Genomic DNA, 72,089 nt, shown 5'->3' on the forward strand with positions numbered 1-72,089 from the left:
CCACAAACATGCACAGGTGAGGTAATTAGTGTCTTAGCAGAGCTGATTACCTACCTGTGTGGATTTCCACAAAACATGCAGTGTTGGTGGACCTCGAGGACAGGGTTGGGGGAACACTGCGAGCCTTCCAGGTCTTCTCTCTGTCCCGCTGTTGCAGTGCTGAGCCCCGGTGACGTTTTTCGACTAGCTTGTTCGGATAGGTCTTCAGCCCCCCTTGGGCAGTCTTTGAAAGTACTTGCGTGCTGAGGAGTTCCAGAGGCACGTGCCATGGACTGTGGTGGAACAAGGGGATGGAGAGAAACAAGGAAAAGTTTTATGGAATCCAGAGCCTTCCATTACATAGTGATGTGAGTTTTGTCGCTTCTGGTTTGCTTTAAAAGCAGTTACAGACCACACTGTAATCAGCTAGCCATTAAAGTGCATTTTTATACAGAATTCAGCCCTCCAAAGCCAATTGCTCTGAGAGGATTGGATCTGCAATACACAATGTCCATGTGCTGGTACAAGTACACACCATCTGCTATGAAAAATGACTGGTTATTTTCCTTAGTTGTAATACTCATTTAACACAGACCTAAAGAGTAGCGATGAGCAGCATGATTCACAATTGCAATGCAAAATCATAATGTGACATTACAAACTATTGCAAAATTAATTTTGCATGTTTTTGCAACTATGATACACAATTTTAAAATGACTTAATTTCGTGAAAATATAGCTTGGTAACTTTCTCATGCCCATTTAGTGCATTTGTGATAAAATGTGTTTTTTCGCACCCAAACATTAGTGGATCTCTAACCTAGAACATCTGAGGCGTTGACAGTGCTCTGGAGGCCCCATGCAGTTCTGAGAGATGGCCATTAATAAATGTTATCCATGACTAAAAAATATGTACATAATATACTTTGATATGGTCATTTGATCAAAGGTGTTATGCTATATGTCCTTTCTGGATTTGTAGCGATATCAATTGACAGAGGAACAGCACTGATCTCCCCCTGATGGTCACACCAGGGTTTGGTGACATATACAGAGTCAAGCCCATACCTATTGCTGACCAGCCAACCCATAGGGACAGTGTGGACAAAGAAAAATGTGAGGTTGGTTGTTGAAGGATTACATATGAATGATTCAAGCTGGTCTGTAACACGGCCAACAATAGCTTTTGGCGAGTGCATATAGTTACTGCATGAGTCAGTCGGTGAAGGGGTTTGCCGTTTGTGTGGACACTAAAGGTGGCCACTAACAATCCAATCCTTTTCGTCCAATATTACCAAATCTATGAGTATAAGGCCCTTTTTCCACAAGCAGTTGATAGGCAGTGCAAAGCCTCTCAAACTAACAACTGCTTGCTGCTGCCTGGTAACTGCTCACTGCTGCTTGGTAACTGCTTGCTAAGCACACAGTTCAACTGCCCGTGAAAATGACCCCTTAGGCCCCCTGCACACGATTCCGTTTTTAAATCGTTTTTTAGATGCGATCGTTACTGCATGCTGCGTTTTTCTGTTGATAGCATTCAGGGAAAATCAGAATTCCACAAGAAATACAGCAGCATATTAGAATATTTACAAAGATATTGGACGTTGCTTAAACTTAATATACTTATTTAAAGTAAAGGGAACTGTAGAGCCAGGTCCAGTCCGCCCATGATGGCAAGTGAGGCAACTTCCTCAGGCAGCAGAAGTCTGGGGACAGCACCAGGCAGAAAAAGGAAGGGAAAAAGAGTGCCTGGCCAACCTATACTGGGAGCAACTGTACCTGGCTATCAACACTGGGGGCACCTATAACTGCCTACCTACCTATACTGAGGGTGTTTTTTGGGGTGGCTCACTGCAGCTATAACGTGCAGTGCAAATTGTAAGGTGCTGTGCGATTATTCCAATTGGGTGGGGGCGCATCCTGACAGGTTTGCCTCAGGCAGCAAAAAGTCTAGAACCAGCCCTGTGTAGAGCCACCTAATACCACTGCAAACATTACATAATATACAGCAATAATTAGTTATGAGAAGCGTTTTTGATGCCAAACCCATGATAATAAACAAAATGAGCATCCCGATTATTATATGTTCTGCTAGGAGTCACAGTTCCTGTGCACGTGTGTGTGGTGGACAATCAACACACTGCAATATTTGAAATAAAACCACAGGTATTTATTTAAAAAGATATGATGGTATATGAATATAGTTACAATGAAAAATCAAATATTCTACTACTGATAATTAACGGTTTAGGGCAACAAACAATGTAAATGGATAGATCTCTCTTCATTAATGATGAAGGAAAACTCGTGAAGAAGCATATGATTTGTTTGATCAGCGAATAGACTTGCACAGCTCTAATTTGCTGCGATCACATCCTGCTTTAACAGATGGGCTTCAATTCATCAAGCATTACCGGATTCGGTAATGCTGAAAACAGCTGACTTTCCGGAGCACTTAGCAAAGTGTCAATTCATCAAAGCTGTTACCGCATGAAAAGCTGAAATTACCGAGCAATGAGATAAATTACCGACTTGTGCTCAACATATGTCAGCAAATGTCAATCCATCAAGGTTACAGCATTCGCTAACACATTTACCGTCGGAACAAGCTTCAAATGCCTTCCTGTGTATGTCCTCATGATTGACAGGAGCAGGCAGCCAATAGAAACAGCCCCTGTTCTCCTGCAAGTGCCACTGATAGATCACACAGGCTTCTCTTCAGATTCCCCAGGCAGTGAGCAGAGAGAAGGGACAAAATATATTTTCCAGATGCCCTTCGGTGGTGTAACCCTTTGAGTCCCTGTTTGAAAATGCAAAGATGCTGGTGGTGAAATCAGCAAGCATGGCATTTGTAATGTCTCCAGGAAGTTCACCTACGTTGTGGCAATTAAGTAAAATGTTAAAGACTGATGGACAGATTCAGAGCAGCAGAGGCAGTATAAAAAACAGTAAATATATCAAAAGTTTACATCTAAAGGGATGTCTGGATGCCTTCTATTGTAAGGCATCTTATAACAACACAGAGACATTCCAAGTTGCTCTGCTGTTATCGAACAGCCTTTGATGAATTGAAGCCGTTGTAGTTCGGTAACTTAAAGAGGAACTCTAGTGAACATTTTACTGTTGGCAGGTGATGTCACTAGAAGTAGCTGCTGCATGGTTTTTAGCAGTTGGAAACAGCTGTAAACAGACATTTCTCACAAAAGTTCGAACTTCTCTTGTGGGAGGGGTTTCACCACAATATCAGTCATACAGCGCCCCCCTGATGGTCTGTTTGTAAAAAGGAATACATTTCTCATGTAAAAGGGGGTATCAGCTACTGATTGGGATAAAGTTCAATTTTTGGTCGGCGTTTCTCTGATGAATTAGCACAGTGAAGTGTAAAATACCGAATGCAGTATTTTAACGACTGGGATTTTGTTATCGAACAGCCTTTGATGAATTGAAGCCATCATCATAATTCAGAGACTTGTATATCTATCGCATGACTAAACTGATCACATGCTTCTCCACAAGTTCTCCTAGACATGACCATCTCTACTCTTGGTGCAGCAGGGCCAAATAGTGGCACATAGTGGAAGTGAAGTTTATCTGCTTTCCTCTTTTCAATGATGCTTCCTACCCAGGACAACTTTCCCACCACCATTGTGTGACAGCTCCAGTTACTGAGGCATTTTATGGTTATACAGAGCCCAGTGAAAAGGCTCGCCAGCATTAAAGGACAAGCAAGGCAACAAAATAAAACTATATTTACTTACCTGGGACTTCTTCCAGCCCCTAAAAGTCATGTGTGCCTCGTCACAGCTCCGGTCTTCTCCCAGGTCTTGCTTGCAGCCTCTGAAGATCGCCGGTTCCCGATGACGCCCACACATGCACAGTAGAGGCTGACCTATCTTCAGAGGCTGCCAGCAGGAACCGTAAGAAGACCGTGACTTGTAGGAGCTGGAAGAAGCCGCAGATAAGTAAAGAACGTTTTATTTTGTTGCCTCGCTTGTCCTTTAAGGAGCACCTGTAGCCTTACAAAAAAAAAAATAAAAAAATTTACATACTTACCGTATATACTCGCATACAAGCCGAATTTTTGACCCCCAAAATGGGGGTCAAAAGTTGGGGGGTCGGCTTGTATGCGAGTCTTCCCTGGTGGTCTAGTGGTGGGTGGGTGGGTGGTGGGTGGTCCGCGCCCCGCTCCCCGCTCCCCCCCGGCCGCCGCTGCTAATACCTGTTTAGGCAGCGGCCGCTTCTTAATCCGCGTTCCTCTTCTTAAGTTTCTTCTCAGAGTATCACAGCAGCGCGCCCGGCGCTGCTGCTGTGACGATGCAGGGGGCAGGAAAGAGCGGTTCCCTTGGCAACGGCGATACAGATCGCCGCTATAGGGAGCCGCGCTCTTTCCTGCACTCTACATCGTCACAGCAGCAGCGCCGGGCGCGCTGCTGTGATACTCTGAGAAGAAACTTAAGAAGAGGAACGCGGATTAGGAAGCGGCCGCTTCCTAAACAGGTAATAGCAGCAGCGGGGGGGCGGAGCACTACCTACCTATGCTGGGCACTAAACTGGGCACTATACTGGCTAAACTGGGCACTATACTGGCTAAACTGGGCACTATACTAGCTAAACTGGGCACTATACTGGCTAAACTGGGCACTATACTGGCTAAACTGGGCACTATACTGGCTAAACTGGGCACTATACTGGCTAAACTGGGCACTATACTGGCTAAACTGGGCACTTTACTAGCTAAACTGGGCACTATACTAGCTAAACTGGGCACTATACTAGCTAAACTGGGCACTATACTGGCTAAACTGGGCACTATACTGGCTAAACTGGGCACTATACTAGCTAAACTGGGCACTATACTGGCTAAACTTGGCACTATACTAACTAAACTGGGCACTTTACTAGCCATACTGGGGCACTATACTAGCTAAACTGGGCACTATACTAGCTAAACTGAGGCACTACATACCCATACTGGGCGCTATACTGGCTATACTGGGCACTATACTGGCAATACTGGGCACTTTACTAGCTATACTGGACACTACCTACCTATACTGGGCACTATACTAGCTATACTGGGACACACTGGGGGGCTGCACCAATCCAGCATTTCCTACCCCCGGCTTATATGGGGGTCAATCATTTTTCCCTGTTTTTTCAGGGAAAAGTTGGGGGGTCGGCTTATATGCGGGTCGGCTTATATGCGAGTATATACGGTACCTTAGTAAAGGGAATCCTCCCTACACCCCTCCTGTGCTGCAACCCTTTAAACAATCTTCAAAATGTAAGTTGAATACCAGTTGTGGCCGCACCCCCTTCTGTGTTTGACAGATGCCGCACTGTGCAGCTACTAATGCACTGCTTTTTTTTTCTTTTTTATGGGCACATGCAGCTCTGTGGTACTGTGCAGACGCAAACCCACCGATGTCTGCGCGGTGCAGCCGCAAAGATGAATCCCTGGCTGGCAGCAGAGGGGTCGCATTACAGTGTTGCTTGCTAATTTTCGCCTAAGTCATTTCCGCATCGAAAATCCCGTTTTCAAATTCGGCGAATTTTCGCGAAAATCTTTAGAAATATTTGCGTTTTCGACCAGCATTGAAAATTGTATGCGGACGTTTATGCGGAAAAATGTCCGCAATAATCCGCATGGGAATTCATTCTATGCGGACGCTTATGCCCTTATACGGAAAAATGTCCGCAATAATACGCAAGTAACGCGAAAATGACGAGCATTAGGTGAAAATTAACGTGAAAAAATTTGATAGAAAATTCGCCTGTCGAAACAAAATTAGGCGAAACTAATTTTTGCATTTTCGCTCATCACTGCTCTGGAGCATCCAGAGGCTTTCCTATACTGATGTAACATTTGTTTTAAGTTACAGGTTTACTTTAAGCCTGGTACACATCCAGTCTCCATTGGTTAATTTACCACTTCCTTACAGTACAACATCCAACCAGTTTTTAATATTGTGAACAGAAAAGTCGATAAGCTCTCATACTACATGGAAGTAGTAGTAAAATTGGATATTGATAAGTGTACCAACCTTGGCCAGCTATCATCAGTGATGAAAAGCTAGGATACCTATGAAGAAACATGAAGGTAAAAACTGCAACTAATGAAAAATATGAATTATTAAAGTACCAAAAACCTCATATGCACAGCTGTACACTTGGCAATATACGTCTGTTTGCAGGATTTCACATTCAGTATAAAAGAGATCAGGTTCCGTTACACGGTTATTATGAAATCGCATGAATTGTAGCTTGTTTATACAAGACTAGCGCACACTGTACAATGGTATACAAAAATCCAATATATGTCTAATGGAGTACTGGCAATATTTCACCTTCATCAATATGCAGATCTGGTTGCTGCTATAACTGCACAATTGTAGAAACATAAACAATGATGGATTGGATGCCCACATTGGAGGTGATCAGGTAGGACTGTCTGTGTCACTCTCCCCCTGTGCATTGACTCCGATGAGAGGATGAATGAGGAGCCAACCACTAGGGGTCAGCTGTGAACAGAAACAGGCAGATTCATTTACGGCGCTCATCTCTGCACTACCCCATAAAGTAAATCTGGTAGTTTTAAAAGTCTAAACTTACCTGGGGGGAGGGAAGCCTCTGGATTCTACAGAGGCTTTTCTCATCCCTCCATTCCAGTGCTGGGTCCTATAGAACTTCGCCCACAGCGAAGGGGGGGGGGGGGGGGGGGGGAGGAGGGCCACAGGGAATACTTCTGGAAAAAGGAGTGCATAATAAGGTTATTGACAGGGCTGGAAAACTAATTTTAAGATTTTGCCATAAAATCCTTAAAACACACAAACCAGTATCCGGCTCTACCTCCTGGATCGTCCACAATTCGTCCCGGAGTCCTCCGGTTCACTGGCGCACCCGTGGCTGGGAGCTTTCTTCACCTGTGCAGTAGTACTGCGTAGGCGCTGAGTGCTCGTGGCAATGGGAGCGCAATGGAGGAGCGCACACCACCGGACTGTGCCTACACCAACTGGAGGACTTCCTGGGGCGAACTGCGGACAATACAGGAGGTCAGAGGAGGATGGCGAGGGAGCGATCAGCCTGGAGGAAGCCCCAGGTATGTAACACTTTTTTCTCTCCCGTCTCAGGTACCCTTTAAAAGGACAACTGTAGCGAGGTATGTGGAGGCTGCCATATTTATTTCTTTTTAAGCAATACAGTTGCCTGGCTATCCTGCACCTATCGCTGCAGGGAGAGTTTGGGCCTGCACCTATCGCTGCAGGGAGAGTTTGGGCCTGCACCTATCGCTGCAGGGAGAGTTTGGGCCTGCACCTATCGCTGCAGGGAGAGTTTGGGCCTGCACCTATCGCTGCAGGGAGAGTTTGGGCCTGCACCTATCGCTGCAGGGAGAGTTTGGGCCTGCACCTATCACTGCAGGGAGAGTTTGGGCCTGCATCTATCGCTGCAGGGAGAGTTTGGGCCTGCATCTATCGCTGCAGGGAGAGTTTGGGCCTGCATCTATCGCTGCAGGGAGAGTTTGGGCCTGCATCTATCGCTGCAGGGAGAGTTTGAGCCTGCACCTATCGCTGCAGGGAGAGTTTGGGCCTGCATCTATCGCTGCAGGGAGAGTTTGGGCCAGCAAATATTGCTGCAGTGCACTACTGCTCAATGACCCCAGCGACATTATTCCGCATCAGTACCAATACTGACACATTATTAAATACATAACAACCATGCTCCTTCACAATTCTTAGCACTTTGACATTTCCCAACTAGAAAAATGACAAAAATGGAAATAAATATGCAAGTTTTACACTGTTACTTAAAGCAAACCTGAACTGAAAATAAACTGATGAGAAACCATTTTATCTACCTTCCTACTCCTAAAAATGACTTTCTTTCAGAATCCCAGTTTTATGTTCTGTGTAAAAGCTGAAAAAGAAGGTTTCCTGTTTTGTTTCAGCTGAATGATAGTCTTTTCCACAGTCTGACACAGTTCAGAGCAACAATCTATAGACTATTGACCAGGCATATGCGGCAGAGTGCCAGCTATTGGACAATCCAATTGCCATCCAGCTACTCTAAACGCTGTAGATAAACTCGGAAACTGGATAATAGCTATGGAGGAAGACATGTCCAAGTATCTCCAGGAGAAACAGCAGAGCAGTTCATGTTTTTCTCCAACATATAAGCATTACGGGAGTCCCATGTCTGAAGCTCTTTCACAAGGCAGCTTCTGCAGCCACCAGAAGATATAAGCCTGGTGCCTACTCCTAAGGGATTAGAATGTGTACTTTTCCTCCCCATCTGCTCTACAGCTTTCTGAATCACAGGTAAATTCACTCTGGTGTTGAATGTATAATGGAAATTCAAATACATCAATGAGAGAAAACAATGAACATGCATGGGCAAGTCTCTTCAATCATCAACTTCGCACTGTGTCACAGGACATGGAGGAGCTGTCAGGAAAAGCAAGTTCTATGGATGCTTCTCCTGTAGGCTTTCCGCTTAATTTTTTTTTGTTATTACTATTTTCAGATTTACTGTTAGCCACACCTGGGCTACTCTGGTAAGATGTAAATCCATAGAATTTTTACAGGATAGAATATTAGCCAGAAAACAGCACTTCCTCCCATTGTAAACTGAAACCATCCAAATAACTTTTTCATCGTGCGTAGTGGTCCATAACCAAAGCCCAGATGCAGTTAGTATTTACCATAATCTTTAAGATAGTTCGGGAAGGGCTAGAAGCTTCACTGGAATTTTTAATGTTTTTCAACCATCACTATGGTTTCTTTGGCAGTCTACACTTGGGCAAAAGAGTAAAAAAAATAAAAACACCCCCCCCCCCCCCCCCCCCAAAAAAAAAAAACAACAACAACAACACAACATTTCCCACACCTTAAAAAAAGTAAAAGGTTTTCTCGGCTCAACAGACTAACCTAATTTCAACAGATGGTCAGTGGGATGCAAATTAATCCAGATTGTATGCAGATTTTCATGCAACTTGAATCAACCAAAATCAACAGTAAGTGCATGTGATTGGCTTAAGGTAGCTATACATCTAGCAATTCTGATTCAATCGACAAAGCAATCGACTAGTGACCCACACACTACAAACAATATCCTATGCTCTTCACCTTCACATTCGAGACTTGTTTTGTCTCCATGCTCCGAATGCAAAAATTGATTCAGAGTCACTTTTCATCGATTGGGAATTCTGGAACACACTGGATTATATAAAATGATCTAATTTAATGGTCGATCGTACAGCCAAAATCGCTAGATTTATGGCCCCCTTTAGCTCCAAGCTGCATATCATTTGCATTAGATTGGCAAGCAAGCAAGAGTTTTTGTAATGCATAACATTGACCATCTCTACTCATTTCCTGCCTGGATACAGATGTGTAAAGTTCTCAGTCTAGCTACAAAGTCATACGCAAGAAAGTAATTAGCCCTAAAGAAGGTCCTTCTTAAAATCAATGTAAACACCCATTAAAAAAAAAAAAAAACACAACACCCAACAAACAGATACTCACCTATTGAGAGGGAAGCTCTGGGTGTTATAGAGCCTTACTGTTACTCTCCTGGTCCCCTCGTTCCAGCACCGTCACCCCCATTAGCAGTATTTGACCGAGCACTCAGACTCCCTAAGACTTCCGAAGCACCTGCAGCGGCAGACTGGAGCAAGGGGACCATGAGGGGAGCGGAAAGACACTATAGGACCCAAAGCTTTCCTTCTCCTTAGGTAAGTATCTGTTTTATTTTTTTGAATTTACATAGGCTTTAAATTAGCCAAAACTTAAGTTTTGCTTGAAGTTGAGTTTTCACTGTATGCTTTCAGAGATCAGTTCACATATGCACATTATATGATTTAAATATGTACTGCAATGTACATAGAAGCTGATGCTTGCAAGGGAGCCTACAAAGAAATGCCTGCTGTGCACATAACCCTACATACAGAATTCAGGTTAAATGATCAGGATCCGGGGTACTGAGGTAACAATGGACATTATAATACTCACACCCATATTTTGGCAAGCCTAAGGGACCTTTTCTGCAGAAAATCATGATCAAGATTACAAACACGTGTAACAGACATTCTCCTACTTTATGCCCCGTGTTTTTTTTCCAAGAATTTCTGCATAATTTCCATGCAAACTTTAGATTTCATGATGTGATGCCATTTACATGTTTCAAAAAAAAAAAAAAAAAAAAAAGCGAAAACAGGGAAATCACAAGAACACCACACAGCACCAGGTTCAGTATGCACTTCTCTTGTGCTCCCATTTACTTTAACACAAACGCAGAAAATGCAACATGTACTACAATTGGGTTTGAGGAAAAATTGGGCATAAGGATTTCAGTTATCTAGTGTGTGCTCTTGTGGTAGACAAATTGTGTGTAATCTGAGTGGTTGAATCAAAGTATGGCAAGTGGAAAAGTGCCCCAACTGGTTCATATGGACCTGAAACTTGGGAGTATTAGTTCACAGTGGGAGCAGATCAAGTAGCCACCAAAACCACCACTCCTGTGGGCCGCACTGGCCCACATTCATGACCTCTGGGTCACGACGCTGGAATGAGAGGGTCCACCAGTCACAGCATGCAGGGAGGCGGGGGAGCGGCAAGGGGAGCGGCCAGGGAGAGAGCTGCCCAATGGCATCACTGGAAAGCCTGCAGGAACACCCCTAGCGTGCGTTTTGAACAGGAAATCCCTCTCTTCTACCCTCCAAAATACTGGCAAATATTGGGGGCTATAGTGCGGCTATAGGGAGGGGGGGGGGGGGGGGCAGAGAGCGGCGGTGTGGGGACACAGAGGCATGTCATGAGGCAGAGAATATGCCACTGTGTCCCATCTGCTCCCCCCCCCCCCCACCGCCTCGGGTTATCTTTAACAGCAGGAATGCAACAGAATGTGAAATGGGTGCTGCTCGCTGCGTTCCATACAGTGAAGCGTTCAATGACAAATCTGCTTCACTGCTGTTAACACACTCGGTTTCTGGTAACGCGCTGCATGCCGCGTCACACTGTAAACCGCGCGAACCGGTAGGTGGTGCATTGCAGTGCCGCATTACAATGTAACCATTACGCCGCAATGCACCACTGTGAACCCAGCCTAAATGTCAGAAAGTGATTGCCATCATCAACATCCTCAGTCCTACCACACCAAAGAGCACCAGTTCACACACATAAATATACACATTGTATCGCTTCATGATAAATTGGTAGCCCCAGTTCCTCACTGAATTTATTCTAGACATAATGCTAGAAAAGGCAGTACAAACACACTGAAAAGAAAAGCAAGTTATTCAATTGTTCTATGTACAATTAACAAGGAAAAAAGATCTGTTGTGATCTGATGTTCATTATTTAAAATGAAATAAAATCAGTGCAAATAAAAAAAGCAATGCAAGCATACTCTGGTTTAAATGGGATTACATACATAATTACAAATGTAATCAAAAGGCTGTACAATAAAATGGTACAAAACGCTAGTAACTTCCTTGTAGTGACACATAGGATTCCCTTCCTTTTCCCATATGTAAATAGCAGCAAAATATCATGCTACAATTCATGCAAGCGCCATGGCAGATATAATGCAATTCAAAATTAAGCCAAGTTAGTTGTGGAAAAATCCTGAACTTGCCACCAGAAAGAGGTGTTGTCAGAAAAGGGGTCTATGCTTGTATGAAACTGAGAAATACAGGCTTAATTTTTAATGGGGATAAAAAACAAAAAATAAATAAAAAAAAATATGGAGAATTCCCCCTTTGATTTCTTTTTTCTTTATATGCCAATTTGCATGGCTGCGTTCCTGATCTTTTTAAAACAAGGAGCACAGCATAGTTATTTGTGTGCTTGGCACCGTACATACACGTGTCTATTTCATCATGCTATGTGTCACCTCGTATATCCTTTAAGTAGTTGCCGACCGCTCCACGACAACTAGCGTGAATGCGGCGGCAGCCCCAGGACCGCTCAATGCCAACCGGCGTGCTGTCCTGGGACGGGATTTTGCAGGAGATTGTGTACACCGATGCACGCACATCTCCGCTTGAATGCTGTCATCAGTCTCCCATCGGTGATCGCCGATAGGAGACTGTTAGACGGCGAAACTGCCATCTAACTGCGATCTTCGTCAGTGCTGTACTGGGGACAGCTGTGTGACACGGGTGTCCCCATGGGAGGCACAAAACGATCCCTGCGAAGGGGTTCGCAGGGGGAGGGCAGGATATAAAAATAATTAAAAAGAGCCTGGTCACTAGAGGGGTGTAAGCCTACGGTCCTGAAGTGGTTAAACTGAAAACAACAATATGATACTCCAGGGAGGTTGTCATAAGTTTATCATTTTCAGATCAGGTTTGCATTGAAGGTTAACTAAAAACTGAAATGATGAGATAAACATGGGTACATGTAGTACCAAGCCTACAAAGAACTTGCCCTTGTTCACATTTTACTTTTGCTCTGCAAGAGTTATATATGCAAATAAGGCAGCTGAATTCAGCCCCAACTCTCCTGAAGAGTAGACAGAAGCCAAAACACTTATCTGGCTGAGCAAAAAATCCCTGATAGCACCAGAGTGTCAAGAATCTTTAAGCTAATTATTTATTTTTTCTGAGAGCTGAATGAATCAAATTTTACATCACTCTAACATGGCTGCACAGTTCAGAAAGCAAATTTAGCCCCTAAAAGTGTCAATAAGAATATGAAACACAGTAAGTTCTAAATACCATTGCTACCACAGGTACAATAAATTATCTCTCGAAATTATTTTCAGTTAAGGTTTGCTTCAAGTCACTCAACTGGAACAAGCACGCAGCCAATGATGTCAGCACGGCTAAACTGCATACTTGTTCAGGGCTAATGAATTGGGGGTATTGAGAGGCACAGAATCAGCCAGGCAGGCAGCAATTTCAAATGGGAGTCAGTCATGGCCCATCCAATATTGTTATCTGTAGAGCATGCTGTATTCTCCTCAATTTCTTTTCTTTGCTATCAAAAATCTGTCAAAAAATAATTTAAAAAAAAAAAACAAACAAAAAAACACACCATCCAGCACACATTCCTTCATTCTTATCCATTTCTTTCTTCTGTTCTAACAACAGCTTAGACTCTTGATATTTGCACAGTTCATTGTCTTGGGTTTCTCAGATTGCACTTCAAAATTTCTTCAAATAAGAAAAATGTACAATTTTTGTGCAATAATTTAAACATTGCTACATTATTTACACACTTTAATGTAAATACTGCAGGACTTACCGCCTGCGTTCACTTCTGTTGAGAAGCCATTTTGTTAAAAAGACGTGGGCTTTGTGAAAAATAAAATCTTCGATGCACGTGTGTGCATAGAAAACACGTAAAAAACAAAACAAAATAAAGAACATTGAAAATAATGCGTATAAACAAGGAATAAACCGTTAAAAACCGAAACAGACATCTAGTAATACCAGCTGATGAGCCAATCAGGGATATTGTATAAAAAATGAGCCCTATGTGCTAAAAGACCTTTTCAAGGTAGGTCCACTCAGGTAATGCAGAGATAAAGTGACTGTGCTGATTACGCTTTGTACGACAGGAGCTGTGTGTTACGCGACCGGTATAATGCTTAGCAAATCTCAGAATCAAAGATTAAAAAGAAAAAAAATGATAGTTAATATTTAAAAAAAGTTATAGCTCATAATAAGAGGATCTGGAGAGCCGTGGTAAAATGAGAATGAGTGTGATGTACGTCTTCCCCGATGCTCCGTCCTTTACATCTGCTTTCCTTCAGCTGCTGTCACTCTATAGGTGGGTGACAGGCAGGGAGCTGGTATGTGTTTAGAGACAATTAAAAAGATTCACTTTCAGTCATGAGGAATCTGTTGATCAGAAGTCACTGAGGATGCTGATATCAGCAAACTCCTTCCTGTAACGGAAAGAGTAGAGGCCCAGCAGGAAAGCCCACTTCATGGTCATGAAGCTCCACACACAGGATAAGTATAAACTCTTTGGGTCAGTGATTGCTGCATAGAGAGAGAAAGCAAACGGTTATCAGTTGAGGTAAAGAATGCAAAAAGGTCTAAATACATTTTATAATAGACAAGGTTATAGCATATTTTTGAAGTACTGCAGCTCAGATCTGCACAATATATTTAAAATATTGGCAAGTGCTCGCATCCTCACACTAACCTATCCTCTCGATACCTAACACTAACCTCCCCTTCTCCGCTAACAAACGCTAACCTCCCCTCTACCTAACATTAACTTCCCCTTTCCTCAAGGTGGCCACTATTGATCCAATCTTTTTCATCCAATTTTACCAAATCTATGTAGTATAAGGGTAAATTGAGTGAATATATTAAATGGAAAAATTTAGGCAGTTCCCTTGTATTTACTGTACATAGCTTGGTAAGATTGCCTAGCGCTAACCTCCCCTCTCTATACCCAATACCAACCTTCCCTTTCCATGCCCAATACCAACCTCCCCCTCTCCTGCACCTAACGCTAACCTCTCCTCTACTCTTCCTAACATTAACTTCCCCCTCTCTATGCCCGACACTAACCTTCCCCTATCCATTCCTAAAGGGGCCCATACATTTCAGCCATCGATCGACTGTATGGAATCAATCGATCGAAATTCGATTCTATCAAATCTATAGATCGATTTGCGGCCGATTTCAATCAATTTGACAGGATGGAAAATCTAGGTCGGTCTGCTGCTGGCAGCAGATTGATGGCCCATAGAGTAGCATTGGATCTAATGGTCCAATAACGCATTTAGATAGATTTCCAATGGATTTCATTCTGAAATCTATTGTAAATCTGTTCCTAGTGTTTGGCACACATCAGATAGATTCCTGTCAGATTCGACTTGACAGGCATCTGACAGAAATCGATCTGATGATCGAATCTGCTGCAAATCTATAAGTGTATGGCTGCCTTAACACGAACTTCCCCTTAACTCTAACAATAACCTCCCCTCTCCCTATCATCAACCTCCTTTTACATGCCCAACATTAACCGCCCTCTCTCCTCCACCTAACGCTAACCTCTCCCATCCTCTTCCTAACACTAACCTCTCCCCCTTCCTAACACTAACTTTCCCTTTTCCCTTCCTAACACTAACTTCCCCTTAAAGTGGATCCGAGATGAACTTTTATTCATTGCATAATTGTGTTCCTTACATATACTTTATAGGGCATTCCTCAAGCCAAACACTTTTTTTGTTTGTTTTAATACTCTAATTCCCTATAAACTAAACAAGCCTCGCCCACAGCTTCTCCAAAATACCAAGGCGCTTAGACCCATGTAGCAAGGGCTTATGGGAGCTCAGTCTGGGAAGGAGGAGGTTACTAGCCAGATATTTCAGAGGCAGAGGGGAGGGGGAGTGCATTTTTCACAGGCTGAGGGTGGAGATGCAGTTGCAGATTACCTGTGTAATGACGACAAACAGAACATGGGCTGCTCTCATTGTATCAGAGGAAGAAATCATAATATACTGTTAAAGCTGTTTGCAGCTAGATTTGTTGTGTAAACTATCTAAATTTAGATAAGATATATAGACAAGTTACTTGTTATAGTTAGTTTTTATCTCGGATCCGCTTTAACTCTTAACACCAAGCAATTTCCATAAGATCAACGGGTCGAAATGATCATTTTCATCAGGCCCAATCAGGTTTCCGATTGCTTCTGCGCAAAAACGATCGGCTAAGCAAGAACACTCGATTTCTTATGGAAACTATGGCACTTTTTTATTCATTTCAATAGTATTTATTGAAAAGTCGGTTTCTCCTGGTAAGTTGTCACCATCTCATGTGTCATGTGATACTGGAGATGGGCTCAGTGGACATTGGTCTAATGACAGTTGGTCAATGGAAGCAGCTTTGTGAGGGAGAAAAAGGCAGGCACAATTGAAAATTAAGGTCTAAAGGTGCCCATTAATGGTACAATTTTTTCACCAAATGCTCGAACTGTCGAAAAAATTCGCCATTTATGAAGGCAATCGATAGTGAATGATTCTTTGGTCGATTGCTTTATAGGATAAAATCGATCCGAAAGTTGGAAAATATGATCAAATTTGAAGAAAGAATCATTCAGTAAATGTGAACATTCGATAATTGCCTTTAGATTACTTACGATCATTCAAATCGCATCGAAAGATCACTTTTAGTGAAAAATTGTACAGTTAATGGGCATCTTTAGACCCACTCCATAAACACAGGTTCACTTTATGCGCTTTAACTCCGCTCAACTGCTGCAACAGATTACACACTTTAGGCAGATAAAACATAGCTTAACCCCATCAGTACTTTGCCATACTAGGAAGTGCAAGAAATGGGTCCACTCCAATAGGGACGGTCATGAGTTGATGCTGAATTATGCAAGTTCTGTGTACAAATATATGTAACTTAACCACTTCAGCCTACAGGGTTGAAATTTTTTTTGCATCTGAGCAACTTTCACCTGCCATTCATTTGCTAATAACTTTATCACTACTCGGCACAATTAATGGATCTATATCTTGTTTTTTCCGCCACCAATTAGGCTTTCTGTGGGTGATACATTTTGCTGAGAATTAATTTATTGTAAATCCATTTTAACAGGAATATTAAGAAAGAAATGGAAAAAAATCATTATTCCTCAGCTTTTGGCCATTATAGTTTGAAATTAATACATGCTACCATAATTAAAACCTATGTACTTTATTTACCAATTTGTCCCGCTTATTACACCATTTAAATTATGTCCCTATCACAATGTATGGCGCCGATATTCAATTTGGAAATAAAGGTGCATTTTTTTCAATTTGTGTCCATCACTATTTAGAAGCCCATAATTTAATAAATCATATTGATATACTCCTTTGACATGAATATTTAAAAAGTTCAGACCCTTAGGTAACTATTTATGGTTTTTTTTTTTATTATTGTAATTTTTTTTATAAAACTTGTATGTCGGTATTTTTTGGTGTGGGAGGTAAACGGGGGATTTTTCATGTAATGTATTTAATACAAAGTGTGTTTTTGGTGTAGTTTGCTATTTGGCCACAAGATGGCTACAGTCAAAAAGTCCTGGGAGCGATCGATCTCGCTCCCAGGAAGAAGAAAGAAGACCAGAGCTCAGAAAAGCCGCAGCATCTGAAGAGACGCTGTCGGCTTTTCTCCGGGGGGGGGGGGGGGGGGGGGGGTCCGACCAGTGAAAGGGATTTATAATCCCTTTCATTGATCGCTGAGCTAACGGCCAGCAGCGGGGGCCCGCGGGAGCGCGCACAAGGGGGCCCGCGGGAGTGCGCGCAGCCTACCTGGACGAAAATTTTCATCCAGTTAGGCTGAAGTGGTTAAAAATGGATCAACTACATTACACCTGGGCAGAATTCGATTGGCCCATTCTCAGCTGCATACATTTGCATAATTATCTTAGAATTGTTAGCATTTCAGTGACCACCACTACAGTCCAACTTTTAAACATGTGAAAGTAAGCAATCTACAGCATACCAAAATTTCATATTATGGTTCTTAAGCAGATACCAGAAACTTGTAATAAAAGATTGGGATGTACGAAGAAGTTTATTGAATGACTACCTGTGTTCTGACAGACTTGAAAATAACAGACTTGCTGGCTGACTTTTTCACACATCCTGAACTTTTATTACTGGTTACTATTCTCTGCTACAGACTAACCAAAGAGCTCATGGTGAACCAGAACTCCTAGGAGTGTGTAAGGGGCTACAATGGCTCAAAAAGCCCCCTTACTAAAAAAATTCATGGAAAACAAGAGTTTGCCCCCTTAATTCATGGAAAACAAGAGTTTGCCCCCTTAAAACAAAGTATTTGTGATAATTCATGTTGGAGTGAGCTTGAGATGTCTCCCAGTGCATCACTGCTGAATATATGCAAATTAACATTGTCGTCCTTAGAAGCTAAACACACCTCCAGATCCGCTGGAATGCAATGATGTGTCAGCTTGTAATTAATACAAAGCCATAATAATCCAACATGCATACAGACTGTTTCGGATTGGTTGATCCTCATCAGTGCATGGCATGGATTAATTTGGCTCTATGGAGCAGGACTTGAAAAAGAGGTATTCTCTGCAAGAGACGGTCAGACCCATCTAGTACAATTTCACACCATCATGTTTGGATACTTACACTGATGATTAGTTATGGCTAAAATAAGGAATGTGATGAATGCTACCAAGCCCAAGAAAAAGAAGAGAATCCCAATGCAGAGGAAGAAGCGGAGTCCCTTCAACCATGTTCTCCAAAAGTCCTGTACGTACATGATGTGTGTGATGAGGGCCCAGAGCGCCAGCACACCTGAGAAATAAAACCACATTATTTCATACATCCTGGCACTTTTCTCACATTACAACCCCAGTTTGAAGTTACAGTTAGTCATGCATATCAAATGGAATAAAACATAATTTGCATCCATCATCTCAGGAGTTGTATGAAACCCTGTGTCCTCTGTATTCCCACCAGCATGCAAGAGGACCCACTCCCTCCTCAGTGTAAAAAAAAAGAGTTAAGTAGAAGCACACTGAGGGCTGGTGCGCACCAAGAGCGGTTATGAGCGTTTTTAAAAATGTTTGCGGATGCTTGGCTAATGTATTTCAATGCGATGGTGCACACCAGAGAGATTCCTTTTTTCCCCCCAAAAGCAAACTCGGGTCTTGCAGCCTTTTTGCTGATTTCTAAGCCGATTCTGCCTTAATGTTAAGTATAGGAAAGTGGAAACCCGCTCTGAAAAACGCTAGGTTTTCCAAGCGTTTTTGTTACAGTAGTAGTTCCGTTGTACTGTAACAAAATAGAAAACAATGCTACACAAAAACGCTCCAAAAACCGCTAGGCATGTTTAGAAAATTGCTCCAAACATGCATAGAATCTCTCTGAAAAACCGCTTGTGTTTCAGATACGCTAGCGGTTTTTGGTGTGCACTGGCTCTAATGGTGGCCATACATGGTACAACTTTTTCATCCAATCTTACCATTTCTATGTAGTATAAGGGTAAATTAAGTGAATGTAATGAAAGGATAATTTAGGCAGTTCCCTTATATTACATAGAATTGGTAAGGTTGGATGAAAAATTGTACCATGTATGGCCACCATAATAAGGAGGTTTTTTTACTGCAGGCAGTGAGGGTGAAAAAAACAAAACATAGGATTTATACTTACCTGAGGCTACCTCAAGCCCCCTGTATTCCATCTGTTCGATCGTGGTATTTCTGGGCATTCCTATTCTTTTCTCTTGCAGTGGAGTCTGCGATCCAACCCAGTCCACTGAGCATGTGCGGTTCCAGCTACGCGCTCCCCCAATCACGCAACCGTAGCCGGGTGTACACTGTGCAAGCAGTTACAGTCGTAGCAAACTGTGCATGTGCAGAATGCTCCTGACCATGGGAGTGCACTCGGCCAGAACCACACATCATGCACAGTAGAGCAAGACTGGGCCAGTCAAGGAAGGTACCGGGACACACTGCAGGAGAACGGAGCAGCCTGGGAGGGCGCTGATCAAACAGCTCAACTACAGGGAGCTGGAGAAGCCCCAGGTAACTATAAAACATTAACAAAACGAAGTTGCCTCTAAGTAATGAAATAAAAACTACTTCTCAATAAGTATGAAAATAATGGTAATTTTCTTAGGACAAACAATTTGACAATAAAAGCACGATTTAAAAAAACACTGGGTACTAATTTGATGCCTCACATAAAGTAAAAAAACAAAAACAAAAATTAAACACAATTCCGACATGGTAAACTCGAAAGAAACTGAAGAAATTAAGAAATAGTTGTTCCAAAAAACAAAAAAGAGGAACAGTGAAATGTTCCCATCTCTATCAATATTCTTTTTGTGATGTAAAACCTTATAACTGTACATGACTCAGCTATCTACAGTATATGTGAAAGGTGCTGAGTAGAGTTTCGCTCTGTTAATTGCTGACAGGACTGTGATGCCACGTGTTACCCTCTGCTGCAGCTGTAGCAGTGAGCTAGCAAAAGCACCTCAGCATTTTCTCTAACTAGTTGGACCCACATCATTCTGTGCTTCTCTGTGCTTAGTCCACACACCCACCCAATACAGTTGATCCAGGCTTAAAGGAGAACTAAGGGAGAACTAAGGGGTTTGTTACAGAACCCCCCCCCCCCCCCCCCCCAAAAAAAAAACACATATCCTAACTCCTGTTTATCAGTTATCACAATTAATTATTGTAGTGTACAAGATACAGAGGCGCCAAAAGAATAAAAGGTAATTAGACAAAGTTAAAAAACCAACTGGTTAAAAAGAGGAGGCAGCGGTGGTCTTACCCCCTCCAAACAGACACAGGCAAGGACTGCGATTCAGACCCAAGACGAATTACACTATTGGGGCTCTTGGTGTCCCTCTGCTTCACAATTAATTATTATTATTATTGATTTATAAAGCGCCAACATATTCCGTGGCGCTGTACAATGTAAGAAACAGACATGGGGTACATAATACAGACAATGGTGTACACTAATATACAAGATACATAATTAGTGACAAAATACAAAAATGATACAGCATACAGAATACAAAATACAGAAGTGGTAATGACAGTGATAAAAGTAACATGATGAATAAAATGTATAATGATTTCCAAGACACAAAAGGGGGAGAGAGCCCTGCCCTTGCGAGCTTACAATCTAAAGGGAATGGGGGGAAATCATTAGTATATAGGCAATATAAGTTATCACCAACACGAAACAGACTTTCAGACCATTGTTAGCCTAATCATAAGAGTATTTTTGCTATTTATTTATATTAAAGTTTTTATGTTCTCCCTGCATCTACATGGGTTTTTATACAGGCACTCCCGTTTCCGCACACATTTCAAAAACATACACAGACAAGGTCATTGGCTTCCACATAAATTGGCCCTAGACTGCAATTGACGTAAGACTATGATAGGGATTGGATTGTGAGCCCCTCTGAGGGACAGTTCGCGACAAGGATATACATTCAGCTGTGAAAGAAAAATCACATGGCTCTGGTGTGATCAATCCCATTCAAATACATTGGCCAAGCGCTGGCATTTTAAAAAGTGCTCAGAAGCACTCTTGGTGTGACCTGGCCCTAAGAAAAACTACTGTATATTTCAGTGCCTGTATTTCCAGGTTCCTACAGGCTGTGTTCCCACTTGAGAGTAAAACGGACTTTGTTTGACCATTTTACTGCATTGTAAAAGTGAACGTGAACAGCTCTTATTTTATATTTAGGTGCCATTTACACTTGTCAGTCTGCAACGGATCCATTGCGGTGAGCGGACCGCACTTGCAGTCTGCAAGAATAATGGACAGGCGCGTGCATTCCCCATATAGCCTATGGTGGTAACACATTTGCCCCAGGCTCCAGAGGACCATCTCATTACTCTTGTACATGGCGAGGAAAGGAACAGCGCTACTTAAAAACAGATTGCATCAGGATTATGTGTGTTCCTAGCCCTATAGGCCCTTATGCAATTAACTTTTTCTTCCAAGTTTTCTCCTAGGAGATAATATTTCTTCAGTTTAAAATAACTTTCCAGCATTTTGCAATTGAAAAAATGGAACCAAAAGTAGTTGAATAAGTACTGTTACATTTATTTTGAGTATTTTCTGGCTTGTTGGTGGTTTAAAAGACATTTTACTGTCAAGTTTTGTAAATATCTTCTAGGAGAAAACTTAAGCTGGCCACTAACGGTCCAATTTCTAGCGAAAAATCGTTCGAGCGATCAGAAATTCTGATCGGACGAAGAATCGTTCACTACACCATCAACTAACCAATCATTGCTTCCTATCTATCACGACCACCAAGAAAATCCACATTTCCGTTCGATGAAAATTCATTCGGGCGACATTTTTTTCACTCGTTCATAATCGATTGTGTCCACCAATGGAGATTATTTACAACCAATCCGATTAGAATTTGATCGCTCGAACGATTATTCGCTAGAAATTGGACAGTTAGTGGCCAGCTTAAGAATAACAATCGCACATGGGCCACAGTGTTTTACTGTAGAGGAACTGAAGGAAAGAAAGTCAGTTACATTTTGCATTAATTTCTCTTGAATTGGAGTGACAGTTGCAAAAGCAGTTCCACATGGAAATGATAAAACGGGAGCTCATCAGTAACAGCCACAGATACAGAGAACATCAGAATGAGGAACACAGCTGTTCATTGAAAACAGTTTAGTGTACAATGTTGAGTTTAGTGTACAATGTTGCATAACTAAATGTGACCCTGGGACTTCGTAATGTTCCTTGTTCATTCTGGAACAAAGCTACAACATTGCCACATGCTGCAGTGACTCTGCAAATTTCCCAAATTATCCACTATGACTTGGCAGAAAGGGCAACATTGTATCTAGATGCCTGATGATCCATGTCAGCATGCAGACCGCCACGGAGGCTACCCATTACAAGCAGGGAGCACCACACTTGTATTGTGTGGATCTTGCCATGTATGGGAAAGCACACAGTGCAGCACTCAGCATTAAAGTCAATAGCCTGCATAAACTTCTTGGTTAAAGAAGAAAAAAAAAAATCAAAAAAATCAATAGCCTGCTTGGAAATTAGATTTTTTGTTTGTTTGTTTTTTTTTTAGTTTCTTTTCTGCAGTTAGAAAAAAAACACCCTCGTTTTCCCCACATATTGCATGCATTTGCATCGTCTATGCATTTCGCTGAAAAAAATAAAAACAACAAATTACATGCAGAAAAACAAAAAACGCAATCACAGACCACTGGAAAAATGCAAAACCATCTGCATTATTGCAGGGACACACATGCTACCTGTGAAGAGTATTCATTATTATGTTGAACCTTTAGAGGCCAATACCCTGTGAATTGTTAAGAGTACTAACTTGCCCATGTGCAGTACTAACTTATAACTGTGCCCATGTGCAGTACCAAGCCGCTTGTCTTTTACACCAAAGCTTCCCAACAGTACATGTTTTGTAGAAAACCACATTCACATGTGGGGTAATCAGAGTCTCAGTAGAGCTGATTACCTCTGTGGATTCCCACAAAACCTGCACTGTTGGTGGGCCTTGAGGACAGATTTGGGGAACACCACTCAGACTGAAACCCGAGTACTTCATAGCTTACCAAGGAGACCCCAAGGCTTCTTAAAGGACCCCCGAGGTGAAAATTAATGAAACAATTGGATCTATCCTCCTCCTAAAAATCACTTTAAGATATTCCAATTTTATTTTTAAATCTACTTTAAGTTTTTACTGTTTTATTGTTTTTGCTCAATGACACATTCATTGAAATATGCCAGAGCTAAAATCTATGAACTATTGAACCTTTTTATCTCTTTCCTGCTCTCAGAATCCATTTTCTGCTAGGAAAGTGTTTTATAGTCGTAATTTCATATCAGTTAGGGTCACACTGTAGTCTCACCAAGTCCTGACAGGAACTGCCACTTACATACCTGATGTTTAACTCTTACAGGCAGAGAAAGAAAAAAAAGGAACACAGCATAGTTATTTGTGTGTTAGACACTGTACCTATACATGTCTATCTCATCATGTCACATGTCACCTTGGGTATACTTTAACATTAAAGTCAGACCGCTGCAACAGCGGCCCAGCAAGGAACGAGGGGACACAGAGGACTGGGAAGGCTCTGAGGGATCCAGAGCCTTCCCTCTTCTTAGGCGAGTATCTACGGATTTTCTGGGGGATGGTTACAGGTATACTTCACATTTTGCTAATAATAAAACTTAGGTAAAAAAACAAAAAACCAAATAAACCTGCTATATTACACAAGCATTGATCAGAAGAAAGTGAGTTGCTGAGTAATAACCAAGCGTTAGGTATGGCAAGAAAACTACATTTTAGTAGGCTTATGGATTTCGATAGGATCTCTTTTCCTCAGTTAGGAACAGTTTCCGGCACTTGGGCCACTAAAACTGAAGCTCCTCCCAACCCTACCCCAGGGATTTTTAGTACCTTATTAAAGCATACCTGAAATGACATGGAGTTACAAATTACCCAGCAAGCTCATGGTGAACCAGAAATCCTAGGAGCGTGTAAGGGGCTACAAAGGACCAAAAAGACCTCTTACTAAAATGTTATGCAAAACAGAAGTTTTTCTTCTTAAGGGCCGGTTCAGACGGGCGGCTTCCGGCTCCTCGTCTTGGCTGTCTCATTCGGGCCTTTTCTGCAGCAATCAGTGGTTTTTGTCTTCGCAAGGGGACATGAAGACATGGCGGTGAATCGTCCCTAGAAGCCACGAGGCGTCCAGGGTCACCTGAAATGACGGGGAAAATCGGGATCGGAACGCCGCGTTTGCGGAATCAACGGTAATCGTGCAATGTTAAACGCTCCGATTCACTTCAATGGGAACGTTTAACTGACAAGTCCCGGGTGCTTGGCGGTAAACTCCACCAGGTGTCAGTGTGAACCGGCACTAAATCAGAAGGTATTTGGGATTATTCAGGTTGGAGTGAGCTTATGAGGTCTCCCACAATGCATCACTGCTGAATATATGCAAATCATCCCTTTGTTGTCCATAATAGCTAAACACGCCTCTAGAATATTGCATACTGTGGTAGAATATTTGCAATGTTACCAATATTTTACTATTGTCTTATCATATCCTATCCTCACACTAACCTCGCCCTATCTACCCTCTACCTTGAGTCACTGCTACTATCTGGAGTTTGGATATACAGTAGCCAATCTCTGGCACTACTAACACTAGCCAGAGTTTGGCTATACAGTATAATGTAACTAGTTGGATGCACCACACGTCCTTTGCGCCAACGTATAGCGGAACATTTTAATAGCCCGGGTAGATGCATTAAAGTGAACCTAAAGTCTAGGGAAAAAAATGAGATTTACTCACCTGGGCTTCCCTCAGCCCCCTGCAGCCGATCGGTGCCCTCGCAGCTCCACTCCGATGGTCCAGGACCTGCCGGCGAACACTTCCAGTTTGGCCGTCACCGGTCGACAGACATGGGAACTAGTGTTGGGCGAACATCTAGATGTTCGGGTTCGGGCCGAACAGGCCGAACATGGCCGCGATGTTCGGGTGTTCGACCCGAACATAATGGAAGTCAATGGGGACCCGAACTTTTGTGCTTTGTAAAGCCTCCTTACATGCTACATACCCCAAATTTACAGGGTATGTGCACCTTGGGAGTGGGTACAAGAGGAAAAAATTTTTAGCAAAAAGAGCTTATAGTTTTTGAGAAAATCGATTTTAAAGTTTCAAAGGGAAAACTGTCTTTTAAATGCGGGAAATGTCTGTTTTCTTTGCACAGGTAACATGCTTTTTGTCGGCATGCAGTCATAAATGTAATACATATAAGAGGTTCCAGGAAAAGGGACCGGTAACGCTAACCCAGCAGCAGCACATGTGATGGAACAGGAGGAGGGTGGCGCAGGAGGAGAAGGCCACGCTTTGTGAGACACAACAACCCAGGCCTTGCATGAGGACAAGAAGCGTGCGAATAGCATGCTTTGTACCGCCATGCAGTCATAAATGTAATAAAGATAAGTGGTTCAATAAACAGGGACCACGCGGCAACGCTAACCCAGCAGCAGCAGACGTGATGGAACAGGAGGAGGCGCAGGAGGAGAAGGCCACGCTTTGTGAGACACAACAACCCATGAGGACAAGAAGCGTGCGGATAGCATGCTTTGTACCGCCATGCAGTCATAAATGTAATAAAGATAAGAGGTTCCATAAACAGGGACCGGCAACGCTAACCCAGCAGCAGCAGCAGCAGCACACGTGATGGAACAGGAGGAGGCGCAGGAGGAGAAGGCCACGCTTTGTGAGACACAACAACCCAGGCCTTGCATGAGGACAAGAAGCGTGCGGATAGCATGCTTTGTACCGCCATGCAGTCATAAATGTTATAAAGATAAGTGGTTCAATAAACAGGGACCACGCGGCAACGCTAACCCAGCAGCAGCAGACGTGATGGAACAGGAGGAGGCGCAGGAGGAGAAGAAGGCCATGCTTTTTGAAACACAACAACCCAGGCCTTGCATGAGGACAAAAAGCGTGCGGATATAGCAGCAATGCTTTTTGCCGCCATGCAGTCATAAATGTAATACAGATGAGAGGTTCAATAAACAGGGACCGGAAATGCTAAACCATCCCAGATGTTCATTGGTCATGTTACTTGGTTGGGGTCCTGGAGTGTTGCGTAGTCGTTTCCAATCCAGGATTGATTCATTTTAATTTGAGTCAGACGGTCTGCATTTTCTGTGGAGAGGCGGATACGCCGATCTGTGACGATGCCTCCGGCAGCACTGAAACAGCGTTCCGACATAACGCTGGCTGCCGGGCAAGCCAGCACCTCTATTGCGTACATTGCCAGTTCGTGCCAGGTGTCTAGCTTCATGCCCGGTTTCAGGTCCAGCAGTGCCAGCCACAAATCCGTCTGTTCCTTTATTCCCCTCCAAATTTCCTCCCCTGTGTGCTGCTTATCCCCAAGGCAGATCAGCTTCAGCAACGCTTGCTGACGCATGCCAACAGCTGTGCTGCACTGCTTCCACGATCCTACTGCTGCTGGTGCTGGGTTAGCGTTTCCGGATGAGGTACAGCTTTGAGATGCGTTGGAGGAGAAGGAGTCAGAGAGGTAGGTGCTGCTGTTGTTATCCAGTGGGAGGGACGGCGGTGCAGCTGTTTGCGGCGTGGGCAACACCCGCGCCGTAGCAGGTGAGGAATCGCTGCCAGGCTCCACAAGGTTCACCCAGTGCGCGGTAAGGGAGATGTATCGACCCTGGCCGAACGCACTCGTCCAGGTGTCAGTGGTGAGGTGAACCTTGCAGGCAACGGCATTCTTCAAGCTTCGGGTTATTTAGCTGACCACGTGCTCATGCAACTCAGGCACTGCAGAGCGCGCAAAGTGGTAGCGGCTGGGAACCACGTAACGTGGGATGGCCACTGACATCATGCCCTTGAAGCTGTTTGTCTCCACCACTCGATATGGCAGCATTTCGCAGGCCAGAACCTTGGCTATGCTGGCTGGCTGTTACTGCCACGGCCCGGGGGTCATTTGCTGGCAATTTCCTCTTGCGCTCAAACATCTCAGAGACAGACAACTCAACCGTAGGGCTGCACACCGAAGGGCTGTTGGTTGTTGTGTTTGATGAACACTGGGAGACCTCAAGAGCACTAGTCCGGAAAGTGACAGTGCCAGCATCGTCTGATGTTTGTGAATGTTGTGAACCACGCAATGGCTGGGCTACTGCTGCTGCTGAGGCGGGTCTGGTGAACCCAAGGGAGGCAGTGTTGCTGGTGGTACCCTGTTCTGCTGCGTTTGCCCACAGAGTGGGATGTTTGGATAGAATGTGGCGGCTCATGCTGGTGGTGGAGAGGTTGTTAATACTTTTCCCCCTGCTCAGGCGGGTCTTGCACACCTTGCAAATCGCCATGGTAACATCCTCAGTGCAGTCTTCAAAGAAAGCCCAGACTTTGGAGCACCTGCCTTGCTGGCGATTTCTGTTTGCGCCTCTTTTGCCTCTCACTTGAACTTCCATGCTTGTGGTGCCTGAAATTGCGCGCCGCCTACCTTGTGGCACAAGGCGAACTCGTGCAGCAGTGGGTTCCTCAACAGACTCATCTGTGCTGCTGCTACGACGGCGATGTTCTCGTTCACAAACAAAATCTGGGTCTATGTCCACATTGTCCATACCCTCCTCTTCCATCTCCTCAAACTCGTCATATGTCATTGTGGGGGGCCGCCGCCGTGGAGTAGAGCTCCCCAGAACAACCTCTGCGCAGCTCACTCCAACATCGTCTGGTTATCTGGCAGTTGTGTGCGTGGTGTCGCTGCCGGTTGTGTCAGCTTTGTGCCCACTGGCTCCTTGTAACTGGCTGAGGACTCGGACCTCGTGCGTGATGTGCTGGTGCTGCTTAACCCACTGCTGGACGCTTGAGAGGTCATCCAAGTAATTATCTGGTCCTGTTCTTTTGGATCTGTGAGGGTTGTTGTCCTGGACAACATGGGCGGTATTGAGTGGGTTTTCTTGGGTGCTCCCCTGTGGCCTGTACGTGAACCGTCAGGGGAAACACCTCTTCCCTTGCCCCTCCCTCTTTCACCGGATTTCTTCCTCATTTCACTTATCCTTAACCTTCTTGGCGGTAACCCCGAACATAGTTCGGGGTAAGCCGCCGGAGGGTGCCGCTCAGGCCCTGCTGGGCCGATTTGTTTAATTTTTTTTTTGCTGGACGCAGCTAGCACTTTGCTAGCTGCGCCAGCACCCCGATCGCCGCCGCCGCGCGCCCGATCGCCGCTATACGGTGCGGCGCGCAGCCCCCCCCCCAGACCCCGTGCGCTGCCTGGCCAATCAGTGCCAGGCAGCGCCGAGGGGTGGCCCGGGACTCCCAATGACGACCCGACGTCGGTGACGTCATCCCGCCCGTCGCCATGGCGACGGGGGAAGCCCTCCAGGAAATCCCGTTCTTTGAACGGGATTTCCTGATCGGAGATCGCCGAAGGCGATCGAAGAGGGCGGGGGGATGCCGCTGAGCAGCGGCTATCATGTAGCGAGCCCTGGGCTCGCTACATGATATAGAAAAAAAATTTTTTTTTAAAAAAACTGCCGCGCTGCCTCCTGGCGTGTTTTTTTATACCGCCAGGAGGGTTAAAGTACACGCTGACTGGCAGCAGTACAGTGGCAGTACAGAAATGCTATACAGTGGTGGGTGAGCGGTGTACTACTATTGTCAGCAGCGACACAGAGCACAATGCTATACAGTGGCGGGTGAGCGGTGTACTACTGTTCCCAGCAGACACAGAGTGGAAGTAAACACAATGCTATATAGTGTGGCTGAGCCGTGTACACAGAGTGGCATTAAACACAATGCTATATAGTCTGCTATATAGTCACCCCGAACAGATCACCCTGTTCACAGATCACAGTGGCAAACACTGTTCGCCCAACACTACTGGGAGGGAACGCAGATTTTAGTACCTAACCACACGATAAAACATGTTTTCCGGGGTCGGACTCTGAGGCACATACAGATGGTCCCGATCATCATCCTCATCATACAACTCTTCTCCAGAGTCTGACCCACCCACCACCTCTGCCACCCCAACATCCCCAGACACAGACCCCTCATCGTCCTCAACATTAACTTGGGATGCTGGCCTGAGCCAGACCTCCTCCTCCACATCAGGCCCCATCATCTCCTCAATGGCAGCCCTCATTAATCGCTCTGGCGACGGACCAATGGACACAACGTTCTCCTCCGGGGAGGGCTGCTGCTGACCACTGGCTGCTGGGGTGGATGTTATAGCTTGCGTGGGGCGTTGGCTGTTGCTGTTGTTGGGAGTGCTGCTCACAGCGGAGGTCTCTGGGGAACTCATGTTGAGCTCATATAGTGGTTGACGGTGAGTGGAGTATTACTGATCCCAGCAATATACACACTGACTGGCAGAGTACGCAATGCTATATAGTGTGGCTGAGCGGTGTACACAGAGTGGCAGTAAACACAAAGCTATATAGTCTGGCTGAGCGAGCGGTGTACTTTCTGTTCCCAGCAGAATCAGAGTGGCAGTAAACAATGGTATATAGTCTGGCTGAGCAGTGTACACAGAGTGTCAGTAAACAATGGTATATAGTCTGGCTGAGCGGTGTACACAGAGTGTTAGTAAACAATGCTATATAATCTGGCTGAGCAGTGTACACAGAGTGTCAGTAAACAATGGTATAAAGTCTGGCTGAGCGGTGTACACAGAGTGTCAGTAAACAATGCTATATAATCTGGCTGAGCGGTGTACACAGAGTGTCAGTAAACAATGGTATATAGTCTGGCTGAGCGGTGTACACAGAGTGTCAGTAAACAATGGTATATAGTCTGGCTGAGCGGTGTACACAGAGTATCAGTAAACAATGGTATATAGTCTGGCTGAGCGGTGTACACAGAGTGTCAGTAAACAATGGTATATAGTCTGGCTGAGCGGTGTACACAGAGTGTCAGTAAACAATGGTATATAGTCTGGCTGAGCGGTGTACACAGAGTGTCAGTAAACAATGGTATATAGTCTGGCTGAGCGGTGTACACAGAGTGTCAGTAAACAATGGTATATAGTCTGGCTGAGCGGTGTACACAGAGTGTCAGTAAACAATGGTATATAGTCTGGCTGAGCGGTGTACACAGAGTGTCAGTAAACAATGGTATATAGTCTGGCTGAGCGGTGTACACAGAGTGTCAGTAAACAATGGTATATAGTCTGGCTAAGCGGTGTACACAGAGTGTCAGTAAACAATGGTATATAGTCTGGCTGAGCGGTGTACACAGAGTGTCAGTAAACAATGGTATATAGTCTGGCTGAGCGGTGTACACAGAGTGTCAGTAAACAATGGTATATAGTCTGGCTGAGCGGTGTACACAGAGTGTCAGTAAACAATGGTATATAGTCTGGCTGAGCGGTGTACACAGAGTGTCAGTAAACAATGGTATATAGTCTGGCTGAGCGGTGTACACAGAGTGGCAGTAAACACAATGCTATATATAGCGTGGCTGAGCGAGGTGCACAGTGGCTGTACACACAATGCTATATAGTCAGGCTAAGCCGTGTACACAGAGTGTCAGAAAACACAATGCTATATATAGCGTGGCTGAGCGAGGTGCACAGTGGCAGTACACACAATGCTATATAGTCAGGCTAAGCCGTGTACACAGAGTGTCAGAAAACACAATGCTATATATAGCGTGGCAGAGCGAGGTACACAGTGGCAGTACACACAATGCTATATAGCCAGGCTAAGCCGTGTACACTGAGTGTCAGAAAACACAATGCTATATATAGCGTGGCTGAGCGAGGTACACAGTGGCAGTAAACAATGCTATATATATAATATATATATATATATATATATATATATATATATATATATATATATATATATATATATATATATATATATATATATATATATATAGTGTGGCTGAGCGAGCGGTGTACTACTGTTCCCAGCAGCGACACACAATGACTGGGGGGGACCCTGGCTAGCGTGGCTGGAGAGCGAACTACCCTGCCTGCCTACCCAAAGCTAAACCCACAGAGAAATTGCGGAGATATGACGTGGTTCGGGTATTTATTTACCCGAACCACGTGACCGTTCGGCCAATCAGAGCGCGTTCGGGCCCGAACCACGTGACCCGTTCAGCCAATCACAGCGCTAGCCGAACGTTCGGGGAACGTTCGGCCATGCGCTCTTAGTTCGGCCATGTGGCCGAACGGTTTGGCCGAGCACCGTCAGGTGTTCGGACGAACTCGAACATCACCCGAACAGGGTGATGTTCTGCAGAACCCGAACAGTGGCGAACACTGTTCGCCCAACACTAATGGGAACGCAAGTGATTCTTCGCGTTCCAAGCCTGTATATCGCCCCCTATGCTGCTATTGCGGCCAGGAGGCCTCAAGGTGAGTAAATCTCATTTTTTTCCCTTGACTTTAGGTTCACTCTAAGGACAATGCATTGATAGTGGGTCTATCCAGTGTGTCCAAACACTTTTTAAAGGTGCATCAAGGAGATTTGTCTTCTTTCCTTCCAGGATGTAGAAAGGGTTGTGCGACATTCGAGGGGAGGTGATTTACACAGGAGATTAATCAAAAGGGAAGCCTTTTGGATTTGGCAACTGGGTGCACACACTCCTTTAGGTCTCAACACCCGTTGGGACCTGAGTTTAGTATATGATATTAGATAATATATCATGTATATTTGATGTGCCATTCTGTTTGTCTATTTATAGTATGGAAAATCCATTTGAGAGATAGGATGTATAGGAGTCTTTGCATAAGTACACAAGCTATATTGTAATGATCTCCACAATTTTGCAAATTTTGTACTTTTGTATACACACACACACACACACACACACACACACACACCCTATCATATGTCTTTATACATGTATCATTATGACTCATGTAATTTTTATTGATGTTCTATTAAAGGTGTGCTATTCCTTTAAGACAGGTGATACCCCCCTTCTGGATGGGACCTTGTACCTATATAACTTCTGCTGAATCACCTGTTCATTAGCTATGATTAAAGGGACTCCGAGGAGTGCCCAAATTTAAAAGAATACACTTACCTGGGGGGCTTCTTCCAGCTCACCGTAGGTGGCGAGATCCTGCGGCGTCCTCCTGGCTATTCTCCTTCAGCCTCCGCCGGCCCCCCATTACCGGCGTCACCCGGGCCTGGTGTCGGCCGGCTCTTCCTGGTAAATGATGCAATGAATCATCACTCCGGCCGGCGTGACAGGTCTGCACATGCGCGGCAAACCCGTGCATGCGCAGACCTGTCACGCTGGCCGCTGTGATGACGTGAAGCGGCCAGCGTGATGACGCATTGCGTCATTTACCAGGAAGAGCCGGCCGACACCAGGCCCGGGTGACGCCAGTAATGGGAGGCCGGCGGAGGCTGTATATGTATTTTTTTTTAAATTGGGCACTCCTCGGAGTCCCTTTAAGGAGCCATGAGTTTGCTCCGATACGCGTGAGCTGAATTGCTGTTTGTCCACATATGCTTCAATAAAAATATGACTTTTATTCCAAGATTGGTGCAGCGGGATTCTGCTCTCCACATATACCTGCCTCATCTGGCACACATCGCAACCAGATTTCCTGTTCCGAACCCATGCTACTCATTTATTACGAAATCTCCACACTGACCGTGAACTGTGGCTACACTACAGACATCTGTGGCTACACTAGACAGACAATCTGTGGTACCCCCCCCCCCCCCCAAAAAGTAAAATGTCTGGGTCCCCAGATTTTTCGTGGCATTCCAGCAACATTCAGGGCCCAAAACAGAATCTGTTAGCAGCACTTGAAAACTCAAGGGGACAACATTTAGGGTCTTAGGGCCGGTTCACATTACAAACACGGATGGCCACGCATGCAGAACGCAACGCGTACGAACGCACGCCATCCGCATTTGTATGCGTTGCGTGGCTGATCCCATCACTGAAAAGTGAATGGGACAGCCGCACGTTTATGCAAAATCTGCGTGCAGCATGCGTTCCCGGACCGCACTGGTCCGGAACGCATGCAGTGTGAACATCAGACAGTGCACTCTATGCACTGTCTGATGTCGTGCGTGTTGGCCTCCTGCACGAGTTTCCAAAACGCGGTTGGAAACGCGTGCAGTGTGAACGGGCCCTTATTCAGTAAACCTGCCTCTTAAATTCTTGAAGGAGAGGGTTTTCTCTTATTTACAAAACATTACCTGGCAAGTTACAAAGTACAAAAAGTAGGTAAGAAAATCTCAGAATATAAAACCCTTCTTCAGCTAGTTATTTGAAGTTGTACAGTGCATAGAAACTTAAAGTGGGATAAAACCGATATATTAAATAAAAAAAATGTGTTTTCCTACTTTTTATTACCCATTCAATTACTATATTTGCCTTGGTTCACAAGTAATAGCGTCTGTTTACAAATTGCAAGTTTCAAAAGTACAGTTTATCTGCTCTGAAAACGGCCATTGCATTTTCTTGCATAGCTGCTGTATTTATATATTAAATCTATTTAGTGATCACCTCTCAGCTCTCTGCTTCTACAGCAGAGAAAGCTCATTTCAGCACAGCTAGGAATGTTGCAGACAAAGAAATGTAAACAAAAGATAATGTGATCACCTATTCGGATGTTTGCAGAAACCACCCACTGAAGAAGTAGCTTTCCACTGAAGAACAAAGTGCTGTGTTTAACTGTTTGAATACTGTCCAGTAACTTTTTTATGGTAGTAGATTTTATGCTGTAAATAAATCTTTTAGAGCAAAGAGCAAAAACCTTTCAGGACCAAAGAATCATGGATCTTCAGTTTTAAACAAGCATTACTAGAAGTTATGATACTTTAACTTATTTAAAAAAGGAACAAAAAAAATTAAAATAAAATGCGTTCCTCAGCAGGTTTCAGCACGAGATTCATCACGTGAGTCAGCTGTTCACAGCACATTAGAAAAAGCAGTGTCATGTTTAGTAGCTGGTAGCTTACAACTCACATATCAGCATCTTATACAAGGAACCCACACCTTCTATTTAGCCCTTTATACACTACTAGCAATTCTGGTTCACCATGAGTTTGCTGAGCAATCTGTAACTCTATAGAGCCACATTAATCCATGCCATGCACTGACAAAACAGACAATTCGCACATGCAGCAGTGATGCACTGTAGGAGACCTCATGCGCTTACTCCCACTTGAATAATCAAAAATACCTTTGGTCTTAAGAAGGAAGATTACTGTTTTGTAAAGTTTTTAGTAAAAGGTCCCTTTTAGTCTAGGAGTTTTGGTTCACCATGAGCTTGCTGGGAAATCTGTAAGGCCCAGTGCACACCAGAAACCTCTAGCAGATCTGCAAAACGCTAGAGGTTTTTGAAGCAGATTTCAGAGCGATTCTAGGCATATTTAGAGACTTTTTCTAAACATGCCTAGCGTTTTTGTGTAGCAGATTTCATAAATTGTTACCGTAAAGCTGTTACTGAACAGTTTCTGTAACAAAAATGCCTGGAAAACTTCTCGGATCTAGCGTTTTTCAGAGCGGTTTGAGCTTTTCATATACTTCACATTGAGGCAGAAACGCATCTCCAAACCGCAAAAATGTTGCAGGAGCCACGTTTGCGGTTTGCTAAAAACCTCAAACCACTGGTGTGCACCATCCCATTGAGATACATTAACCAAGCATTTTCACAAGCGGCAGCGTTTTTGAAAACGCTACCAAAAACGATTGGTGTGCACTAGGCTTTAGTCTGGGTGTTTCAGGGCATACATATTGTTTTGGCGCCGCACAATTCGGTGCAGGGTGAGCCGAATGAGCTTGCACTTGTGAGTATACAAGTGAGTATAAGCTCCTCCCACTTAAACTTCCAAGAACATCTGGTCACCACTCCTTGCCTTTGCAGTTAGGGTATAGGATAGTCTCCTACCTTCCCATTTTCTGGCTAGGGTTATTATGTTTATAAATGTTATGGGACTTTGTGAGGGTATTGGGAAAAAAACAACTCGTTGCCATGTTTCTTTTATTGCACAATGGTTTCTCATTCATCCTCTCCTGATAGAAGTTGTAAGCATTCCCCACTCTAGCCAGGAAAAAAAAATACATGATTAAGAGCTGGTGCACACCAAGAGCGATTCTGAGCGTTTTAAAAACACTTGCTGGATGAAAATCGCTTGGCTAATGAATGTGAATGGGATGGTGCACACCAGACCCGTACGCTTTTTCCCCAAACGCAAACTCGGGTCCTGCAGCATTTTTGCTGATTTCTGAGACGTTTCTGCCTCAACGTACAGGAAAGTTGAAAACAGCTCTGAAAAGCACTAGATCACAGCGATTTTCCAAGAGTTTTTGTTACAGAAGCTGTTCAGTTACAGCTTTACTGCAACAAAATATAAAATCTGCTACACAAAAAATGTTTAAAAAAAATGCTAGGTATGTTTACAAAATCACTCTAAACATGCCTAGAATCGTGCTGAAAAAAACGCTTTAAAAACCACTAGCGTTTACGGATCCGCTAGCAGTTTTTGGTGTGCACTGGCACTTTAAGTGTATCCTGCAGCAAGGCTGAAATCTCACTTTAAAGTTCTCCAGGGGACCACTCTGAGATACGATGGTCAAGAATATCTATATGTGCCATTACTCTTCTGCTTCCAAAGTAATGCTCCCTTGCATAGTGCAAATATGTGATTAAAAGTGTGAAGTGTTTGAAGTGTTCTTGCTGAAATGGATTGCATTTCTCATCAGTTCCCAGGGGTTTCTGGGAAAACTTGCAATTCCCAAAGTTGTTTTACAGGAATCTCTTCATTCACCCGGCCTCAGGAATGCAGTCATTTGGAATACATTACATGTGGGAGGCAAGAAATATTAGACAGGGTACTATCAGAGATATCATGCAGCTTCTTGAGCAATGGCTGACGTAGAAAAATGATTTCATAAATGTCAGGACATCAGTACTTGACAATACAGCAATAACCTATGCATTGAGGAGCACACTAATAGGAATTCCACCACCTCTGTGGCATCAGTACAGAGAGATCAAAATCTTAAAAGCTCCAGGATCAAGGCAATACTTCATTCTATACTTCTGCTGAAATCTTGTCTAAAGTGGCCATACACTCATCAATTACCGTACTCCCATCGATATACAGCCGATTCTACTGCTCTGATCAAATCAGTGCTGTATTTTGCATGATCAATCAACCGATTGAGTCTGACTGAAATCGGCCTGGACAGGTCTATTTGGTCTGGGTTTTGGGAGAATGGACCCGGCAAGAACACACAGATTTTCATGCTGAAATACATTGTAGATCTGTGTGTAGTGTGTGGAGGAAATCAAGCAGGTAGATCCCTCTCTGGTCACATAATGATCTGCAGCTGCTAGTCATATCGAGCAGTGAGTCATATCGATCAGTGTATATTATGTTAATATTTAACCATGCACAGTGGTAAATACTTATCTTAATATTTAACTATGTACAGGAGTGCTTAGTGGTGGAACAGGAAAGCAATTGACATCCAGAAGGTACCCATTGTTTACCTGATTACCACTTAATGTGGCAAACAGATCAATCCCCCTCTGATCTGAATCACAGAGGGAATGAATCCCCCCCCCCCCACCCCCTCCTTTGTGGCTCATTAAGCTATAGCTTTCTGGCAGATTCAAATCCGAGTGATCAAATCTGTCAGTGAAAATGAATGGGTGTATAGGCCGCTTAAAGGGAACCTAAACTGAGAGGGATATGGATGTTTCCTTTTAAACCATACCAGTTGCCTGGCAGTCCTGCTGATCTCTTTGGCTGCAGTAGTGGGTGAATCACACACCTGAAACAAGCATGAAACTAATCCAGTCTGACTTCAGTCAGAGCATCTGATCTGCATGCTTGTTCAGGGGCTGTGGCTAAAAGTATTAGAGACACAGGATCAGCATAAAGTCAGGGAACTGGTATTATTTGAAAAGGAAAAATTCATATCCTTCTCAGTTTAGGTTCCCTTTAAAGTGAACCAGAGACAAAGCACCCTCATGTATTTGACCATATATATCAGTGGGAACATAAGAAAAAACACCTACCCTGCTCTCGGTTTAATTATTCACTGCTCAGCCTGCTTGTTAGCAGCCCTGAAAATCCCTGACTGAGCATTCAGCCTGGCTTTGCTCAGGAATAGTTATAGCCGAGTCTGTTTTCTCTGATGTCTTTTCAAGCCCAAGCCTGCCCCCTCCTGGCTCTGCTATAATGACTCAGCTATATTGATTCCTGAGCAAAAGCAGACTGAATGCTCAGTCAGGGATTTTATCAGGGCAGCTAACAAGCAGGCTGAGCAGTGAAGGATAAAACGGAGAGCAGGGTAGGTGTTTTCTATAATGTTCCCACTGGTATATATGGTTAAAGGGGAACTGAAGAGAGAGGTATATGGAGGCTGTCATGTTTATTTCCTTTTAATCAATACCAGTTGCCTGGCAGCCCTGCTGGTCTATTTCTCTGCAGTAGTATCTGATGAAAACCAGAAACAAGCATGCAGCTAGTCTTGTCAGATCAGACTTATAAGTCTGAACCACTGAAACACCTGATCTGCTGCATGCTTGTTCAGGGGCTATGGCTAATAGTATTAGAGGCAGAGGATCAGCAGGGCTGCCAGGCAACTGGTGTTGTCTAAAAGGAAATAAACATGACAGCCTCCATATACCTCTCTCTTCAGTTCCCCTTTAAAATACATGAGAGTGCTTCCTCTCTGGTTCACTTTAACAGTATTTGACTGTCTTAAGCAGGCCAGGCCATATATGCATCAATTTTTACCAGCAGATGCAATCACTTTCATAGAATCTGCTGGATATCTGCAACACAACAAGTCACATCGATCAAAATGTTGACCAATCCTCAGCTAAAATTCAACTGAAATTAAAGGACAACTGAAGCCAGAGGTATATGGAGGCTGTCAGGGAGGCAGAGGAATGAACGTGCTTCTGAGCCGATCGTCATGCGCCGGCCAGAAGTGAAGAGGGGAGGACATACTGCGTGCACAGGGCGCAGTATGTCCGGGTGGGGGGTCAACCAAGTCGCTGGGCACCGGGAATTATAGGAGACTAACGGCGGCAGACGGAGGGGGCAGGACTGGATAACGGTATGTAATTTTAACCCCCTACACACTGCTGCAAACTTTTTTTTCCGACTGTGGTATCCTTTAAGTTATTTCCACATGGGGGAAATTTGAAGAAGCGGCTTCAAACTTCCCCCAAGTCCCAGCATGCGCGGCCTGCAGCATCGGCAGTGTTGGAAATACCTTCTGACAGGAGTTGAGCGCTTTTCGTCCTCTCTCGCCGTCTCTTGTGCACGGAATACTTCCTGGTTCCTGTATGTCACATGACATACAGGAAGTATGCCGTGCATTTGGGCCTGCAGGAGGCGAAATGGATAGACGGGCATTGCTGGACTCGTTTTGTAAGGTATGTCCAGCAGTGCTGCAGCTTGGGAGACAGGGGGCAGAGAGAGACCCAGAGGGTGCACAAAGAGATAGAGAGGGGGACAGAGAGGCACAGAGGGGGAACAAAGCTTGAAGGAAATCGTGAATCGAATAAAAAATCGTGATTTTGGACAGAAATCGCTCAATTCAATTTACTCCCAAAATCGTTCAGGCCTATCAGATGGCAAATTTTGGTGGATTTGCCGTGGCGGGGAAGCAGTGACAGATCAACGGCCCATAATGTTGTACTGTATCAAACAGTGCAAAGCTGCAGGCCAATACATTTTCAATAGATTTCATGGTGAAATTTATTGAAAATCTGTGTGCCATGTATGGAGAAAAAAAATGATCCATCTCTGATCAGATTCAGATTAGAGAGGAATCGATCGGTTTGCCACATTGGGCAAAAATCTAAGCATGTATGGAACTATAGTGAAAATATCCCCTCTGCAGTCTGCACCTATAGATTAACTATACCATAAGCATAATTACTTCCTAGATCCTCCTCTGCAAATCGCAGACTTGTGCAGCAAACCGGGGAACAGTCTACAATTCCTACAGATGCAAGTGTGGACCCTCCCTCATGAATGGTTGATGCCGGTTTCACACCAGCAACCAGCGTTTTGGATGAGGTGCAATACTTCGATTGCACTGCTAAAAACAGGCTTCAGCAATACGCGTGGTGATGCACGATGCTATTTGGCAGCAAGCCAAACTAAAAGTGAGGCTCTCTAGCGCTTACTTCCTGTTGTGGCTGAAATAAGAATTGCATGGAAGCGTATTGAAAAATATAAACTTCCGTGCATGCGCACTGCAACACGCAAACATAACAATTTCATATATCTGCGGAGCCATTGGCTTACATGACCTCTGGACAACGCACCTCGCCGTGCATGTTGACCCATAACACGCTGGTGCGATACTTCCAGCGCATTGCACCGCATCAGGTATGAAATGTCCCATAGACTTTCATTACTTTAGAGTTTCCCTGCAGTAAAAATGAGTAATGCAACGCCATGAAAACACTCTAGTGTGAAAGAAGCCTAAAAGTTAATTTGTCATTTGCTGCATTTTACCAGTCTTTTCTGCTGACCATCTTGGCCATCATTCCATCATGCTCCTCGTCTGGATTCTCACATTTTGGGAGTGAGATACGGTCAATGTTTGTGCCAGCCTGGCTACAGGCAAGATACATTTTCCAGCTAAACATGTATGTGTGTGAGGAATGCTTCAATGTATTCACACAACCTCCCCTTCACTTCAGAGCTCCAGAAAACAGATGTTTACAATGATTTTTGTTTTGCTACTTGCAACATAGCTTGCATATTCTGGGACCACCAAAACACAAAGCTAATTGAAAATATTAACTATTGGCAGCATGAACAGCAGAGTGTATGCCCTGCTAGGCAGAGTGCATGCGAATTTAATGAAGGTATGAATTAATTTTGGCCCTAAGTGCAGAACAGGCATATTGGCAACGGTTTTATCTGACAAGATGCCGCTGTTTTTAGTGCAGCCAAGCAGAAAATATTCAGTCCAGACAAAGTGTACAGCGTTCCAAGATCACAGGGAGGAATTTCATACAGGGCGCTTTGTACAGCATCAACAATGGTAGAGAACACAGGATATGAATGTGAAACATCACGTGCCAGACTGTAACTCAAAAATGATTAGACCTGTTTCTGTTCACAAGAGTCAACATGCAGCAAAACTGCCCACTGGCATGAGAGGCAAGTTACTATAGCTGCCCACAGTGTATCCAAGGTGAAAATGTGATACACATCTGTCCTGCAAACATCCAATCATGTATAAAGGGGAACAAATTGTGTATACAGGTAGTCCCCCGGTTAACAAACGAGATAGATTCAGGTTAAGAACGAACCTACAGTCCCTGTTCTTAAGTCGGAACGTTGTGCTATCTCTGTCCCTTGCACCTCCTCTGTGCCCCCTATGCCTCCAGTGTCCCCCTCTGTGTCACCTCTGCCCTCTGTACCTGCTCATATAAGTTTAAAAGCAATTTGTTCTTTGAATATTTTAAAATCAATATTCTAAAAAAAAACTACAAGTCAGATTTTTTTTTTGACTTGTTCCCATGGAAACACAGAATCCATTCCGTTCGTATCAGCGGGTCATTTGTAAGTCGGGCATTCGTAAGTCGGGGAATACCTATACTGTATCATAATAATATACACACACTTCACGATACTGGAAAATCTGCTTCATTTCATTTCTGTAAGGGTGCATTCATACTATAGGCTCAGTTCACTCACCTGTTTGGTAAAAATTTCATGTCATGAGAGGTAAATTATCTGATGAAGTAAAACAAATTTTTTTCCGAGTATTCACAAAGTTATTCACACGTGTTAATAGTTTAGTAAATTATGAGCCTTCATGTCAATTCACAAATGTTCTTACCTCAAGTCTTATTTAATCTGGTATCTTAAAAGGAAACCAGAGATGTCACTAATGGGTGTATTTATACTTACCTGGGGCTTCCTCCAGTCCCATGAGGTGCCTGGGCTCCCTTGCCGTCTTTTCTGGTTGCTCTGTTCTTTTGCTATCCCCACAGACATCTGGCCAGCCGCGCTCTCCTATGTATGCGCGCACACGCCCACCCCGCTCCCAGGAACGTTCTGGGTGTGTGCATGCACAGAATGCTCCCGGGCAGAGGAGCGCAGCGGGTGTCACACATGCACAGAGGCGCAGGATAGGCAAGATTACCGGGGGTGGGGAATCACAAGTGAACGGAGTAGCTGGAGAGAACGGCGAGGGAGCCCACACACCTCAAGGGGCTGGAGGAAGCCCTAAGCATAATTACACCCATTATTGACATCTTGGTTAAACTTTAAAGAATCATGTGGTATTTGATGTATTATTGCAGTGCAAATTAGTATCAGTTTAAAAACCATTAGCATCTTATTAACAAATGTTATTACCGTACTTCACCATAATAATGGAGGGGAGTTTAACACACGTGGAATAAGGGACAATAAAAATGTTTTCATTAACTTTCATGCTTTCCTGAATAGTTTAACTACTTGAGGACTTTAGGCTTACACCCCCTAGTGACCAGCCTTTTTTTTTTTTTTTCTTAGACCACTGCAGCTTTAAGGCCTCATTGCAGTTCTGTACAACCTAGCACACAAGTGATTCCACCCCCCCTTTCTGCTCACCAACAAAGCTTTCTATTGGTAGGCTCTGATCCCTGCCAGTAGGTTTTCTTTTTTTTTTTTTCTTAAAGAGAATCTGTATTGTTAAAATCACACAAAAGGAAACATACCAGTGCGTTAGGGGAACATCTCCTATTCCCCTCTGTCACAATTTTGCTGCTCCCCGCCCCATTAAAAGTGGTTAAAAACTGTTTTAAAAAGTTTGTTTATAAACAAACAAAATGGCCACCAAAACAGGAAGTAGGTTGATGTACAGTATGTCCACACATAGAAAATACACCCATACACAAGCAGGCTGTATACAGCCTTCCTTTTGAATCTCAAGAGATCATTTGTGTGTTTCTTTTCCCCTGCATCTCTCATGCACTGAAGTTTCAGGCTGCTCTTTTCTTCCTGCAAACAGCTTTGCCCTTGTCTGTAATTCCTCACTATGTGAAAGCACAGCCAGCTCAGAGGACGATTTATCCAGCTTGTAAAAGATAAGAGAGAAGAGAGAAGCTGCTCTAATCTAAATAACACACAGGCAGTGTGCAGAGAGGGACCTGGAAGGGTGGGTTCATAGCAGAACCACAACACTGAAGAACTTGGCAGCCTTCCAGACACAGGCTGACAAGTCTGACAAGAGAGAGATAAGTTGATTTATTACAGAGACTGTGATAGTACAAAGTGCTGCAGTAAGCCAGAACACATTAGAATAGCTTTTGGAACTTGTAGGATGATAAAAAAACAGGATGCAATTTTTGTTACGGAGTCTTTCCTTTTTAAAAGAATTTATATCCCTCCCTCCGCCAGGGCCAATCACAGCGATCGGCTGTCATAGGCACCACATGACAGCCAATCGCTTCTGGGCCTCCCCGGCTTCTGTGTCCCCAGTACAGCGCTGCCACAGATCGCAGTGCTGTACAATGTAAATAGACGGCAGTTTCGCCATCTAACAGTCTCCTAGCGATGATCGGTGAAATCTCCTACAAAACCCCGCTCCAGAACTAAGCGGTCCTGGGGCCGGGTGGAATGGTCAGCAAGGAGTTAATAAACTTTCCTCTCATCTCCGTTTCCCCTTCTCCCTCTTTACCACCATTCCATTACCTTCCGAATGGCTAAATGTTACCGACAGCTCCAGGCTGGAGATAAAATAAACATCTCACTTGTTTTACTCTTGTGTTATCCTTTGCGAATTTACATTTATGGGGTATTTACCTCACAAGTATGACAATTTACCTCACTAGTTGGTAATTTTCCATGCAGTAAAGCATTTGTGAATTGACGTTTGACAAAATGTTTGGTAAAATCTGTTTTCTGCTTTACTTCATGCGGTAATGCTTTGCGAACTGAGCCCTGAATCTTGTTGCACTGCAGAATATTTCTGTATGAATTTACTACCCATACAATTCTATGGGCCTGTCCACATCTCTGTGTGATATAGCAGATCCTGTTATTGTCACTTGCTGCATGCATTGAGTTGCTAGATAACTTGTGTGCATATGTGCACATACCATGGACATTGACCAGGCTTTGAATAAACCTGTAGGTTATAAACCACAGTGTTCATTGCAATACACACTCATTGTAACGTCTATGCTATGCAATGCACACTGTGTGAATCCAGCCTAAAATCTCCTTGAGGGCTGGTGCACACCTGAAAGCGCTAGCATAATCGCAAATGCTCAGCGTTTTTAAAAGTGATTTTTCTAAGAGACTCTAGGCATGTGCCTACTGATTTTCTAGTTATGCCTAGCGATTTCTGGAGCGTTTTGGTGTAGCTTTTTTTTATTTTTTTTAAGAGCTGGAAAGCGACTTCTACACATTCGGTTAAATGTACTATACCAGCCCAACAGTCATGTGAGTAGATCAGACGGGTGGGTCGGGCAAACCACTGTTTTCAGTTGTTTAGTTTGCACACGAACACATGCCTGATTGTTGTCGTCCAACAGACTAAAGTCAGATGATAATCAGGCAGTTTGGTCTGACGTGTGTATGAGCCTTTAGGTGGTGAATTCACTGACAGTCAGCTGCTCCTGTGCAGGGGCTGGGGGCTTGTTAGTGTTCAATATGGGCAAGGGAGAGGAGGCCACCACACTAAGGGCTAATTCACACTACAAGAGCTTTTTAAACGCTAGAGATTTTAAACGCTCTTGCTAATGCAATGCTAACGGGGATTTTTACAAAATCACATTGCTCCAGTGAGCACACACACACACACGATAACATTAGCAGGAACTTTTAAAACCACAAAGCGCTTAGCAAAACTCTTGTAGTGTGAATTAGCCCCAAGTCATATCCGAGCGCAGCCAAGTTCAGACGCGACACAATGCGGATTTATTGCACCCAGACAGTAAATATCAAATGGGAACATATATGGGGTTACAAATGCTGCCATTCAGCTGCATCAAACTGCAGCCAGAAGGCACTGGGTGACCAGCTGATGGAAAGCTGAAATGTGTGATAAGTTCGCAGTTCAGACTTCTGTGTTAAAGAAGCCTTAGGAAGGCACGTGGTATGGCTATGTTACCATTGCACATGGTATGGAAATGAGGGAGACTGCTTATGCAGGCACAGTCTGGTGACCCTCAGTAGACCAGCGTTATGACAATGCTAAAGTGTGCCCGATTTGAGATGAGTCTCAGGTTCCATACTTACCTGGGGCTTCCTTGAACCCCGTTAAGGCCGCTCGTTCCTTGCCATTTCCCTGGGTAGCTGCGGTCCCCGGCAATTAAGCCTGAAAGCCTGCCCGAGTCACGCATGCTAGCGGGATACACCAAGGCACAGTGGGCATCGACTCAGAAGTCGGATTCCACTGTGCAAAGAAAAGTGGGCCGCTGTGGGAGTATGTAGGGCGGTTGCAGGGGGCTGGAAGAAACCTCAGGCAAGTGAAACTCTTATTTTTGTAGGACTCTTCAATTCCACTTTAAGGAAGCCCCAGGAAAGTATGGAACCCGAGATGCTTCTCGTCTCAGGTTCCCTTTAAGTCTATCAGTTCATTGCTATGCAGAAGATGAAGGGAGAAGAAAAAAAACAACACACGATCCAAACCAGTGGACTATGGCCTCAATTCATCAAGACTTATCAAATCAATTGAAAATTGCGCAACACCAGGCCGCCTCCGAATGGCCTCCATCAGAGATGCGCTGAGCCCCCCCAGGAACTACAAACGCACCTTGAACCCAAACAGAAGCTCTGCATATACACCAAAAGCATGGCTGTTAAGTGGGAGCAGCTGACCAAAAACGAATTACATTAGTACACAGCAAGGAAATGAGCAGCGCTACTTAAAAACAGACCAGTGCCTACCTGCAAAAGAGTGTAAGCCCCACTTGTGGGGTCGAATACACACCGAGCATACACATGACCTGTCTACCACTAGAGGAGGATGTTGGTTTCCATTAACAGCTTGCATGCAACCTATAAAGTACTCGTCCCTCCCACTGCGAAGAAGTCAATCCTCCATGGGAGGGGCCTAACACTAACTAAATCCTAACCTATGTATATGCATAGCCTGGGTGCGGCTAATCAAATAAAATCGAAAATTGAAAATTGCGCAAAAGGTGGATCAGCGCAACACCAGGCCGCCTCCGAATGGCCTCCATCAGAGATGCGCTGAGCCCCCCCAGGAACTACAAACGCACCTTGAACCCAAACAGAAGCTCTGCATATACACCAAAAGCATGGCTGTTAAGTGGGAGCAGCTGACCAAAAACGAATTACATTAGTACACAGCAAGGAAATGCTCATTTCCTTGCTGTGTACTAATGTAATTCGTTTTTGGTCAGCTGCTCCCACTTAACAGCCATGCTTTTGGTGTATATGCAGAGCTTCTGTTTGGGTTCAAGGTGCGTTTGTAGTTCCTGGGGGGGCTCAGCGCATCTCTGATGGAGGCCATTCGGAGGCGGCCTGGTGTTGCGCTGATCCACCTTTTGCGCAATTTTCAATTTTCGATTTTATTTGATTAGCCGCACCCAGGCTATGCATATACATAGGTTAGGATTTAGTTAGTGTTAGGCCCCTCCCATGGAGGATTGACTTCTTCGCAGTGGGAGGGACGAGTACTTTATAGGTTGCATGCAAGCTGTTAATGGAAACCAACATCCTCCTCTAGTGGTAGACAGGTCATGTGTATGCTCGGTGTGTATTCGACCCCACAAGTGGGGCTTACACTCTTTTGCAGGTAGGCACTGGTCTGTTTTTAAGTAGCGCTGCTCATTTCCTTGCTGTGTACTTATCAAATCAATTACCTACAGCTTGGTAAAATACCGAACTCGATGAGTTGATTTTAGGATTCATCAAAGTTATCTACAGCTGTTAGCGAGCATTCAGTAATCATTCAGTAATGATGCAGTAAAACAGAAGAAAGTGCAATTCATGAAAATGTAAGTGGGAGTGGTCAGCTTTAAATATAGGATTAGTTATCTCCTTTACTGCTCTGTCATTATTCCTGTCAGATCATTACTGACAGAGAAGATGGAGCCATTTGAAGTGGTTAGGTATCATCTGAGAGTGATTCAAAGGCGCAGAAGGGCAAGAATAAGGTCTAGAACCATATCAATTTGAAAAAGAATGGACTTATTTGCTATACAAGGACATCTACATCTCTCTTGAATCATCTTGTAAGAGAACACAGGCAGTGCCAGGGTTAACTAAATTGCTAGCTGCACTACATTTTTTCAGAAAAGGCTCCTATCAAGCCGTAGCTGGCGAAATTGTGGGATTGTCCCAAGTCACTTCCAGAATCCTGGTCCAGGTGTTAAGCCCTATTCGGAATGTTGGTACGTGGTGTTCAAAGGACTGCCTTTTTACCCACAATTCCATGGGAATATTATGGCCTTGTGTTAAATTACCGCTGTAAAATGTAAATATCGACACGTTACCGAGTGGTTACATTGTAATCGAATGAACACCGAATGCGGAAAAACCTTGGTGAATACAATTAGAAATCAAACTAATTCGGTAATTTACCGAACTGGAGAAAGCTATCGCAAAGACAATGATGAATCGATGCCTATCTTTGGGTGAGCAAACTCAATTAATTACAAGTTAACAGATTGTTTTATTGGCAGAATACAGTTGGGCCAAAAGCTCAGCCAATGCTCAAATCATGGGGCCCATAGCCACTTGGGGCTCAGTGTAAGTGGTGAGTGAGATGGGGCAATCCAAGGTGCAGAGTATCAGCAGCATCCCCGTCTCCATGACTACGGTGCCCACTTGTCACATCACAGGGGTGTCTGGAGAAGATAGATTGTGAGTGGAGGTAAATGTAAAGCTGTAGTCATGGATGGGTGCATGCAACAACACAGGCAGGTGCACATTTGTAACTATGTTCATGCACACCTGAGGAAAAAAAAACCCTGCTCAAGAATGTCCCACACATGCCCAAAGCAGTACTTAAAGAGTAACTGTTAGGCATTATATGTGAAATCTATTTTCTATTTTAGCCTATTACATACACAAAAAGGATGCTAATAAGGCAATGCAAATAGTTAAAATTATTCTTACTTTTTTTCCTAGGAGGATTTTCTCTCCCCATGCCTGCAGGACGCAAAGCCGCAGAACAGAAATGACAGGCAGGCTGATTGGCTAAAGCCTCGGTCAATCACCTCTCTGCTCTACGATTGGCCGCCTGCTCTTCCCTTGTCTGCGGTGTTTGTAGCCGCTGTAAGAGCGCACGGAGGGGGGCCAGAGGCTATCTCCTGTCACTGTCCTCTGCCCCCCTCCTCCAGTGTGATGTCCGCGCCCCCCCTCTGCCCTTCTGCCGCCCGCCGCATTCTCCTTCTTCCCCGCACAGATCTTTGGGGAAGGATAAAGGCGGCGCACAGAATCCAGGAATAATGTTCCCAGGCGCTGCAGTTCCCCCCATACTCTCTGCACTGCCGCCGGTGGTAGTGCAGAGAGTATAGGGGGGAACTGCAGCGATTGGATCTATTATTAGGGGAGTCTTTGCTGTCTGCAGCATTTCCTCCCCGTTTTGCTGAGAACAAGTGCGGTGAGGAGGGGGGGTGCGGGGTTGGGGGAAGAATATACCGGAGGAAGCAAGATGGCCCCTGCCATGAAGAGAATGACCACATATTTATAATATAAAATGATATGGAAGGAAACCGAGGACAGTGCAATACATCTGTTATGTAAGTAGAGGAAGTATTTATCTACTTACATATGTGTTTTCTTTGGGGGGCATGTTATTGCTAATAGTGCCTCTTTAAAGGAAGGACACCAAAGAGAGTCTGAAGTCTTTCAAAATACCTGTTTTTATGCTGCAGTCCACTTTATCATTATAACCCAAGCTGATTCACTGCGAGGACACAGCAGTACAAGGTCTAGAGATGAGCAGAACTGCCCGGCAACTGGTATCGTTTAAAAGGAAATAAATGCCGCAGCCATATCCCTTTCACTTCAGGTGTGTCCCCCATACACGGCACTCACAAATTTCAGCATGCGATCTTTTGAAAAGAAAAAAAAACTGTTCAATACAGTACAACTCTATAGGATGTCTATCTTCCACCGCTTCCTAGATGATATCTATTAAAAAAAAAAAAAAAAAAAAAAAAAAAAAAAAAAAGTGCGGTTGTAATTTTTTTTCTGCAAACCGACCTAAATTACGATTGATGAGGCTCATTACACTACAGAATTTCAGCAGATTTAGAGTAATATCTGCTGGCGAAAACTGATGTGTGTGATGGCGAAAACTGATGGCCTGTGATCAGCAGCTTCTGGCTTTGACAAGGTCAGTGGCAATTTGCATATGCCCCCTCCCAACCGCCTAAGCTGATCAGCGTCAGGAGAGTGGCAAACTCAGGACCACCTAACGCCGAAAAAAGTCAAGTCCTGAGGCAGGGTTTTACAGGAGACCACTCCGTCAGTCTCCCAGCAGCGATCGACGCTAGGAGACTGTTAGACAGCAAAACCGCCATCTATTTACACTGTACAGCGCTGCAATCTATGGCAGCGGTGTACTGGGGACAGCCGTGTCACTCGGCTGTCCCCTGGGGAGGCTCAGGAGCGATCGGCTCTCATAGGCTCATGCCTATGACAGCCGATTGCTCGCATTAGCTGGTGGGGGAAGGGAGGTAGGGAAAAAAAAAATAGCAAAATTTCACAAAAACATCCAAACCAAACAAACAAGCCAGCAGGGATCAGAGCCCACCAACAGAAAGCTCTGTTGGTGGGCAGAAAAGGGGGAGGGGGGAAGTCACTTGTGTGTTGAGTAGTACGGCTCTACAGTGAGACCTTAAAGAGAACCTGTACTGAGTAAAAATATTTAAAATAAACACATGAGGTAACTTCAAATGAACATTACATAGTCACCTTGCCATCAGTTCCTCTCAGAAGCTCACCATTTTCTTCTGACAATAATCCCTTCCAGTTCTGACAATATTTTGCCAGATACGAAATATATCAGTTGCTGTCAGTTATAGCTGAGAGGAAAACTGATGTACCAGGTAATGTCCATGTTTCCCTATGGCTCAAGTGGGCGATGTTACAGTTTAACTGTGTGCTGACCAGAAAGCTGTTATGGGTAATGGCCATTTTCAAAATGGAGGACGGAAAATTCCCTTGATCACAGTGAACAAACAGGAGGCAGGAGAGGAGAAAGACACTGGGGAGTAGACTACATGAGAGGTAGGTATGACTTGTGTATGCTTATTTTGACTTTTAATGTTCACTTCAGGTTTTCTTTAAAGGGGAATTGTAAAAAATAGCCTGGTCACTAGGGGGGGTGTAAGCCTACAGTCTTCAAGTGGTTAATACAGCATGTTATAATATACTAAAATGTTTAACAAAGATTTTTTTTTTCACTTTGGAGAAACTGAAGACATACTACAAAACCAAACCTGAATCAAAAAATAGATGGCGGTAACTCTGCCTCTATTGGGAAATTCCAGCTACAGGAATGTTCTAAAACTGGACAGACAGTTCTATGACAAAGCCAACACAAGAAGATGCTTTAGATTCCTGAAATTGTATCAGAGTTACATAGTTATTATTTGGGTTGGAAAAAAAAAAAAAAAAACCAAGACATACGTCCATCGAGTTCAAACAGAAAGTAAAGTACAACACCAGCCTGCTCCCTCACATATCCCTGTTGATCAAGAGGAAGGTGAAAAACCCTTACAAGGCATGGTCCAATTAGCCCCAAAAGGGAAAAAAAATTCCTTCACGACTCCAGATGGTAATCAGATAAAATCCCTGAATCAACACCACCGGAAATTACCTTGTAATTATAGCCATGGATGTCTATCATTACATTTTCACTTTCTATTTGTAATTTCTTAGGCCGTCCATACATTTGAGCTGCAGGCAAAGCAAGTTGCCGTCGCAATGCACCTCACTTGTGTGGCTATGAGATTCTCCACAATGCAATTATGATTCCAGCCAATGTAATGAATGGAATTGCACTGAGCAGCACAAACAAAAATGCTTACAACCGTGTGTAGCGATTCTACACTGCTGATGTCCTTCTGGATTGCATCACTGTGCTGAAAACACTATCAGAAACGCACAAGGCCTTACCTGGCTAAGTCATAGCGACCTTCCTATCCTGGTCACACTATACAGTTAGCAATTTGGCCAGCCTCTAGTTCACCGACACCCAGCCTATGAGCCCTGACAGATACAAACTAGCGATATTACTCTCACGACAAAAAAAAAAAAAAAAAAAACAGGTAGTTTAAACAACGTTGTTCACACACTCCGACGTCTATGTGTACATACTGTGCACAGAAGTGACATTTCACGCAACATATGCACGCATGCTCTGGTACTGAAAGTTGTTTGTACGACATTACACACCATCCGACTGCAGGATATTTGCCCTACAATTGTTAGAATTGATCTGCCAGTTGGAATGGCCAGGATACGAGATATCAGTCGCTCATTATTTGGCTGCATTTTCCATACGTATTGTTGTCCAATGAAGCACTGTTTTAGTCTGCCGCCTCAAACAACTTTTATCTGACATGTACAAGGCTTTCGGTGTAAACGCTCCTCACCTGTTCACATGCCTAAATAGCAACAGTGTGATATTGTTGTTTTCTGCCCAGTAACAAATGGTGTGGTGTGTCATTTTTTTTTTCTATTTCATAACAATGTGTTACAACACCTCAAAGTTGCATTGTAACACATACTGTTTTGCACACTGCACACCCAAATGCTGCAATACAGCGGAATCCATTGCTATGACGCAAAACATGCAGTCCGATGCTAGGATCGCACATGTTAGTCATTAAAGTGTAAATCTTTGTGTGGCAAGGTTTTGGTTGCATAACGCATATGATATAACGTAATCACCACCCAGGTGCTTAGCACTCTTATCTTGCAGCAAGCCTAGTTCTTGGTTTGAATCCTAAGAAAACCATTGACATGGATTTTGTTTGCTTGTTTTTCCATTGTACGAATGGGTATCCTCAAGTTTAACAATGAAAAATATAATCATAATAAAAAACAAACAAGTCAATGAATAGGACTATCCCAAACCAGTAAAGATGAGTTCCCACCATGCACGTTACATTGAGCAGTGTTTCCAGGTGCACATCTCTGCGTTTTTGTGGCCCAAAATAAAGGCCTTATGCATGAAAGCACAGAAGGATTGCCATGCACAGACATTGCACAGCAATATTACCCTTACTATCAGCAGGGCTGTGGAGTCCATACAAAAATCTTCCAAATCCTCAGTTTATGAAACCACCAACTCAGACTCCAGGTACCCAAAATTGCTCCAACTCCACAGCCCTGACTACCGGCACTGTGTACTGCAAATTACTCTATCAGCACGACCTGCGGTTCCTCGACTAGTGTGACTGGTGCTATGATACCAAGTGTTACCGTTAGTATCGCACATTACCTTAGCAATGGGCAGGCTAGTAGAGTACCAATAGTAAGGGTAATACTGGCGTGCGATGTCTGTGCTCACCAAGATTAATTAATCAGGCCCTACGTTTCTGGATAACTCAGGCAATACACTTCTTCATGCTCTGAAATATGCACAGTGTGAACGTAGTCTAATGCTACTTTAACACTGGGGCGGTGCTCTCCCTGTAAATACAGGATTGTGTTGCAATGGAGGAGGAAGAGCCACATCATACAAATATGCTTCACTGCACCTGTTAACATGGACAGCATGCGGTAACACCAGGGCTGTGGAGTTGGAGTCGAGACAATTTTGGGTACCTGGATTCGGAGCTGGCGTCGGTGGTTTCATAAACCGAGGAGTCGGATGATTTTTGTACCAAATCCACAACCCTGGTAAGAAGGAGTCGAAGTCATTTTGAGTACCTGGAGTCAAGAGTCGGTGGTTTCAGATACTGAAGAGTTGGTGTTGGATGATTTTTGTACCGACGACTCCACAGCCCTGAGTAACACACTGCATGTTTCACGTTATTCCAGCAGATTCTGTCACACCACACTGTTAATGCATCAATCTGAACAGTATAATTACAAAATAATTGTATTGCGTGAACAATGAGCTTATATATTCCAATGCAATATACCGCCTCACTGTGAAAGTAGCCTAATACCAGTGTTCTCCACAGGCTCTTTTAGCCAGGTGCTCCACCCGGCTAGTTTTGGTGAGCACCCGGCTGTCATCAGCTCACCTCCACCTCTGCTGTAAGCAGAGAAGCACCAGCCCTGCATTCTGTCATCTCGCCCCACCCGGCTATTTTTTCATGCCACCCGGCTGGAATAAAATTCTGGGGAGAACACTGAATACTATGCACAATGTCATTTTTTTTATACCTCTATGTATAAATATTGAATATGGGTGAGGCAAACTAAAATGAAATCACAACTTTAGGTTAGTACAGCACCTGGTTTTGAGACACCCTGAAGCCTTGCAGGCATGTTAGACAATCTTTAGCAGATGAAATGGTTGTTCAGCAATATGTGTGGATCTAGCATATGTACAGCTTCACCCCTACCCCACCCCAAAAAAACTAGAACTAGGGGCAGACTGTTCTCCTACTTGCCCCACTCTGCTGGCATACATGGAATGTTAGCAGAGGGCTTTTCGGTGCAGGGTGAGGCGAATTATGGCGCACCCCCGCTGCTGCAAAAATTCCGGGCACTTTAATTTCTATTCTCCAGAGTTACAGCAACTCTGAGAGAGAAGTAATTTGGGGTCTGGCAATTGGTCCCCGAATTACTAATGCGAAGACTATAACATTACTGCTATAGCCGTGCCAAGCTTTGGCGCTATGCGGCACGCGCCAAAAAGTCCTGCCTTGCCCTTCAGGATGTTACTTCCTCATGTGCTGCACTTTGTATCTCTTCTCATCTCCACAGAGGGGTACACACTGCTCAGATACAGTCAAGAAGCAGGTCTGTGCAACACACATGCACTGGAGCGTCACCTTAACAATCCAGCAACAATCGCTAAGGTTGGCATTCAATCAGTGCATGTGTGATCTTAATGACACACTCTGCTGCTATACAGGAGTAAGGTGGAGGAGGTTGATAGAAGGAGCAGCACATGAGGCGCACCATACATGGGGAGACAGCGCTCAACCAAATCAATCCACGAGGCCGATTGGTAGCTAAACCGCCAGTTGGGGAAGTGGTTACCCAAGAGCACACTATTACAAACTTCCGTTAAGATGTTCATTTAAGAAAAAAAATGCTGCTCAGTTCACTTTAATGAGAAAACAGTATAACATCTCTGTACTCTCATCCATGGACTACATTTCCAGGCTTGCATTGCATGAAAAATTAAACTGCAACATGTGCAGAGCAGATGGCGACCACCTTACAGAGGAGAGGCCACTGCCGCAACGTGCTGTAGGTAAGTAATTCCTCTCACCCTGGCATTGGCACTGTATTACAAATCTCCCTTATGGGGAGGCTCAACACACACGCACACGATCATATTTCTGAACAAGAAAAGGGTCGGATCAAAACTGCACTAGCAGTTTTTCGGTGACCCAGCAGGAAACCTCATGGATTACTTTTGGTAACCGGATTTGTTGCCGTTTCAACAGTTCTCTAAGAGTACCCTCTAGAAATGTAAGGCTTCAGATGGGATGTAGTGATAACTATGCCCACACTATCTGGCACCAGACATAAGGAATTTTTCGCTGTGTCACCAAAACCATACTAACTAAACATATACAGTGTACTGAGTGCCAGTTCACACTGCATGGATGAAAAACTGATCCGTGGGACAGATCAGTTTTTCATCTGTGACCATCCGTTCTGTTAGTGCGTGGTCAATGCAACGTGTCTGTCGATCTGGAAAAATTGCTCCCACCCCAAACTTGCAGTCTGTTCGGTGGAACGGATCTGTTTTAACCTGGGCTGAGGAGTTGGTACAAAAATCAACTAACTCCTCAGTTTAAGAAACCTCCAACTCCAGGTACCTAACTGTTTTGTTTGTTTTTTGTTAATGCCAGTGTGAACCAGGCCTAATATTGTCAGCGACCCAAGCTCAAAATCAACCTTTATTGATCGGAAGAAGAATGGACATGTCAGGGAAAATAAATCAATCAAAATGCCAGCTATTGTTCAGTGCGTTTGTCCTTTTGATCCATTTTGGATTGATATCCAAGTGGAAAGTGTATCGGAAATCTGATTGGAATTTAAAAAAAATTAGCTTTCCTCTCTATCCAATCAATGTCTGATCTGAATCTTGATCTGATCACACATTCGAATAGGATCTGAAGTAAAAACTGCATGGTGTGTACCAGGCATAAGGATGCATATAAACATCCAGTTTTGATTGACCAAATTTTATTAGTAAGAAAGCTTTCCTACACAATCTGTTCATAGTTGTCAAAATTTGTTGTCCCATGAAAGTGATAAGCTTGGTCAATGATTGGCCACTCAAAATTGGGTGTTTTTACTGTGCGCATCCTAAAGCCTTGTACATACGTCAGATTAAGCTTGTGAAGCAGGTGATGACGCCTTAAAGGGGTTCTGTGGAGTGCTGGAAAACACAAAAACTGACACTTACCTGGGGCTTCTATCAGCTTCCTGTAGCCGTCATGTCCCATGCTGTCCTCCTACAATCACTTATTCCCCGCCGCCGGCCCATCTAATTGCGCATCTAATACGATTGCGCGACCGCTGCTTGCGTCTCCGGTTACTGCACAGGGGTGGTACAAGAGAACCTCATACTGTGCCTGCGCAGTAAGCTCCCGGAGATGCGAGCTGGAGCGTGCACTGTTCGTCTTGTTAGATGAATAATTGACCAGGCGGGCAATGGGTGATCGGAGGAGAACGGCGCGGGACATGAGAGCTACAGGGGACTGATAGAAGCCCCAGGTAAGTGTCTGTTTATGTGGTTTCCAGCACTCCACAGAACCCCTTCAATAAAGTTAATCAATTGCAGAAGCCAAAACAGAACTCAAAAGCTTTTAGCAGTGCAAACTGTACACACTTCTGGCACACTCCTGTGTTGACGATTCATTAACTGGTAATTCCAGCACCCAGCCAGAAGGGGGGGGGGGGGGCTTGGGATAGCTGCACAAGCTGAGCAAATGTGAAGGGAGGAAGCAGGAGGTGATAAACACCAGTGTGTGTAATTACTTATCTCTGTAATGGAGCACAAGTGCAGAGAGCTTGTTTTCAGTGGCCCCTATGCCCCAGCTACTGATGGACAACATGGATAAGGAATGTAAATTTACTGACAGGTGGCAACACTGTCACCCTTGTGCTCAAACAAGTGCACCACTCTGCCCAACTAAAAGCACAAAGTTACCAGACTGCACATAAGGCACATGCATTCAAAAGAGGGCTGAGGAAATTTGGCCACCCAATTTCAGCTAGTAGAATATTGGTAGATTTTCATAAAAAAATTTGTAAAAAAAAGATACTGTACATTTCCATAATAAAATATCAATATCATTTCCTGATATTTTACTACATAGTTATTTTGGTTGAAAAAAGACATACGTCCATCGAGTTCAACTAGAAAACAAAGTACAACACCAGCCTGCTCCCTCACATATCCCTACAACTTAACCTAACACTACTCTCCCACAGGACCCTCCCTTACCAATGCGTAACCTTAAAGGAAACTGGAAGTTATGTAAACAAAATTAGTGATTCGCTTACTTGTGGCTTCTGCCAGCCCCCTGCAGCCGCCCTGTGCCTGCACCGTCCAGGAACAATTTTCCAGTCCCCCACTGCAGCTACGCTTCATTATCGCCAACTTGCAAGTCGACAGCCACGGCGCCTGCGCATGTCCTCGTTCACACTCCCATCACCAGAGCATCCTAAGCAGGTGCAGTACAAGGTTTTCACGTACTGCACCTGCGGAGGACTCGAACGAGGATACGCGTGACCATTGACCTGCAAGTTGGTGATCACTAAACTTAGCCGCAGTGGGGGCCAGAGGGTCGTTCTAATATGGCGCGGCCAGAGGGCTGGCAGAAACTCCTGGTAAATTCAACTTTTTTATTTTTTTAAAGTGTACCTATGCTGAAGCACCGGTACACAAAATCAGATACTTACCTAAAGAGAGGGAAGCCTCAGGATCGGAGCAGTGCTTTTCAGCGCTGCTAGATTTGGGTGCAGCCGGCACCTCCATAGACTTCAATAGGAATCATTCCTATTGAAGCGCTCAGTGAGTAATGTCGGCTCTGTCAGAAGACGGAGCCGAAGTTGCTTAAAAACATAATTCGGCCACCAGCAATCGCTGGAACCCGAATTATTTCATTCCCCCACTATCCATGTCGGCCTGGAGGGGGAATAGTAATTAAATCGGCCCGGACTTGTGCAGAAGCAGGATCAGCTATATACTGCTGTATCCTGCGCCCAAGTCTACCGGCGCCGATTTTAAATGTACTCCTCAGGATCCTATTGAGGCTTCGCTCGCTGGCCTGATGTCCACTGTCGCTGAGTGCAGCCCCACAGAAGATTAATGGCAAGGCATTGTTGCTAATCATATCAGGGCCACGCAGCTTCTCTTCCTTATTCATTGCCACGCAATAGCCGACTGATCCTGCCCGCACATGCACAGTAAGCCGGAGCTGCGGGCTCCATGCTACTGCTCATAAGTGGATGGGCTCATGCGGCCTTCAATACAGAAGTGGAGCTGCACTGCCCCGATTCAGAGGGGGGGGGGCTGTCGACAAGAGAGGGAAGCCTCAATAGAATATAGAGGCTTCCCTCACTTCAGGGTAAGAACTGCTTTTGCGCCTGAGCTTTGGCTTGGTTTCACTTTTAGTAACTTCAGGTTTCCTTAAACTATACACCCCCCCTCCACGACTAACCTTAACCGACCCCCACCACTGATGATGTTGTAGAGCTGCAATAGGCGCCATTAAAAATGGCAGCTATAGTGAAAAATATGTTTTTGGGCACCCTTAATATATTCAGAAGCCCAAATTTCACATTACAGCCACAACTTATAATGGCACCTATTGCAGCGCCAAGTTTCTTCTGAAAGTGGGCGCCCAAATGTCCTGCTTCACACAAGGCTGCACTTCACACACCTGGAGAGGTGGATTCTAGCTATGCCCAAGTGGATTGGAAACTACTCACTGTGTCTGTGGCCACCTGATTAACCCAGCTGTGCCTGGCTATGCCAACCTTTTCAAACGTATAGCATTCTGGGCCATTCTGATAACACACCCCGAGCTCAGATACAAATCAAATCATTCTGCCACCCAACAGCCCTCTCTGACAAAAGATAAAAAAAAACATCCCCAGACACAAGTAGTGGCTGTCCACCAATAGCAACCTGCCAACTGATGGATATTATATACTCGCTTCACTGACAATGGGCTTACATGACGTCATCCCCAACAGGTGACATCACTCACCCTGCAGCTGCGGAAGAAGTGCCCCTACCTGATAGGCCCCCCATAGCCGCCGTCCAGGGCTGCCCGAATGCCACATTCCAGGCTAGGAAAGCCGACAGGCCAACCAAGGTGCCCACAGTGGCATAAATGATGCGGATCCACAGCTGCTTGGTGACCGCCATGAAGCCCCCAGCACAGAGAGCAGCACCAACCACGGACACAACACAATCCAGCTCGCCTCTGCGCAAACAACAGCTCTACTCCACGGCCTGGCGCTCATTGGGGAACTCTACTGCCAGGAAAATGACATGACCCAATCACAGCCGGGAGAGTGGGCGGTACTAGAAACCGCAACCAATGAAAAAACAGAGCAACGCCTGCCAATAGGAGGGAAGCATTCCGTGGAGTTGCCATGCATAGACGGGCTCTCAGAAACCGAGCTGCGGCTCCGAGCTTGGAGCGTGCCTGTGACGTATGCGCCGTGACTTCCTACACGGCTAATTATGTAGGGTTCAGATTGCGCTGCTTCCTGTGGGATTCTACAACGAGGTCTGGAGCGTGGAGCGCAGAGCACGGGAGATGCCCCGGAACCAGGTTGCCATGGAGATGCAAATTGTACATTTACTGGCAGTCCAAGCAGCCTTCAGGGCTGGGGGCCTCAAAAGCTGTTTCTCCCCCGCTTTGGAATCAACAGCACTCTTCTATTGAAAGTCACAAGAAGGCCACATTCACACCTAGAAACACAAGCGTTTCGTGTTTTTGTGCGCTGTTTTTTCCCCCTCCTGGCGACTTTTGCTAAAAGCGCTTTTCTAAGCACTTTTCCAGAGCGGTTTTGTCATTCACTCCCTGACTCAAGTGAGGAAGTGAACTCTTTGACCTGGAAAAGAATAAATACAATGTATTTATTCTAAAAAACGCGAGCGCAATCGCCACATAAAGTGGTTTTATGAGCATTTAGTGTTCTTCCTATACCTTCTGACCGCACAGCGGTGATATAAACTTTCTCATAGAGGATCATTGCACAAACGTTTTCTGGGTGATTTTAAAAAACGCCTGCGCTTGAAAAAAGGCCCGGAAAAGTGTGAACGAGCCCGAACAATTGGGATTACCTCACATCGCAATCGTGGGTCGTACAGCATTTTTGGATAACTTGTGTTGCAATACAAAGTATATGATTGCTGCAAAATCCCTTTCCAATCGCTGTACAAAATCAATTTTGCAGAGATTTTACTACCCAGAAAAAAAGAAGTGCATAGTTGTACAATCGCTAGCATTAAAATAAAAATTGCTTCAACAGTGCCAGCGATTGCTTCCCAAAAATGCTGCACAAATTGCTATCAAAAGCGCTCAACTATTACAATTCAGAGTAACCAAGCGGCTCAGGGTGACCAAAACTACTAGGAATGTGTAGGGGGATAAAAGGGATCAAAAAGCCCTCTTACTAAAATAGCAAAGCTTGGTGTATTTGCCTTATTAAAACAGAAGGGAATTTGCAATAATTCAGTTATAAATGAACATTTGTGGTTACCCACAATGCACTACTACTAAATATGCAAATTATCCATTTTCACCCTTGTTAACCCAAGCAAGCATCCAGAACTGCTGGTATATAGCAAGCCTATAGCTTTAAGTTTTACACAGCCAAATCAAACCCACATGTAGACAGCCTGTTTCGGACTTTTGGTCCTCATCAGTACATGGCAGGGATTGATAAGGCTGTATGAAATAGGGCTTGGACGAGTACAACAGAGCAGTGATGCTCATCTGAGCTAGGATATCCGAGTTACTCGGATATCCTAGCTCTTTTTTCACTATTCGAGCTCGAATAGTATTGGCTATCCGGGCTGTGCTATCCGAGCGCACCCGGATAGCAATCAGATATCTGGAGATATCCTAGCTATCCGAGCTCGGATAGCGTCACGAGCTCGGATAGCGTCATGCTAGTCGTCATCTCGAGTGCTCACAAGTGAATCAGAGGGCTCCCAGCCCTCTGACTGCAGCCATTCACAGAGGGAGAGCCTGGCCAAGCCCCCCTCTATAAATAGCGGACGCCATGTTGCCTCAATCGTCCTGCTTGCGACTTACTGACTGTACTGAGAGAACTGCTCCAGTGCTTTTTGTCTGTGTGCAAGTGCATTGCTATTGTTCTAAACCTAGCGTTTTTACACTCCCAACACTTGATCTTCAACTGCATTGCTTTGTATTGTAGATAGATTGTATTTTAGGCAGTTTAGTTTGTGTGATTAGGGACTAGGGAGGGAGACTGTCACTGGTGCTGATGCAGGCCTGCAGCCAGCAGCTAGGCCCTGTGCCTAGGCAAGGCAGCCTGCCCTGCTCTGTGGTCTAGTCTCTACCTTATCTGTGCTCTCAATTGTCCTACTCTACTGTACTACTACTTCTGTGTTAGATAGATTATTGTACTATTTTGTAGTTAGCAAGGCCCAGCTTTACTGCTATACCTGTCCTGCTGTATCTGCTCTCAGTAATCTAGTCACACCTGTTCTACTATTTAGCTCGATTCTTCTATTGTTTAGTTAGTACTCACTGTACTCTAGTCTGTGTTTAGGGACCGTCAGTCAGCGTCAGCTAGGGTCTTAGTGTGCGTGCGCAGTGCACATCTGCGCTGTCCGCACCCTCCAGTTAGTGCTACACCCGTCTTCCTATTGTTTATATCAGGGCTGTGGAGTCGGAGTCGTTGAGTCGGGCAATTTTGGGTGCCTGGAGTCGGAGTCGGGAAAAAATGCACCGACTCCGACTCCTAATGAATTTGTAACTGTAATTAAAATAGAAAATATGATAAAATGTTCTATTTCTCAGATAATAGTCATCAAAAATAACGTATATATACACTATGTATACAGTAATAGCTGTGCTTAGTCCACAAAATGAAATAAACCAATCAAAATTAGTTACTTGTGCTGCTTCAATAAAGCAGTCCCCGTATTTTTAAGGTCAGATATACATATCTGATTGTGACTGTATATATGATGTGTACACAGGAATCTTATATATACTAAATAACATCTATGCTGTAAGAATAAAGCCTGATGTGTAGCTGTGTCACTAATAGAGATGGTCAACGAGATGGAAATAATTCTGCATTGATGCTGATTTATGCAAATGTATGCACTCCCTTTGCTGATGAAATCAAATAATTTGATATGTTGTTAAAATTTCGTTTGGTGACTACAAATTAAAGGGTAACTGAGACCGATGAAAAGTAAAGTTTTATACATACCTGGGGCTTCCTCCAGCTCCCTTCAGGCTAATCAGTCCCTCGCTGTCCTCCACCACCCGGATCTTCTGCTATGAGTCCTGGTAATTCAGCCAGTCAGCGCTGTCCGGCCGCATGCCGTTCCTACAGCCAGGAACATTCTGCACCTGCGCAATAGTGCTGCACAGGTGTAGTATGCTCCTGGCGGCGGAGTGTGTGCAGGCGCACTGCGCCCGACTGGCTCAAGTACCTGGACTCATAGCAGAAGATCCAGGTAATGGAGGAGGACAACGAGGGACTGATTATCCTGAAGGCAGCTGGAGGAAGCCCCAGGTATGTATAAAACTTTAATTTCATCTGTCTCAGGTTTACTTTGTTACACAGTAGTACTATACTCTACATATGCACTCCCCACAGAGCTGCAGGGAATCCACTGAGAATGCTGTGCACATTGAACACAGAGGTGTTGTCTGTTTACAATCTCCTCATTCCCCTGCAGAGTACCTGCACATCATTCTTACATGTACCCACACTTACATAGCCTAGGGCCTGATAGATGTTCTTTTATCCGGTTTGTACCTTTTACAAGTACTCTTACCAAGTACTAGTTTTAGTCTAAAGGGAATAAATATAGTAGTCTACATATCCTTCTCACTTCAGTTGTCTTGTAAAATTCCTAAGCGTTGGCAGTTAAGAGACGAATTTCATGTTACATACTTTTAATCAACAAAATTGTAATATGCAAATTAGAGGAGTCAGAGTTGGTGGAATCCTAAACTGAGGAGTCGGTGGATTTTTGGACCGACTCCTCAGCCCTGGTTTATATATATCACTACTTCTATTGTGTATTTGCTGAATTATACTGTAGTCTGACACCGTCAGTCAGCGTCAGCTAGGGTATTAGTGTGCGCAGTGCGCACTCTCTCGTTAGCGCTACACCGATCTCTGCTGTAGAGTACAGTACACCTGTCCATCACCTCACACACCCACCACCACCAGTCCCACCCCATTAAAGTACCCCACTTGTCCCACCCGCCTTTACATACATACGTTTTTTTTTCATTTGTATAATATTAAAAATATAAAATGTCTGGAACTGGCAGCCGCGGTTTGGGCAGGGGCAGCAAGGGCATCGCCAAGAGAGGAGGTCGTGGGCGTGGCAGCCGCGCCACCACCATGCGCAGTTCTGCGTCTGCACCAGTGGCTATTCCGCCATTAGCCACTGGCCGTGGACGCCTTGGCCGCCCAACAGCTGGAAGTCACGCTGCAGAGACACAGCAGCAGCAGCATGTGGCCCAGATGTTCCTCCCACCGCCAGGTCGTAGCCGTCCTATTGAGGAGAAGGACGCAGACGCTGTGGTGGAACTGATGGTGGATGAGCAGGCCACCATTAGCTCTGGAACCGAGTCCTCCACCCCAGCCACCACTCCTGTTCGCAAGAGCAGCAGCAGCCGCCCAGCACTGCCTGGGGGAGAGGAGGAGGAGTGCAGTTCTCCAGCCCCAGCGGGCGACACCAGCACCCTGTCACTCAGCACCTTCTTATGGACCCCAAGCACAGAGAAGGTATGGAGTGCTGTTGCGGAAGAATTGGCAGAGGAAGGAATGCTCATGGGCACTTTGGGGATGATGCTTTGGACAGTCAGACAGTGGGGACTGTCCATCCGCCCATGCATGCAGAAGGGGAGTTTGGGGGATCCCAGCAGGACATGTTTGCGGAGGGGGAGGATGATGATGACAGGGAGCAGGACAAAGACTGGGTGCCAGGTCCTGGGAGTGGGGATGTCATCAGCTCTGAGGAGGAGGAGGATGCGTCTGTGGGCCTTGCTAGAAGGATCAGCATCGCAGGCATGGGCAGGATCACAAGTGGGCGTGGTATGCAGGCCACACAGCGTGCTGATCAGGAGACGAGTTCTGCCAGTGCCACCACAAGCTGCACCAAGAACCCCCCCCCCCCCCCCCCCCGACCACCACAGGGAGACCAGCGGCAGCAGCACCTTCCAGCCGAAGGGGCAACTTCACCTCCCCAATATGGAATTTTTTCACCCTTCCATATTTGGAGTGCAAGTATGCCACTTGCAACCAGTGCCGCAAGCAGCTCAGCAGAGGGAAGGAGCCCTCTGCGTTTGGCACCACCTCTCTGGTCAACCACCTTGCAGGGAAACACTTTCACGAGCATGAGGAGTTCGTGAAGTTGAAGGAAGCTGGCAGTGGCAGACCCGCCACCACTGCGAAGCCGTCGGCAGCAGGAGTGCGTCAGCAACGCACTGCTCCTCCTCCCTCTGCAACTCCTGCCGCTGAAACTGAGGCCTGTTCTGGCAGCCAGTCCTCAGTGGCCTCCTCTGCTTCCCGTGCCAGCAAAAGGCCTCGCCAGACCCTGCTCAGCGACACCTTCCAGGCGGTGGTCAGGGTTCTGCCTCCCAGCAGCCGTCGCGTGTGGCAGCTGAACGGCTTGCTGGCACGGGCCATGTGCTCCCAACTCCTGCCTTATTCCCTTGTGCAGGAGGGGAGCGACATGCGTGCGCTCCTGATGTGTGCAGCCCCCGATTGGCCAATCCCCAGCCGACATTATTTTGCACGCACGGCCATCCCTGCACTTCACCGCTCTGTGATGGCCAATGTCGGGAGAGGGCTGGAGCACGCGGTGTGTCAACGGGTCCACGTCACCATGGACTCGTGGAGCAGCCGGTTTGGGACAGGCCGCTATCTGTCCTTCACCGCGCATTGGGTCAGCTTGGTGGAAGGGGGTGAGGAGGGGGGAGCAGCATCAGCCGGCACTGTCAGAGCAGCAGCAGCACCAACAACGCAGTGGGTGGTGCCACCATGCAGGGTCAGCGGAACAGCAGCAGGTTCCTCTCATCCGCTTCCATCCTCTGGCACGTCAGCCCAAACCCCCCGCCTCAGCAGCAGCGTGAAGCCCCGCCACTGCCAAGCGCTGCTGGAATTGGTCAGCCTGGGGAAGACCAAACTGACGGCGAACCACGTCCTGGCCAAACTCTGAGAGCAGGAGAGGAATTGGCTGACCCCCAGAGGCCTCAGAGTCGGAGAGGTGGTGTCCGACAATGGGGCAAACCTGGTTGCTGCAATCAGCAGGGGAGACCTGACCCACATCCCCTGCCTGGCGCACGTCCTAAACCTGGTAGTCCAAAAGTTCCTGCGGACCTACCAGGGGATGGACCGACTCCTTGAGGCGGCAAGGAAGGTTGTGCGTCACTTCTGGCACTCGCCTGCAGCCGTAGCGAGCCTGGAAGAGGTGCAGAAGGAGCTGCACCTGCCACAGCACCGGCTCATGCTCGATGTTCCAACTCGCTGGAACTCCACCCTGGTGATGTTGGAGCGTCTGGTTGAACAGAGGCAGGCTGTCAGCCAGTACGATGCACGAGCAACAGTTGCCTCCCTCACTGCAACTGGGCGTGCCGCCACCAACCTCCCGTCCATCATCTCCACGGAGGACTGGGGGCACATGCAGCAGGTGTGCTCAGTCCTGGCACCCTTCCTGCAGGCCACCAACATGGTGAGCAGGGACCATGCAATGGTGTGCGAGTGGGTGCCCATGGTGTGTGTGCTGGACAGGGCCCTGTATGCACTGGTGGAAGAGGGAGCGGCAGCCTTGGACCAGCAGGAGCTGCAGGCAGCTTCACAGGCCACCTCTGAGGAGGAGGGCTCGGAGTTGGTGGAGGTCCCTGACCTTGCTGCTGATGAGGGGGAGCAGCAGAGCGCAGCTGGACTGGTGCGGGGGTGGAGAAGGGATGAGGTGGAGGGGGCAGAGGAAGAGGAGGACAGCACTCTCGGCTCTGGGGATGCCGATGATGTGCCAACAGACGTGGCCAGACTCTTCCCAATGGCAGCGCACATCCTGAGGTGCCTGCGCAAGGACCCAAGGGTGATCCAGATGAAGCAGAGGGAGGACATCTGGATCTGCATGATGCTGGACCCACGTCTGAAGGGGAAGCTCAGCCAGTTCCTGCCTGCAGGAGGAGACCGTGCGCAACAAATGAGGGATTTGCAGCTGTCCCTTGTTGAGTGCTTGCAGGAAGCCTTCCCTGAGCCATCCACCCCCACTGTCCAGCCAGCACAGAGGCAGCAGCAGGTGCCTGCATCCACCAGCAGCAAGCGCACGCGCACCACAGACCTGCTGTCTCTGACCCAAGAGCTCTACATGAGTGTAGAGCTGCCAAGGACTAGAGAGGAGGTGCCTGCAGCAGCATCCTTTTCCAGTCACAGGCAGCGCTTGACCCGCATGGTGGCTGACTACATGGGGTCCTTCAGCGGGCTTGACAGCGTGGCCCCTGTTGATCCCATAGAGTATTGGGTCAAGCACCTGCCGATCTGGAGCGAGCTTGCGCAGTACACCCTGGAAGTGCTCTCCTGCCCCCCTTCCAGCGTACTGTCAGAGCGTTGCTTCAGTGCAGCCGGTGGAGTCGTCACTGAGAAGCGATCTCGTCTGTCTCACAAGTCTGTGGACAGACTGACGTTTCTCAAAATGAACCAGGCTTGGGTGGAAGGCGAATTCATGGCCCCTGTTGTCGGCGAGAGGGGTACATGAAGTGACGACTGGCACACACACATACACCTGCTGCTGCTGTTGTATTTCATCCTGCTGTCTGTGTCTCCACTGCCAGGGAACACATTACAAGGTGCTGCTGCCCATGCACCACCAGCTATTACACTCAAGAATAGCTGCATTCAATTTGAAAAAAAAAAAAAAAATTGTCATTAATTTAGAGGTGTCCGGGTTGAAAACTGTGCTGTCCCAATTGTGTATTGGACACAATGTGGGCTTCACGACCGCTGCCTGGAACCTCATGCTGTGTATTTACGGCCCTGGAACCAACGCTAGGAACCAGGGCCTATTATGTCTCGCTGCCTGCCCTCCTGCTGCCAGTCTGCCACACTCATCCTCCTCACGCTGCCTACTGTTGTATTTCTTCCTGCTGTCTGTGTCTCCACTGCCAGGGAACACATTACAAGGTGCTGCTGCCCATGCGCCACCAGCGATTGCGCTCAACAATAGCTGCAATAATTAAAAAAAAAAATTGTAATTATTTTAGAGGTGTCCGGGTTGAAAACTGTGCTGTCCCAATTGTGTATTGGACACAATGTGGGCTTCACGATCGCTGTCTGGAACCTCATGATGTTCATTTACGGCCCTGGAACCACCGCTAGGAACCAGGGCCTACTATGTCTCGCTGCCTGCCCTCCTGCCTGCTGCCAAATGCCAGTCTGCCACACACTTATCCTCCTCACGCTGCCTGCTGTTATATTTCCTCCTGCTGTCTGTGTCTCCTCTCCACTGCCAGGGAACACAACACATTACAAGGTGCTGCTGCCCATGCGCCACCAGCTATTACGCTCAACAATAGCTGCAATAATTAACCGGTTCAGCACCGCAGTCCGAAAATCTCATGCATCCGAGCAACGTTCACCTCCCATTCATTCGCCTATAACTTTATTGCTACTTATAACAATGAATTGATCTAGATCTTGTTTTTTCCGCCACTAATTAGGCTTTCTTTGGGTAGTACATTTTGCTAAGATTTATTTTTTTCTAAATCCATTTTAACAGGAAGATTAAGAAAGAAATGAAAAAAATTCATAATCTCTCAGTTTTAGGCCATTATAGTTTGAAATTAATATACGCTACCGTAATTAAAACTCATGTATCTTATTTGTCCATCTGTCCCAGTTATTACACAGTTTAAACGATGTCCCTATCACAATTTATGGTGCCGATATTTCATTTAGAAATAAAGGTGCATTTTTCAATTAGCGTCCATCACTATTTATAAGCTTATAATTTTAAATAATATAATAACATACTCTCTTGACGTGCATATTTAAAAAGTTCAAACCCTTGGGTAACTATTTATGCTGTTTTTGTTTTTTTTTATTGTATTTTTTTTATTGTATTTTTTTTTATTTATTTTTTTATAAAAAATGTATGTGGGTAATTTTGTGTGGGAGGGAAACTGTTTATTTTACATGTAAAATAATATTTTTCTTTAATTAAAAATGTATGTGGGTGCAGTTTACTATTTAACCACAAGATGGCCACAGTGAAAAAATTCCTGGATGCGAACGATCTCGCATCCAGGAACTAAAAGTCAGAGGAGTTGTTTCCTGGGGGCAGAAATACCGCGCTCTCTGGAGAGAAAGCGTCGGTATTTCTGCGGGGAGGTTAGATCGGTGAATGGGAATTATATTCCCATTCACTGATCGGGGGGCTAGCGGCGGGTGCGCCCGCGGGCATGCGCCCGATCGCGCGCACCACGCAGGGAAAGATGCAGTGCCTATCTGGATGAGAAAGCTCGTCCAGATAGGCCGAACCGGTTAAAAAAAAAAATTGTAATTATTTTAGAGGTGTCCGGGTTGAAAACTGTGCTGTCCCAATTGTGTATTGGACACAATGTGGGCTTCACGACCGCTGTCTGGAACCTCATGCTGTTTATTTACGGCCCTGGAACCACCGCTAGGAACCAGGGCCTATTATGTCTCGCTGCCTGCCCTCCTGCTGCCTGCTGCCAGTCTGCCACACTCATCCTCCACACGCTGCCTGCTGTTGTATTTCTTCCTGCTGTCTGTGTCTCCACTGCCAGTTAACACATTACAAGGTGCTGCTGCCCATGCGCCACCAGCTATTACGCTCAACAATAGCTGCAATAATTTAAAAAAAAAAAATTGTAATTATTTTAGAGGTGTCCGGGTTGAAAACTGTGCTGTCCCAATTGTGTATTGGACACAATGTGGGCTTCACGACCGCTGTCTGGAACCTCATGATGTTCATTTACGGCCCTGGAACCACCACTAGGAACCAGGGCCTACTATGTCTCGCTGCCTGCCCTCCTGCCTGCTGCCAAATGCCAGTCTGCCACACTTATCCTCCTCACGCTGCCTGCTGTTATATTTCCTCCTGCTGTCTGTGTCTCCTCTCCACTGCCAGGGAACACAACACATTACAAGGTGCTGCTGCCCATGCACCACCAGCTATTACGCTCAACAATAGCTGCAATAATTAAAAAAAAATTGTAATTATTTTAGAGGTGTCCGGGTTGAAAACTGTGCTGTCCCAATTGTGTATTGGACACAATGTGGGCTTCACGACCGCTGTCTGGAACCTCATGATGTTCATTTACGGCCCTGGAACCACCGCTAGGAACCAGGGCCTATTATGTCAGTCACATCACACTGCCTGACACACATTACTCCTCCTCCTGTAGCTGCATTGAGCTTCTGCTGTCTGTGTGCTGCTACCACTGCCAGGGAGAACAGAAGAAGAACTGTTTTCTGCTGCCACCTGCCCACGCACTCTCCTACCAAGTAACGACCGACTATTACCACACACCACACTACAAATAGCTGCAAGCCTACAACTACTTCCTCCTCTTGCTGATGTCTGTGTTTTACCACCGCCAGGGTACACAGAAAAGGCGCTGTGGCTTGCAATGTGCCACTACCTACCTATTATGCCATCAACACAAATATAACTATGGTGTTATTAAAATAAAATATTTTCACAAATGAAGTAAAAAAAATATTACAAAAGAAAGGAAAACAAAGACACATAATATAATGATAGAGAAGAAGAGGAAGAAGAAGATGAAGAAGAAGAAGATATAGAAGAAGAAGATATAGAAGAAGATGAAGAAGATATAGAAGAAGAAGAAGATATACAAGATGAAGAAGATATAGAAAAAGAAGATATAGAAGAAGAAGATATAGAAGAAGAAGATATAGAAGAAGAAGATGATGAAGAAGAAGATATAGAAAAAGAAGATATAGAAGAAGATGAAGAAGATATAGAAGAAGAAGAACACTTTTCATGAAGTTAATTTACTATTTTTGATACCTTTTTTTATAACTACTACATCACCACCTAATCACTTGATGTTTTTCTTCATAAAAAAGGTGGTTTCATGCATCATTGACCTTCAAACAAGTTTTACAAGCTATTTAAGGCCAGCTCGAATATTTTACTCGAATACAGACTCGGATAGTGACGTCGGATATCCGAGGTCGAATCGGATATTCGATTACATCGGAACTTCGAGTGAATTCGGATAGTTTACTAGGATAATGAGGTATCCGAGCAACACTACAACAGAGTAACCAAGCAGCTCGGGGTGACCCAAACTACTAGGAATGTGTAGGGGGATAAAAGGGACCAAAAAGCCCTCTTACTAAAAAAGCAAACTTGGTGTAATTGCCTTCTTAAAACAGAAGGAAATTTGCAATAATTCAGTTATAAATGAACATTTGTGGTTACCCACAATGCACTACTACTAAATATGCAAATTATCACTTTTTGCTCTTGTTAAGCCAAGCAAGCATCCAGAACCGCTGGTATATAGTAGAGGTGTAGCGAACGGTTCGCCGGCGAACGGTTCCAGGCGAACATTGGTGGTTCGCGTTCGCCTGCGCCAGACGAACTTTTACGGAAGTTCGATTCGCCCCATAATGCACTATGAGGGTCAACTTTGACCCTCTGCATCACAGTCAGCAGGCACATTGTAGCCATTCAGGCTACAGTAAGCCCTGGAGCCCCACCCCCCCTTATATAAGGCAGGCTCCGGGCGGCCATTACACTCACTCGTGTGCCTGCTAGTGAGAGGAAAGGGACAGCTGCTGCAGACTTGTTCTTCTAGGAACAGATTAGTTAGGTTATTGGCTGCCTAGTTTGCTCCTTGGCTGATTGTTATTGCTTTATAGCACCCTAGCTTTTGTCAGAGCTCATCATGTACTTTTTTTTTTTTTACTGTGTGTCAAACTGACACTTTTGTTGCATGCACAGCCTTGCTAATTGATAGTGTGTGTGTGCCACTGCCAGCAGCCCAGCACATTCAGTGACTGACTTCCTGTGTGTGTGACAGGGAGCTGCACATTGTACTACCCAGTACTGCATATACCCCCAGTACCTGTTGTGTTTACTTAACCCACCTCATCACTGCACATAACTACCTGTAGTGTTGAGTGAACCCAGCTCACTGCATACACCTAATACCTGTTGTGTTTACTTAACCCACCTCATCACTGCACATAACTACCTGTAGTGTTGAGTGAACCCAGCTCACTGCATAAACCTACAACCTGTTTTGTTGAGTGAACCCAGCTCACTGCATCCTACTACTACCTGTTGTGTTTACTTAACTCACCTCATCACTGCACATAACTACCTGTAGTGTTGAGTGAACCCAGCTCACTGCATATACCTACTACTACCTGTTGTGTTGAGTGAACCCAGCTCACTGCATCCTACTACTACCTGTTGTGTTTACTTAACCCACCTCATCACTGCACATAACTACCTGTAGTGTTGAGTGAACCCAGCTCACTGCATATACCTACTACCTGTTGTGTTGAGTGAACCCAGCTCACTGCATCCTACTACTACCTGTTGTGTTTACTTAACCCACCTCATCACTGCACATAACTACCTGTAGTGTTGAGTGAACCCAGCTCACTGCATATACCTACTACCTGTTGTGTTTACTTAACCCACCTCATCACTGCACATAACTACCTGTAGTGTTGAGTGAACCCAGCTCACTGCATACACCTAATACCTGTTGTGTTGAGTGAACCCACCTCACCGCATCCTAGTACCTTTACTGTTCAGTGAACCCAGCTCACTGCATCCTACTACCTGTTGTGTTGAGTGAACCCACCTCACTGCATCCTAGTACCTTTACTATACCTAGCATCCCCCCGAGATGGACAAAATGGACAAACCAGGTAGAGGCAGACCCAGAGGAAGGCCACCAGGCACCGGCAGGTCTGTGCGAGGTGGTGTTGCTGTGAATTCGTGCGGACCTGCCCCAAAATACAGTGCTCAGAAGAAGGCACGTGCCATCACTTCCCAAAATCGTGAGGAGGTGATTGAGTATTTAACACAGAACACCTCATCTCCCGCAGCCACCAGCGCTACAACAAGCACCACATCCGCTGCATTTGACACTTCGCAGGAGTTATTTGGTGGTGGTGGTGGTGGTGAAATCACCGATTCACAGCCACTACTGCAACAACAAGAAGAAGGCGCAGGTACACCACCTCCTACGTCTGAGTTAGGTGGCGATAGTATGGATGTAACGTGTGTGGAGGGGGCTGATGAAACACCTGAAGTTGGTGCAGTTGAGGAGGTGTCTGAGGAAAGTGCAGCTGGCCAGGAGGATTATGATGACGATTATACGGATACCACATATGTTCCCGGTAGAGGAGATGACCAGGGGGACAGTTCAGAGGAGGAGTCAGAGAGGACTAGGAGGAGACGACTCCATGATAGAAGCAGAGGGAGCTCGTCCTCAGAAACAGCTGGGGGCAGTGTCCGGCGCCATGTATCGCCAGCTATGGCCAGCCAGCCAACATGCCCTTCAACGTCAGCTGCTGATGCCACCGTTGCGCCATCACCCCAGGGGGGCTCAGCGGTTTGGAAATTTTTTAACGTGTGTGTCTCAGATCGGAGCAAAGCCATCTGTTGTCTCTGCCAGCAAAAATTCAGCCGTGGAAAGGCCAACTGTCACGTAGGGCCAAGTGCCTTACGAAGGCACCTGGAGAAAAGGCACAAACAGCTATGGCAAGAACACCTGAGGAAAAGCAGCACCCCTCAAAAGACAAGCCACCCTCCTTCTCCTCTTCCTCCTTCAGGTGCATCGTTTTCATCCACTTTCTCCCTTGCACCTTCACAGCCACCCTCCTCCACACCGCCTCTTCCCTTCAGCGGTTCCTTCTCCTCTGCCCACAGCAGTACCCAGCTGTCCATGAAGGAAGTATTTGAGCGGAAGAAGCAAATGTCTGCCAGTCACCCTCTTGCCCGGCGCCTGCCAGCTAGCGTGGCGGAACTATTAGCTCGCCAGCTATTACCATACAAGCTGGTGGATTCAGAGGCTTTCCGTAAGTTTGTGGCCATTGGTACACCGCAGTGGAAGATACCAGGCCGCAATTATTTTTCACAAAAGGCCATACCCAAACTCTTCCGTGCAGTTGAGAGGCAAGTGGTGTCATCTCTGGCACACAGCGTTGGGTCAAGGGTCCACCTGACCACGGATGCCTGGTCTGCCAAGCACGGGCAGGGCAACTACATTACATACACAGCCCATTGGGTCAACCTGGTGACCGATGGCAGCAAGCAGGGAGTATGTGGCTGCGCAGAGGACCGACTTGTCACACCTCCACGGCTTGCAGGCAGGCCTCCAGCCACCTTCTCTCCACCTGCTATCACCGCTTCGCTGTCGTCATGCTCCTCCTCCTCCTCCTTGGCTGGTGCCGCCATCTCCTCTCCAGCTACACAGCCCCAGCACCCCAGGGCCTATGCTGCATGCCAGGTGCGACGGTGTCATGCAGTGTTAGACATGTCTTGCCTGAAAGCGGAGAGTCACACTGGAGCAGCTCTCCTGGCTGCTCTTAACAAACAGGTGGAGCAATGGCTGACCCCGCACAAGCTTGAGATCGGCTACGTGGTGTGTGACAACGGCAGCAATCTCATTGCTGCGTTGAATTTGGGAAAGCTGACATACATACCCTGCATGACACATGTGCTTAATCTGGTCGTGCAAAGATTTGTGTCCAAGTACCCAGGCTTAGAGGACGTCCTGAAGCAGGCCAGGAAGTT

General features: G+C 45.3%; 1 protein-coding gene across 1 annotated transcript; it reads right to left on the reverse strand.

The window, feature by feature from the left end:
* Window positions 1-11,165: 11,165 nt before the first annotated feature.
* SLC48A1 (solute carrier family 48 member 1) lies at window positions 11,166-57,542 on the reverse strand. Its single transcript, XM_068267309.1, has 3 exons — window positions 57,326-57,542; window positions 18,094-18,261; window positions 11,166-13,966 (listed from the first exon to the last, which is right to left on the reverse strand). Exons 1-3 carry the CDS (start codon window positions 57,456-57,458, stop codon window positions 13,830-13,832), a joined length of 438 nt encoding a protein of 145 aa, XP_068123410.1. The 5' UTR covers window positions 57,459-57,542; the 3' UTR covers window positions 11,166-13,829.
* Between the last annotated feature and the right edge of the window lie 14,547 nt (window positions 57,543-72,089).

Source organism: Hyperolius riggenbachi, chromosome 2 (genome assembly GCF_040937935.1).
Source record: "Hyperolius riggenbachi isolate aHypRig1 chromosome 2, aHypRig1.pri, whole genome shotgun sequence".
NCBI classification, from domain to species: Eukaryota; Metazoa; Chordata; class Amphibia; order Anura; family Hyperoliidae; genus Hyperolius; species Hyperolius riggenbachi.

Excerpts from the sequence above, each read along its gene's own strand:
- SLC48A1 (XM_068267309.1), bottom strand. The coding sequence starts at position 57,458 with ATGGCGGTCACCAAGCAGCTGTGGATCCGCATCATTTATGCCACTGTG. Across the intron at positions 18,262-57,325 it reads GGCTATGGGGGGCCTATCAG|GTGTGCTGGCGCTCTGGGCC; the intron begins GTAGGGGCACTT and ends TTTATTTCTCAG. Across the intron at positions 13,967-18,093 it reads AGCCATAACTAATCATCAGT|CAATCACTGACCCAAAGAGT; the intron begins GTAAGTATCCAA and ends CTCTCTATGCAG.